At 41.4% G+C, this 72,089-nt stretch overlaps 1 protein-coding gene across 1 annotated transcript; it reads right to left on the bottom strand.

The window, feature by feature from the left end:
• Positions 1-18,642: 18,642 nt before the first annotated feature.
• On the bottom strand, positions 18,643-56,257 carry LOC137283843 (broad substrate specificity ATP-binding cassette transporter ABCG2-like). Its single transcript, XM_067815524.1, has 17 exons — positions 56,010-56,257; positions 54,920-54,979; positions 51,898-52,012; positions 48,111-48,263; positions 43,517-43,674; positions 42,304-42,455; positions 42,002-42,109; positions 35,446-35,506; positions 34,053-34,161; positions 33,852-33,917; positions 31,544-31,629; positions 24,400-24,489; positions 24,062-24,186; positions 23,395-23,549; positions 23,210-23,299; positions 21,858-21,919; positions 18,643-19,003 (listed from the first exon to the last, which is right to left on the bottom strand). Exons 1-17 carry the CDS (start codon positions 56,255-56,257, stop codon positions 18,853-18,855), a joined length of 1,989 nt encoding a protein of 662 aa, XP_067671625.1. The 3' UTR covers positions 18,643-18,852.
• Positions 56,258-72,089: the final 15,832 nt, after the last annotated feature.

The following is a 72,089-nucleotide window of genomic DNA, read 5'->3' as shown; positions in this document are numbered from 1 at the left end:
TAAATGCAAAACAAATATGTCGGGACGTGAAAACAAAATTTAATCTAAATATTAAACTGAAATATTGAAATACTTTACCAGCAGTCGGCCAGTACACTGACTTTCAAAGTGACCATCCGGGACTTGCTTTGTCTCGAACTACCTATTGAAGGACGGAATGGTGGGTTAACACTAAGTTATACTATCTATAGATAGCATCGTACAGGGCATGCACGAAGGGGGCCCTATCTACACTAACCCCTAATCTACCAGTCAAGTGCAGTCAGCATTGGGTCTACTGGGGGTGCTGAAAAGACTGGGGCCACAGAGTGTGCCAACCCTAAACTAGCTGGGCTGCTGTAGCAGCCATCCTGACTGTACAGTCAGACCCTAACACCGAACCTACTCCATGTACGCTCGGCAGGGGGCTACGCGGAGAGCAGACGTACTATGGAGCCACCATGAGACAAAAGCTCATCCCATCGGTCCCTTGGAAAGCCAGTGTACTAAGTCCAGGTGGATGGGTTTAGAGTGACACAACACCAAATCCAGAAAGTGCCAGGGTTCCTGCATCTGGAAGAGATGAGTCATGCATAAGCATCAGAAATCACATTTCTCACGGATGTAGATTGGTTTAACAACAGCGAGTAAGTGTGGTTTTCTGCCGCTTTGGGCACTTTTCCAACGACGGGCCTCAGAGGTGGGCGCGAGGCATAGTATTTAAGTGGGAACTCGAACACAGGCACTGAACAGAGCGTGCCAACACTTGAACAACTAGACTATACTACCACTCCGTTTACATGCAGAAACCAGTATCAACCTTTCCCATCTATACCTAAATGGCTGTGACTTTGCTTGTCGTTAGAGGCGACTAACGGGATCGGGTGGTCAGGCTCGTTGACTTCTTGGTTGAAACATCTCATCGGTTCCCAATTGCGCAGATCGATGCTCATGTTGTTGATAACTGGATTGTCTGGTCCAGACTCGATTATTTACAGACCAACAGCATATAGCTTAATATTGCTGGGTGCGGGGTAAAACTAAGCTCACTCACTCCTAAATGGTTGTATACTATGAGAGAATGAGTGTGCACTATATATGAAACAAATATTTTCTTCCAAATAGAGTTGGAAACACCTGCCTGTCTGGTCCTCTGTCGCCCTTCCGAAGAATCCTTGATCCACGTGTGTCCATGGAATATCTTCTTGGCAGTCGTCCTGCCTCTGGGGGACTTCAGGGTCCATTTCCGCCCCCAGGACGATGGCATCCACGTTCCTAATAGTAAAGATAACGAACAGGTTAATGTTTCATATCACTGATACTTACTACATGGATAATGAATATCAAAAGTATATGCTTTTTCGTAAGAAACCCACCTGAAACACAAATTGTAACTTGCGCATGACATCATTGTTTACAAGATTATATTGTATGTTGTCTTCAAAAGATAGTTTGGAGAACTTGCCTTCCCGGTGGTCTGACGGCGTTGTGGTTGTTGTCCTGTCGCCAGAAGAGTCCATGGTCCACTTCCGTCCATGGAATATGTTCTTGGCAGTCCTCCTGCCTCCGGGGGACTTCCGGGTCCAATTCTGCCCCCAGGACGATGGTTCCCTGCTCCTAATAGTGAAAATGAATATATTTTACATCACTGAAAATAATGAAAATTACCGCCATTTTGAATTGTCTTCTCGGCAGTTACATTTACATAAAAATTAACACCGAATGTGTCCATTTACGGCCAATGTTGATACTTTTTATGTTTTTTGACACTTGTATCTTCTAGAGTGGTGACTCGGGCACAAAACAGGTGATTTTGTATGGTCATGTCGTGATAATATAATGTTTTACACCTTACTCTTTGAGACGAGATTTTGTTTCCTGTTTACTTCTAGAGTGACAACATGTTACATGGAATACCTTGATATTATCCAGAATTCAAAAATGGCTGCCAAGATGGCCACCATTGTAGTTTTAGTGCCTATACAGAGCAGAGAACTAACAAACAATTCATTTGGTGTCACATGTTTAACACAGTTTAGAAAAAAAACAAACTTCAATGTTATGGTTAATAAAAGCTATACATTCCTAAACTATTTGATGAAATAGCAGTATCCAAAGTATTAGAAAACAATGCTTCACGATCGATAACTGCCTCTAAGCTCTCGTAGTAGCTATTCAAATGGTCTGTCAGATAACTGTTAATCACTTTTGATACATTCAGAAGCTTACAATTTGTTCAGTTTATCTGCTTTGATATAGATCTCTTTTTGATGGCATACTGACTTTATTGCATTTACTCTGTGTCAGTTCAACCAAACCATGGGGAGCAGCATCTCTCGACATCAAAACACAAGAATAGGGATACGCTGACCATCACAAATGCTCCAGCCATGGTCAGCTGGTTAAGGAATATGATTGGCAAACATGCACTTGGTTGTTTACTTGCGCAATGTAATATTCTAGACTGTTGGATGTTGGTGGGAGCTTTTCATTTAATGTCTTGTCTCATCTACAGACACCACTGGATTGTTTAGTACATACATTGAAGTAAAGGTCTGTGCGATGTGATCTAGTAATGTTGATAGGCTTTTGCATTGGAAGTTCTGGTTTGTAGATATTAGAATACCCCCGTGTATTGATCTATTGTTTGAATGTTGGACTTGTTTCGTGATGTGTTTCTGTGTTGGCGGTGTTTAGCAGTGTATGGCAGTGTATGGCTAGAAACAAGCACTCCTACAAGGCGATAAAGTCGTGCACATCCGATTTCCATGGACAAAAACAATTCTTCTCGAGTTCACAAGTTTCACAAACAAAACAGCAAAACAAACAAGTACAATTGGACCAGCTGTGCGGATTATGTTTTATTAATGTCATCATTCCCAACATGGAACAGTTCCAAATCCTCGAACATAAACACCAACACTGTTGTCGCAGAATGTGTGTCTAAATTGATCTTGATCAAATTTGAGATTTGAACAAGGTCAAATGTAACTGAAGCCCGACACGTAAAACCAGAGATAAAAAACATTTTTGAGAAAAAAACTCTGGAACCGTGTTCCCTCAACGTATGCAACGCTACCTATTCTACTGGAGGGTTTACAGTAGTAGACACGCAGAGTACATTGTCACAAAATGTCCGAACAGTAAAACATCCACATGCTGCTCCAGAAGAATCCTTGATCCACTTCTGTCCATCTGTCCATGGAATGTCTTCTTGGCAGCCGTCCTGCCTCTGGAGGACTTCAGAGTCCATTTCCGCCCCCAGGACGATGGCATCCACGCTCCTGATAATAAAGGTAAACATAATTTACATCATTTGTACTGTGTGCATAAATGCAAAATACATGATTCCACGAGAACATAGACGTAGACGTCATCGTACACAAGGAGGCACTTTATGTTTTCTTTAAAAGATCGTTTCGAAAAACACAGTGGCTTCTGCTAATAAAGGTAAACAGTATTCTGTATCATAATTTATACTTCCAGTACATATTAAGACTGCATGAGTGTCGTTTTCACACTGCTTTTACCAGCATACCAGCTATATCACGGGGCAAAACAACAAATATCGGCTCCACTTATCATTCAGATATGGAAAATCGAAATAGGGTTGTTTGGAGCGTCATGAGCGAACGCTTTAACCATTCGGTTATTCGACGATCCCCTAACATTTAAATACAAAGCAAATATATCGGAACGTGAAAAACAAAATTTCATCTAAGTTTTAAACTGAAATAGTGAATGCTTTACCAGCAGGTGGCCAGTACACTGACTTTCAAAGTGACCATCCGGGACTTGCTTTGTCTCGAACTACCTATTGAAGGACGGAATGGTGGGTTAACACTAAGTTATACTATCTATAGATAGCATCGTACAGGGCATGCACGAAGGGGGCCCTATCTACACTAACCCCTAATCTACCAGTCAAGTGCAGTCAGCATTGGGTCTACTGGGGGTGCTGAAAAGACTGGGGCCACAGAGTGTGCCAACCCTAAACTAGCTGGGCTGCTATAGCAACCATCCTGACTGTACAGTCAGGCCCTAACACCGAACCTACTCCATGTACGCTCGGCAGGGGGCTACGCGGAGAGCAGACGCACAATGGAGCCACCATGAGACAAAAGCTCATCCCATCGGACCCTCGGAAAGCCAGTGTACTAAAGTCCAGGTGGAAGGGTTTAGAGTGACACAACACCAAATCCAGAGTGTGCCAGGGTTCCTGCGTCTGAAAGAAATGAGTCATGCATAAGCATCAGTAATCACATTTCTCTCGGATGTAGATAGGATTAACAACAGCGAGTAAGTGTGGTTTTCTGCCGCTTTGGGCACTTTTCCAACGACGGGCCTCATAAGTAGGCGTGGGGCATAGTATTTAAGTGAGGACTCGAACAATGGTACTGAACATGACGTGCCAACACTTGAACAACTAGGCTACACTACCACTCCGTTTACATGCAGAAACCAGTATCAACCTTTCCCATCTATACCTAAATGGCTGTGACTATGCTTGTCGTAAGAGGCGACTAACGGGATCGGGTGGTCAGACTCGCTGACTTCTTGGTTGAAACATCTCATCGGTTCCCATTTGCGCAGATCGATGCTCGTGTTGTTGATCACTGGATTGTCTTGTCCAAACTCGATTATTTACAGACCGTCACCTTATAGCTGAATACTGTTGAGTGCGGCGTAAATCTAAACTCACTCACTCCTAAATGGCTGTATACTATGAGAGAATTAGTGTGCACTATCTATGAAACAAATATTTTCTTCCAAAATGAGTTGAAAACACCTGCCTGTCTGGTCCTCTGTCACCCTTCCGAAGAATCCATGGTCCACGTCTATCCATAGAATATCTTCTTGGCAGTCGTCCTGCCTCTGGGGGACTTCAGGGTCCATTTCCGCCCCCAGGACGATGGAATCCACGTTCCTAATAGTAACGATAACGAATAGGTTAATGTTTCATATCACTGATACTTACTACATAGATAATAAATATTAAAAGCATATGCTTTTTGGTCAGGAAAACGCTGTAACCTGAAACACAAGTTGTGCTCATGACGTCATTGTCAACAAGAATGTATTGTATGTTGTCTTCAAAAGATAGTTTGGAGAACTTGCCTTCCTGGTAGTCTGGCGGCTTTGTGGTCGTTGTCCTGCCGCCAGAAGAGACCTTGATCCACTTCTGTCCACGGAATATCTTCTTGACAGTCGTCCTGCCTCTGGGGGACTTCAGGGTCCGTTTCCGCCCCCAGGAAGATGGCATCCCTGCTCATAACAGTACAGAGAATATAGTTTACATCGCTGGCACTTACTGTGTGCATAAATGCAACTTATATGCCTACACGTAAAATCTCAAACATGAAACTCAAGTTGTAATTTTGCAGTAGACGTCATGATAAACAAGGATGCATGGCATGTTATGGTTTATTCAAAAGATTGTTTGAAAGGAACAGTTGCATGCGTAAACAACGGTTCTACTTAAAAAGGCAAATAACACTTTACATAATTTATGCTTCTCACACAGATTATGACTGCACGAGTGTCCTTTTACACCGCTTTCAGCAATATACTAGCTATATCACGGTGAGAAAAACAAATAGATGCTTCACACATCATTCAGATATGGGAAATCGAAATAGGGTTGTTTGGAGCGTCATGAGCGAACGCTTTAACCATTCGGTTATTCGACGATCCCCTAACATTCATATACAAAGCAAATACGTCGGGACGTGAAAAACAAAATTTCATCTAAGTTTTAAACTGAAATAGTGAATGCTTTACCAGCAGGTGGCCAGTACACTGACTTTCAAAGTGACCATCCGGGACTTGCTTTGTCTCGAACTACCTATTGAAGGACGGAATGGTGGGTTAACACTAAGTTATACTATCTATAGATAGCATCGTACAGGGCATGCACGAAGGGGGCCCTATCTACACTAACCCCTAATCTACCAGTCAAGTGCAGTCAGCATTGGGTCTACTGGGGGTGCTGAAAAGACTGGGGCCACAGAGTGTGCCAACCCTAAACTAGCTGGGCTGCTATAGCAACCATCCTGACTACATGAATACACCACAACATCCACCAATGCAGGGGCACCACCACAGGCATCCATAAGCCATCACCATAACATACACCAATGCATGGCACAAAGCCATAAGTAAGCATGAGTACAACGCCACCGACATATATCAGTACACCGCAACGTTGACCAATGGATGGGCCACCGCCAACGGCATATGCATGAGTACACTACAACATCCTCTAGTGCATGGTGCACCGCCAAAGGCATATATGAGCACACCACAACATCCACCAATGCATGGGACACCACCACCCTCATACATGAGACACCACCATCACATCCACCAATGCATCGTTCACAGCCACTGGCATACATCAGAACAAAACAACAACAACAACAATGGATCGTAAACCGCCACCGACATACATGAATACACCACAACATCCACCAATGCAAGGCGCAAGGCACCAGCATACATGAGGACACCACAACATCCACCAATGCATCATGCACCGCCACCGGCATACATGAGACGCCACAACATCCACCAATGCATGGGACACCACCACAGGCATCCATAAGCCACCACCATCACATCCACCAATGCATGGCGCACCGCCACCGGCATACATGAGTACACCACAACATCCACCATTGCATCGTGTATCACAACCGACATACACGAGTACACCACAACATTCAAAAATGCATTTGGCACCACCGCTGACATACGTGAGGACACCACAACATCCACAAATGTATGGCGCACCACAACCACCTTGATGTATGAGGACACAAGAACATCCACCAATGTATGGCGCACCAACATCGGCATACAAGAGTACACCACAACACTCACCAATGCATCTGCCACCACCCTCATACATATACATGAGACACCACCATCACACCCGTCAATGCATGGCAAAGCGCCACCGACATACATGATTACCCCACAACATTCACCAGTGCATGGGGCACCACCACCATACCTGAGTACACCACAAGATCAATCAATGGATCGGTCACCGCCTCCGGCATACATGAATACACCAGAACATCCACCAATGCATGGGGCACCACTGCAGGTATACATAAGCCACAACCATCACATCCACCATTGCATGGCGCACCGCCACCAGCATACATGAGTACACAACAACATATGGTGATGGTTGTGGATCATGCATGCCGGTGGTGGTTAACCATGCATTGGTGGATGTTGTGGTGTGCTCATGTACGTCGGTAGCGGTGTGCCATCCATTAGTGTATGTGATAGTGGTGTCTCATGTATGCTGGTGGTGGTGTGCCATGCATTGGTGGATGTTGTGGTGTACTCACGTATACCGGTGGTGGTGCACCATGCATTGGTGGATGTTGTGATGTACTCACGTATGCCGGTAGTGGTGTACCATGCATTGGCAGATGTTGTGGTGTATTCATGTATGCCGGTGGTGGTGCACCATGCATCTGTGGATGTTGTTATGAACTCAAGTATACCAGCGGCGGTGCTCCATGCATTGGTGGATGTGATGGTGGAGGCTTATGTATGAATGTGGTGGTGTCCAATGCATTGGTGGATGTTGCGGTGTGCTCATGTATGCCGGTGTCTGTGCCCCATCCATTGGTGAATGTTTGTATGCATGTATTCATGTATGCCGGTGGTGGTGGAACATGCATTGGTGGATGTTGTGGTATGCTCATGTATGGCGGTGGCGGTGCGCCATGCATTGGTGTATGTGATGGTGGAGGCTCATGTATGCCGGTGGTGCTGCCCCATGCATTGGTGGATGTTGTGATGCACTCATGTATACCGGTGGTGGTGCCCAATGCCAATGACGGTGTGAAATGCATTGGTGGATGTGATAGTGGTGCCCCATGCCAGTGGCGGTGCGCCATGCATTGGTGGATCTTGTGGTGTATTCATGTATGCCAGTGGCGGTGGACGATCCATTGGTGGATGTTGTTGTGTACTGATGTATGCCGGTTTTGGTGTGCAATGCATTGGTAGATGTTGTGGTGTACTCCTCTATGTCCGTGGCAGTGCGCCATGCATTGTTGGATGTGATGGTGGTGGCTTACATGCATTGGTGGATGTGATGGTGGTGGCTCCTGTATACCGGTGGTGGCGAACCATGCATTGGTGAATGTTGTGGTGTACTCATCTATGCCGGTGACGGTGCGCCATGCATTTGTGGATGTTGTAGTGCACTCATGTATGCCTGTGGCGGTGCGCCATGCATTGGTGGATGTAATGGTGGAGGCTCATGTATGCCGATGGTGCTGCCCCATGCATTGGTGGATGTTGTGATGCACTCATGTATACCGGTAGTGGTGCCCCATGCCAGTGGCGGTGCGCCATGCATTGGTGGATCTTGTGGTGTATTCATGTATGCCAGTGGCGGTGGACGATCTATTGGTGGATGTTGTTGTGTACTGATGTATGCCGGTTTTGGTGTGCAATGCATTGGCAGATGTTGTGGTGTACTCATGGATGTCGGTGGCAGTGCGCCATGCATTGGTGGATGTGATGGTGGTGGCTCATGTCTACCGGTGGTGCTTCCCCTATGCATTGGTGGATGTTGTGATGCACTCATGTATACTGGTAGTGGTGCCCCATGCCAGTGGCGGTGTTCCATGCATTGGTGGATGTGATGGTGGTGGCACATGTATACCGGTGGTGCTGCCCCATGCATTGGTGGATGTTGTGATGCACTCATGCATAGCGGTAGTGGTGCCCAATGCCAGTGGCGATGCGCCATGCATTGGTGGATGTGATGGTGCTTGCTTACATATGAATGTGGTGGTGCCCCATGCATTGGTGGATGTTGTGGTGTACTGATGTATGTCGGTGGCGGTGCACCATGCATTGGTGGATGTGATGGTGGTGTCTCATGTATATGTTTGAGGTTGGTGGTGGCTCATGCATTTGTGGATGTTGTGGTGTGCTCATGTATGACAGTGTCGGTTGCCATGCATTGGTGGATGTGATGGTGGTGTCTCTTGCATATGTATGAGGATGGTTTTGACCATTGCATTGGTGGATGTTGCGGTGTACTCATGTATAACGGTGGTGGTGTCCCATGCCGGTGGCGGTGTGCCATACATTGGTGGACGTTGTGGTATGCTCATGTATGTCGGTGACAGTACACGATGCATTAGTGGATGTTGTGGTGTACTCAGGTATGTTGGTGGCATTGTCCCATGCATTCGTGGATGTGATGGTGGTGTCTCATGTATATGTATGAGTGAAATGATGGCCCATGCATTGGTGAATGTTGTGGTGTACTCATGTATGAACGTGGTGGTGCGCCATGCATTTGTGGATATTGTGGTGTACTCGTCTATACTGTTGGCGTTGCGCCATGCATTGGTGGATGTAATGGTGGTGGGTTCTGGATGCCGGTGGTGGTGCCCCATGCATTGGTGGATGTTGTGATGCACTCATGTATACCGGTAGTGGTGCCCCATGCCAGTGGCGGTGCGCCATGCATTGGTGGATCTTGTGGTGTATTCATGTATGCCAGTGGCGGTGGACGATCTATTGGTGGATGTTGTTGTGTACTGATGTATGCCGGTTTTGGTGTGCAATGCATTGGCAGATGTTGTGGTGTACTCATGGATGTCGGTGGCAGTGCGCCATGCATTGGTGGATGTGATGGTGGTGGCTCATGTCTACCGGTGGTGCTTCCCCTATGCATTGGTGGATGTTGTGATGCACTCATGTATACTGGTAGTGGTGCCCCATGCCAGTGGCGGTGTTCCATGCATTGGTGGATGTGATGGTGGTGGCTCATGTATACCGGTGGTGCTGCCCCATGCATTGGTGGATGTTGTGATGCACTCATGCATAGCGGTAGTGGTGCCCAATGCCAGTGGCGATGCGCCATGCATTGGTGGATGTGATGGTGCTTGCTTACATATGAATGTGGTGGTGCCCCATGCATTGGTGGATTTTGTGGTGTACTGATGTATGCCGGTGGCGGTACACAATGCAATGGTGGATGTTGTGGTGTGCTCATGTATGTCGGTGGCGGTGCACCATGCATTGGTGGATGTGATGGTGGTGTCTCATGTATATGTTTGAGATTGGTGGTGGCTCATGCATTTGTGGATGTTGTGGTGTGCTCATGTATGACAGTGTCGGTTGCCATGCATTGGTGGATGTGATGGTGGTGTCTCTTGCATATGTATGAGGATGGTTTTGACCATTGCATTGGTGGATGTTGCGGTGTACTCATGTATAACGGTGGTGGTGTCCCATGCCGGTGGCGGTGTGCCATACATTGGTGGACGTTGTGGTATGCTCATGTATGTCGGTGACAGTACACGATGCATTAGTGGATGTTGTGGTGTACTCAGGTATGTCGGTGGCATTGTCCCATGCATTCGTGGATGTGATGGTGGTGTCTCATGTATATGTATGAGTGAGATGATGGCCCATGCATTGGTGAATGTTGTGGTGTACTCATGTATGAACGTGGTGGTGCGCCATGCATTTGTGGATATTGTGGTGTACTCATCTATACTGTTGGCGTTGCGCCATGCATTGGTGGATGTAATGGTGGTGGGTTCTGGATGCCGGTGGTGGTGCCCCAAGCATTGGTGGATGTTGTCTTGTACTCATGTATACAGGTGTCGGTGCCGCATCCATTGGTGAATGTTGTGGTGTACTTATGTATACCTGTGGTGTGCCCCATGCATAGGTGGATGTTTTTGTGTATTCATGTATGCCGGTGGCGGTGGACGATCTATTAGTGGATGTTGTGGTGTACTCATGTATGCCGGTGGCGGTGTGCCATGCATTGGTGAATTTGATGGTGTGCTCACGTAAGCCAGTGGCTGTACGTGATGCATTGGTGGATGTGATGGTGGTGTCTCTTGTATGATTGTGGTGGTGCCCCATGCATTGGTGGATCTTGTGGTGTATTCATGTATACCGGTGATGGTGGACGATCCATAATATTGGTGGATATTGTGGTGTACTCACGTATGCGATGGCGGTGCACCATGCATTGGTGGATGTTGTTATCTACTCATGTATGCCAGCGGCGGTGCGCCATGCATTGTTGGATATGATGCTGGTGGCTTATGTATGCCTGTAGTGGTGCCCCATACATTGGTGGATGTTGTGGTGTACTCATGTATGCCGGTGGTGGTACATGATGCTTTGGTGGATGTTGTTGTATACTCATGTATCCCGGTGGTTGTACACGACGCAATGGTGGATGTTGTAGTGTAGTCATGTATGTCGGTGATGGTGTCCCATGCATTGGTGGATGTGATGGTGGTGTGTCATGTATATGTATGAGGGTGGTGGTGACCATTGCATTGATGGGTGTTGTGATGTACTCATGGATCCCGGTGGTGGTGCCCCATGCATTGGTGGATGTAAAGATGCTGGCTCATGTATGCCGGTGGTGGTGCGCCATGCATTGGTGGTTATTGTGGTGTACTCCTTTATGTTGGTGGCGGTGCGAAATGCATTCGTGGATCTTGTTGTGTAATCATATATGAAGGTGTTTGTGGTGCGCCATACATTTGTTTATGTTGTGGTGCGCTCATGTATGCCAGTGGCGGTGCGTCATGCATTGGTGGATGTGATGGTGGTGTCTCATGTATATGTATGAGGGTGGTGGTGACCATTGCATTGTTGGATGTTGTGATGCACTCATGTATCCCGGTGGCGGTGGCCCATGCATGGGTGGATGTGATGGTGGTGGCTTATGTATGCCGGTGGTGGTGCCCCATGCATTGGTGGATGTTGTGGTATGCTCATGTATGCCGCTTGCTGTGCCCCATGCATTGGTGGATGTCGTAGTGTACAAATGAATGCCGGTACTGATAACATCTTTATACCGTACAGTATATTAAAAATATATCTCAGCTCAAACGTTGGTGAAAAGCTGTACGCATTATTCGTTGATTTTGCAAAACCTTGTGGAATAAACTATGGGGGTTTCGCACGGTCTTAGTAGTGGAATGAATAAAATGCTGAAGAGTATATACGAAAACGTTAATGTGTGTGTAAGGAATAAGCACGAATTATCTGGACCTTTCTATTGGTGAACTAAGTGTTAGAAAAGTCTGTATTTTGAAGCCCTCTCCTTTTTTCAATTCATTTTTCGTTAATGAATTGACAGTGCGCATATGTGACACATGTAAGAATGGGATCCAACGACACCCAGATACAATACAAGTGTTTCGGCTACTCTTTGCCGATGATGATGTATTATTTTAGTAATGTTAGCGTTTTACAGAAACAAATAGTTGAATTAGGAAACTTTTCTTGCAAATATAAATTGCGTGTATACAGAGACAAAACAAATTATTGTCTTTACGAAAGCAGGGAAACTTTTTAAATTAAAATAATGGTATTATAAAGGACATTTCTCCAAAGTACCAGTGTTTGTAAATACCTTGGCGTATATTTCTCTAATAGTCTTTCCTGGTCCAAACACAAAAACAAGCGTCAGTACAAGCCTTGAAAATTTAATCGGTGCTTGTAAAAATGCGAGATCTGTAGGGGTAACGTTCTTTAACACATTCTGTAAAGCGCTCGATATGAAGATAAGTCCAATACTCCCATACGAGGGCTGGTCAAAAATACGAAGGGTTGAGTTCAGAGTTGACAATTATGGTTGACATATTTTCGGGAATCACATTTCGAGTTCACACAAACAAAATCACCAAAACGGCTACCATTAAGATTCCCCAAAGTCAGGATTGTGTGTGGTCTCCATGGGCATCGGTGGGCGCGTTGCGTCGTCTGCATATGGAATGAATTAACCGGCTGATGAAGGCCATAGGCACTTGGGTCCATACTCTGCGAAATGCAGAACGAAATGCGAACAAAGTCCAGCCGCAGTTGTCTGACTTGGTTGGAGGGCATTCGGTCGTCTTTTAATCGCGTCCCAAAGGTGTGCTATTGTACGCCATTCCGGACCGAGTGCAAGCTATTGTAGGGGTTTGCTGGAATGTTGTCTTAGGAAGTCCAATATTACCCTAGTAGTGTGGGCACGAGCGTTGTCGGGCTGGAGTAAGTGAGTGAGTGAGTGAGTGAGTGAGTGAGTTTAGTTTTACGCCACACTCCGCAATAGTCCAACAATATGACCACCGATCTGCGCAATTGGGAACTGATGACATGTGTCAACCAAGTCAGCGAGTCCTGACCACCCGATCCCGTTAGTCGCCCCTTACGACAAGCATAGTGGCTTTTTATAGCAAGCATGGGTTTCTGAGGGCCTGTTCTTGCCCGGGACCTTCAGGGGGCTTTTGATTGTGAATTAAAGTGAATTAGAGCGCGTGCTTTGAAAAAAAAGGCTATCGGTGTGACATCATAAAAGAGATGATGAGGGAGGACACGCGTAAAAATATGCACCTTGGTGAATTTAATAGGACATTCTGTGTCAAGAATTTACAGAACTTGAATAAACCTATGCCAGAATGATATATTAGGAAAATATGATAATTCATATATTTTCTTTGCTATTAATTCTAAATCAATTTCAAAAGGTGATTGAAGGATAGGTCTACTCTCGTTTAGCTTTAATTGGAAGCTACATGTTATTATGTGTGCATAACTGAGTAAACCCAGCAAATATTTATAGTATGAATGGTACATTTTCTTCGATTAAAAACGGACTGAAATAATTAGATACATAACACATATTTTGAATGACAAACACAACAACCGTTTTCTTAAAACTTGAGGAATCATTTAATTTATGCTCCTTGTTGTGAGGGAGTCTAGTTTTACAATACACTCAGAGCTATTCCTGCTACATGACAGCGGTCTGTATATAACTGAATCTGGGCCAGACAATACGGGGATCAACACCATGACCATCTATCCACGCAAATGGGATACCATGACATGCTTCCGCCAAGTCAGTGAGTCTGACCCTCAGATCCCGTTAATATACTCTTACGTCCAGCTTAGGTTACTGACGATCAATTTTAACCGGGATCTTCACGAATGCTAGATACTTGCTGAGGTTTTGAAAGTACCCACAGTATTGTCCTTTATACTGCCTGTCAAAACCTCCAGTAATAACGGTATGTTTGCAGCTGAAATTACTAAACGACATCTACTTTAAGTATTTCATGTACTCTAATAGTAGGTGATTCGTGACTGTATCAACCGTCTTAAAAGATTTACTTCACATCAGATGGTTTTACATGTCGTTGGGGTAATTGTCATAAAATCATGTGCAATTCGACATTCTGGTAAGTGAAAAATTGCCCGTTGAAGCAAATCATCTCAAATGTTCACGTTGACGTGAACACAACCGTTCAAAATACTGGATTTCTTTACTCAGAATATCTTCTGTTACAGTTAAGTTTTGTTTGGAATAGCATTCTCGATAAGCATGATACTCGCGTTCTTGTTCAGTTGTTACTATCTCTACTTAAAAACAGTAGGAGCTAAGTGCAACGCTTCTAAAAATGGGTGTACTCAAGGTGAGTTCATTCAGTTTGCAACAGATCTGTGAAGTGAATACTGCTGACTGTCAATCAGGTGACTGACAAGGTTACCTAGGTGTTCATGCGCTGAAAGGAAATGGTTCTCATATGTTCTTTGGTAAGCAATTCGTTCAGACTTTGCTGTCTTGGACAATTCATTTACAATGTAAAATGAATGACTAGACTGTGTCATTCTCTGTTTTGAGTCATTGTCACCCTCATTCTTATGATCAACCTGGATCCCAGACTCGAAACTGTATTTGCTCAACTTATGTGAGTGTGAACGCTCAGACAAAGAAGTGCAATGTCGACAAGCCACATGTACAAGGTTAACCAGAGTCAAGACATCTACACTGGTTGAATTTGACAGATAATATTGGATTTAATGTGAGAATGAGTTCCGCCCTGTGCCATCTAACCAGGTCTGCTTCAATTAGTTCCATGAGGTTACAGCAATTAAATAGTTAAATATCTTTGGAAATAAATACACTCTTAGTTTGGTAAGCCAAAACCTAGCGTCATGGACAAATACCGGGAGAGCAAAGGTGCCGCTTAGTTTCTTAATTAAACTCCTACTGGCTTTGGAGTATACTACCATGGAGAAAGCTCAAGTTAATAAATGCACATCTCTATATCTTAAAACAGCGCGGGGCCCTAGTTTATATCCTGTTCCTCGGTCTGTGAAGAACGCAGAGAGACACCAATACTTCTTATGGATTCACCATATCTTGTAATCATGCAATAGCACTGTTTCTGTCGTGGACGCTTAATAGTTTGCGTTGTGGCATGTAGAAGAAAGTGTGAGGCTTTAATGCCGTTTGTAATTCTTTTAAAGGACACGTTGCCACAAGCTGCTTGGGAAGTCTGTCTGTCTTCCGCATGCACCAGTCTGTTGTGTTTGGACTTTTGAATCTAACACGTTGCTGGTGTTTCAGCACCCTTGTTTTTCGCTGTTTTTGAAAACGTTTCATTTCACTCAACCTCAACGATTATTGAATCAGCTGCGTCACTTCAAGCCCTAAGATGTTGCTGAAAGTGCCCATTAAGCATACAAAAAGTTGCATTTACCTTAGAGTATAAATGGCCATAACCTCAGAGTATAAATGACCATTACCTCAGAGTATAAATGATCAAAGCACGGTAAAGTGTATGTATGCCTATCAAATATTAGTGCATTCCCAAAGTTTTTTGTTTGTAGCATATAACTATTGTAAGACAGAACGGCGAAGGGAACAGAAACAAACATCGAGTGTACATGAACCCATGGGCCCCGAGGGACCAGTGAACAACGTATTTATCTAACTGAATATCTCAGTGTTAGTTCTGAGCTGTTTGAATCATGGGTATCTGATCGAACACTTCAGCCACCCTGAATCGACTGATTCGAATCTTGCTTTCTTTCCCGCAGGTATTGTCTTAGTAAAGTTGCTTTCATGAGACAGTAAGAAGAACTAAATTCCATGTTCCTAAAGTTATCTATTTATTTTCAGTCTTTCATCTATTGTATTAATCAATTCATAGGAATTTTCAAGTCAATGCATTAGTTCCGTGTGTCCTCCTTGCACATACATTTGAGTATTCTGAAAATTTCACCTTTTTACTTATGACTAAACATAGAGTAATTTGACTTTTCCAGACCATTTCTTAGAACCTCGTGTTCTTTGTTCAAATATACATTAAAACACCCATAAAAAGCACATGTGTGACTTAATATGAGATTTTAAAAGAATATTCACCGAAAATCTTCACTTTTCAAGTTTCTTGGCGACAAATAGGACTTGTCATATTTCAGTGGAGACATTACTCAGTAATGTCTGTTCCATTTCTTTTGGAGGTTTTGTGGTATTTTGATTGGACTAAAGGGAGATAACAGTGTTTGATCAAATGTCTTCGAGTGTCGAAATGAAATCTGGATCACTTTAGCCGCCACTTTGTACACGTGTGTTCCCAGTCCCTCTATCTGCATATAGCATACTTTCACTTCTTTAGTTTTCTTGAATTTGCCATGCACAAGATTAAGTGAGTTTAGTTTTACCCGCACTCAGCAGTATTCTAGCTATATGGCAGCGGCCGGGACCAGACAATCCAGTGATCGACAGCATGAACATGAACATCGATCTGTGCAATTGGGAACCGATGATATGTCAACCGAGCCTGACCACCCAATCCCGTTGGTCGCCTCTTACGACAAACTGAGTCGTCCTTTACAGCAAGCATGAGTTGCTGAAGGCCTATTCTACCCTGGACCTTCACGGGTCCCATGCACAAGAATTATTAAATGGTGTTTGTTCTTGCAACAAGCATGGACTATCGAAGACCAAGATATTCACGTGATACTATTGTGGAAGTTTTGTGAATATATCTTGCATCTACCATTATGATGCTGAGTGATGCTGAGTGAGTGAGTGAATGAGTGAGTGAGTGAGTGAGTGAGTGAGAGTGTTCTTTCACGTCACTTTTATCACAATTCCTGCAACATCACGGTGGCGGGTACCTGACTTCAAAGGAGCAAATCTAACAAGTTAGCCTTTGGTCACAGTTCGCTGTAACAGGATATATTATACGTATGCTTCAATAGGAACCATAACGGGCAGTCAACTGAAGTATTTTGTAAATGCTCGAGAATGAATTCTGTATGATAATACAGGAAAGGATGTCTAACAGGCTGTTATCGAATTATTGAGTATGTACCAATGCACCCAAAATGGCTCCGGTGGTATGGAAAGCTATCCACAGGCAAGAGTTCATCCGGCAGACCAAAGAAAGGCTACAAAGACACGCTGAAGGGTACTCTCAAGAAGAAGTGGTTTATTCTCATGACTCACATGTAGTGACATAGTGCACATACAGATAATCAACAATGTGATCAGTATTAAATAAGAAAAATGGGAAAAGGGAAATATAAGTTGTTCACTGGTCACGAAGGGAGTATGGGTTGATGTACCCTCGATGTTTATGTACCCTGAGCGCCAACAACTTATAATATATCCCTTTTCTGAAATTTTTAACAAAATGATCTTCATACAAATGACAATCAAGTTCAGATTGGGAAATATTAAACGTCGACTACTTAACACAGACATTTACATAACTTGATGAATCAACTGTTTAAAATTGTTAAATTGCTTCCCGATGAACGAAGTTAAAGGAACAGGGGAATCTAAATATACTTGTTGAATGCACGTGACTGTCACATGGAATATTTTCGGAGTTACATTCCTTGCTTTCATTCACTCTTTTGGGTGCAGGTACGTCCGCCCATGGTCCACGAGGACCTGTGAACAACCTATTTATCTCACCGAAGACCTCAATGTTAATTCTGAACTGTTTGAAGCATGGAGTGAATCAAACGAATCGAATCTTGCATCTTGCTGTTTTTCCCCCGCACGTAAATGTCTTATTACTGAAATGCCACATAATCGATAACCCTGCATCATGCGTGATTCAGTTTTATTTGAGATAAAGAAGTACCCCGAAGTATGGAATGTATTGCCATTGGAACCTGGGTACATATATGAACTGAGATCTCATGCTAAACAAACACAAATGTGAAACTGTAGTCTCACCTTTTATCCAGTGGGTTTGTTCAAAACTCCATCTCCACCAAGCAGAAAATGGGTACCCAGTGGGATAAGTCATGTAAATAAAGGAATGTGCTATTGCAGAAGCTTTTTTCACTATTTTACATCAGTATTCATTCAATGCCTAAGATATACCATATACATGAGCATAATGCTTCCGGTCATAAGTGTTACTGCAGGTGTTTCACTCCTGACAACCAGGTCATGACATAAGCTGGTAACTTTCACTCAAGGGAGCTAAACGTAAACAAAAATACATTCTGTAAAAGTGAATACAAATATCTCTAATTTTATTTCTGTATGCAGTTCAAAGAGGATTTGCTGAGAAAGGTGCATACAAGGGTTGACACTCCAATGTCAGGTATAACCAAATATCACATTACGCTTCCTAACAAACAATCTCAACTATTCATTCCACAAAGATGGAAGATAAACCAACCAGACTGACTATACAAAATTAACCAAATAATGTTGGAACAAACTGCTGAATAAACAAAGAAGCAAAAGACAAGAAAACTATATTCATGTGTTATATACTATACAGTTCCACTGATGAACCATTATTGTTGACAGCAGCATATCTGTCCCTGAGGAAAGTAAGATGAGGAGTTATGTCTGTCAGGTTATACGTGTCTTAAACAACATGCTTAGTCTTGTATGTTGCTGTATACTAAACCACTTAACCCCACATCAACACATGAAAATATATAAAAACTATACAGTCCTCTGATTAGGTCCACCCGTACATTTTAAGTGGAGCTTCTGTTTGTATTGCCACAAAGTTGCTCATTCTGGAAGCCGTATTATTTGAGCTTCTTGAGTCGACGCAGCTGTATATAGGACAGAATTAGAAAGACAAAGGCGATAGCTGCCAGTGCCACCTGGGGTACCCACAAGTCCCATGTTGTCTCGTAGGTGATACCTTGCTGACTGAGATACTCGTCCCCTGTTGTACTGTGTGAAGAGACACATCCATTGACATACATGTGATAAACATACACATTACCAGGTGAACAGGATATCCATGTTCAGCAGTTTAAAGAATTGAAAATTTCAACAATAAATTGTATATTTAGACTCATCCTATCTCATGGTATGCACTTCTATCTCCTACTTCGCTCATGTCATGGAAACCTGCTGTATGCTAGGTTGAATAAAATCTTATGCCTCTCTCTTACCCCATCTCTCCACCACTCCCATTCCAGGACATGTCAGACATCCCTGTAAAGCGTGTGAAGTGTGTCATATAATAATCTATGATGAGGGGAAAGTCAGGTGGGAATCCACTGCATGAGATAGGATAAGCATTATAAATATACAGTTTCCAAATTTTCCCCAAATTTCCAAGTTACTAAACTTCTCCCATCTCAAAGTATGCATTTCTCCCACAGTTTGACGGTGGGCTGCTGAGTACTTTGTGTCGAACGTACTACAACATCATCTGCCTGAAGAAAGCAGTACCTCCTGATATGCATACTCCAGTACATGTGATGAGTTGCTTCTCAATGATAAACCCCTTGACTTACATGGCACAAAAACTCTTGGGAGAGGGCAGTCCTGAATCAATGTTGCTTCAACTATTGTTCAAGGCAAAAGGCTGTTGTTTGGCAAGTAAGTCCTGCCACCCTGCAGTTTCTCACAGACCTTAATCTGATCAGCCCCTGCTTCAAAACCATTCTCCACACACACGATGGAATGTGGTGAAACTTGCTTAACATTCAGTACCATTGAATCACTCCGAGATGAGAAAGGGCAATGTTGGGCGTGAAAGCATGGAGTCTTGAAGATCTGAGGATGCAGCTTCCACTCTGTTGTTGATGGCTGAGCTGACTGGGACAGCGAGTCTGCAATGACATTCTGCACCCCTGGGATATGCCTGAATGCTTCTGCGGGACAAGGAAAACTGGAGAGTAAAATACAATGAGTGTTGGGAGACGGGCTGAGCAATTCCACCATAAGGTTTGAATTGTTGCTCTCAGAACGGCTGACTGGGTTACGGGATATCTTCTTTGAACCAAGTGGAGCGTCAAGGGAGGGGAACCTACTAGAAAAAAATGAAATCTTCTGAAAAGTGTCAACAGAACGAATAGGTCATCCAGAACCCTCCATTTGTATGTATAAATGTCAAGTATTTTGCTGACTGCAGAAGTTCCTAGACGTGTACATGTGTTGATGTGAGTGAGTCACTGCTTGGAAGATCCTGCCACATGTGTCTGGTTGGACCGGATAGTGCTACGGGATCAGGTAAGTGTACAGATGCTTTTGGCACCTGAGATGGCTCAGGTAGGAGGGGTGACCTCGAAAATGATGATGACGAAAGTAGGTGCGGATTGTTGAGGAAGTAGAGCACTAGGTGTTGTTGTTGCAGAGGTATTCCATCTGTAGTTGTTGGAACTTCAGAAGTTCCACTGACATCCGTAGCTGAGCATCTTGCTTGACCTTGAAGCAGTCTTCTCAGAAGGACAGATTAAGGGGTACCCAATCCCTGAATGCTCTCAGATATGAGAAAAAATGGGCCACCTGATCCCAAACCAGCTGGAATTGTTCTCGCATCATGGCCATGCCTCCCCTCCCGATGTAGGCTTGTGATGTGAAGTCGTATGAGTGACCACCATAGCAACTGCCTTTGAGGCTGTGAGGATCATGTTGAACAGAGTCAATATTTTGCAGACTTCAGAATCCAGATGGGAGAATTCCTGATCCTCCACCATGAAAAGAGTGTAGGTACGCCGTTTAGTCCCCAACAACATGATATCATCATCATTGGGATGTAATCAGCGTAGAAGGTTGAACTGGGAAGTGGCCAACCATCCCTAACTTTCTGTAAAGTGTTAAAAGCATCATCCAATGATGCAGCCAAGGTGGGAAAGTGATCGTCAAATAATCATCGGGTTGTATGTCAAAGGAGGATAGCAGTTCTACTGGTGACCTGCTCCTTGGTAGTTTCAAATTATCAGCTATCCACATAAGAAGTTGTGATGTCTCACAGCATCTACACTGCCACTTGGAGCTCAGACTGCCATTCTGGATGATTGAGAGGTTATCATGAGAGCCACTGGACATGACTGGAAAGTGAAGTATGAAGCACAACCACTCAAGTGGGAGAATCCGCAGAATCAACATCATAGATTTTCACTTGTGTCCCAAAAATCCTCCTCTGCTGAGGGTGAAGAACGCCAAGCTGATATAAATGAAACATCTAGTTCACATTGTTTCGATGATAAGGGACCCTCGGATGGTCTCTGATGATCCCTGTCTGCCACTCGCCTGCTACCAACTCTGCGATAGGTAGTAAATGCATCATCATCTAAGTTAGCACAGCATGGGTTGCTGAAGGCTTATTCTATTCAGGGGTCTCTAGGAATGGGAACGTTGGAGAGCGATTGGGTGGGTGAGTCCAGAAGATTTCATTCAAATTAGCCTACAGCAAGTTTTCATGCAATGGCTTAAGTAGGAGAGTGAAGTACATAGTGTGAGATAGGATAGGATAAAAAATCTGGTTTTGATGGTAGACTGCCTTTTTCTACTATGATATGACTGTTCCCAGGGTAGGTGTTATATCACACTGGTCACACACTAGTCAGTTGGTGGGATTTGAAATTTACATACATTGCTGGAATATCGCTATCACAAGAAATATATTTTCATTACAAATAACTTCACAAAGTGAGGTGGATGTGACAAATGCCAAGTGCTTGTGACAAATCAAGCCTCAGTTACTTACATTTTAAGCTGGGAGACAGTTTGGGTACACTTACTTGTTCTACACAATCTAATGTTTTATAGATTCATAACGTAATATACTCACCAAGTACCATTTGGCCCCATGTCACAGAAAACCTCACCAGAGAGCTCATTGATGCTGAGAGCCTGGAACAGCACACACAAAGTGATCATTGGACAAGGACTCAAGTGCACACAATGTGATCATTTAAAAAGGACTAAGGACACACAAAATTTCATCATTCAACAGGGACTCAAGTACACACAAAAAGATCATTCCACTGGACTCAAAATATGATCATTCAACAGGGACTCAAGTACACAAAATGTGACCATTTGACAGGGACTCAAGTTCATTAAAGGTGTTCTTTCGACAGGGACTCCAAATACACAAAATATGATCATTCAACAGGGACTTAAGGACTCAAAATGTGATAATCTGACAAGGACTCAAGTACACAAAATGTGATCATTCAACAGGGACTCAAGGACTCAAAATGTGACCATTTGACAGGGACTCAAGTTCATTAAAGGTGTTCTTTCGACAGGGACTCCAAATACACAAAATGTGATCATTCCACAGGACTCAAGGACTCAAAATGTGATCATCTGACAAGGACTCAAGTACACAAAATGTCATCATTCAATAGGCACTTGATCACATACAAAGTGATCATTCAACAGGACTCACGTACACAAAATGCCATCATTCGACATGGGCTCAAGTACACACAAGGTGATGATCAACTAAACATTCATCATTGTGCACTCATATGAGACAAACAACTAAACATAATTCATCATTGAAACAAGCACTCACATAAGACATTCAACTAAAGATAATTTAGCGGTGAGACAAACACTCACATTAGACAATAAATCAAACATCATTTAGCAGGGAGACAAACACTCACATCAGAATAAAAAATGAAACATCATTCATCCGGGAGAGAAGCACTCACATGATACAAGAAACTAAACACCATTCTACTGTCTCACCAAGGATGCGATGAACATCATGGTTAGGTTGAAACACACAGACAGGACTGAGTGTATGCAACAGTTTCACTTAAGGAGTGATGAACATCAATGTCAAGATGACCTGTATTCATGAGGTCCATGTATGCATTCAGATCAACACTATGGCTGGACTAGCTTGATTATGTGTGGTCCCTCTATACACGGGTATCCGCTGTGATCATGGGATCATCAGCGAGAATTGGAGGGAAACTGGCATGGACATCAAGTCATGTTCATTGTTTAAGGAAGGCCCTTAGGCAAGTGCCACACAAACACAACAACCATTGTGACAACAGTTGCCAGAGGTCTCTCGGCTCTACTGTGAAGAGTTGCCCTCTAGGTGACAAAACCTGGACAACATTAAACCTAGTGTTACTATCACTGCCTCTGAATACCACATATATTTATCATACTTACATCAAGACTGTATCTGAAGATACTGAACCACTTCAGCCACACCAACCAATCAGCAATGGAGCTCAGGTTCACCAACAGTCCACTGAACAACTGAAACATATCACAGGCAGTTTATTTTTCCAAATCCTCATTGAAAAACTGTAATGAAGAGTATCACCTTCCTGGCTTTTACTATGGATGCTCACCATCATAAATACATAGCACAGAGCGATGAGGAGGTTGGCAATGGCGAAGATGCGGACACTGGCACTGATGGCAAATGCTAATCCTGAGGCTGCCAGTGATGTTAAAAATAGGTCCAGCAAAAAGTAGAAGAAGTAGCTAGCGGCATTTCTTAGACCTGCAATGTAGAAAGCAGACTTGTCATAACATCTGACAGTGACAAAGTAGGGAGAGGACCTGTTGTAACCTCTGTATCATAGATGTTCTGACAGTGACAAAGTAGGGAGAGGGCCTGTCGTAACACCTGTATCATAGATGTTCTGACAGTGACAAAGTAGGGAGAGGGCCTGTCGTAACACCTGTGTGGTGGGTGTCTAGGTAGTGACAAGGTACGGAGACTCTTATGAGCAAGGTGTGTACAGCTATAAGTGGCATCAACTTCATCGTCATGCACTGCACATGCCCAAGCCTTTCTGCTCTCCCTTTCAGAAGTCAAATAGGTTTGCTCACTGCCACGTACCTGCATTACCTTCTTCTTGAAAACTTGTTCTTTGTGGCACTCCAACTTATCCTTGTTTGCCAGTAAGTAATATCACAGACCCAATGCAGCTCATTGTCAATAAGGGTTATTTCAAACATTAGAATGAACACAGCACAAACACACCAAGGATCTGGTTGAGATGCACCCACCTATCATCCAGTAGACAATGGCGGTGAAAAAAGTTACTGGAACCAGCCTCATGGGAATGACATCACAGAAGACTTTAGCCAGGAAGTAGGCCGACACACGATAGAAGCCACTCACGTTCTCGTGCCTGTAATGGCAGAGTCATACTGTCAAACTTTGGGTCACTCGTTGAAAGGGAATTTAACTGTAATTGGGGTTCTATTCTTTGTGTTTGAAACCAAAATAAATATGAAAATATATACAGAACAGTCATCAGAACTATACTCCACAAATGACTTCACAGCCAGTAGAATTATAATGACTTTAAGCATCAAGGAAGCAAAATATCTTTTAAGCTTACATGAAAATAGCTCTCTCTTTGATGAAGAGCTCTACTGCGGACAAGTTGCCAAACACCTGGTTCATGATGATGAAGAAAAACGCCCCCACTCTGGAAGCAAACCAAACTCAACCGGTACAGACTAGCTTATTATTTACAAATGGAATAAGTATCCAAGACTGAAATGGATATTTACACATTCTGACATCTTTTTAGCAAAGTTGTAAATAAAATGACAGTTCTTACTCCGTGTACTTTGATAAATGTGAACAATAATTACACAATAATGAAACAGTCAACATATCTATATGGCAGGTCCAGTGTGAACACGATGAAGGATACTTTAATTAATGAAGTACAAAGTCATAATCATGTGGGTATAACACTTCACAGAGAATGTTAATGGAAAATACAAATCAATAAACAAATTCTCTAGAAAGTAAGTCCAAGAATATACTGCTTACGGAGAGCTACAAGTACAGACTGACCAGAAATGTTCCATTTTTGACTACAACTGTTATTACTCCAGAATTTGCATTTGGATGCCCCTGTATTCCATTACTCTAGAATTTGCATTTGGATGCCCTGAAAACTATTTGTGGGCAATTCGACAGCATATATGCCTTTATCTTACTGACACATAAATGCCACTGTCTGATTGGCTGAACACTCATCTATTACTTTCAAAGCATCCCGTGTACAAGCGAGGTGTATTGCAATATACCCTGCTGCCAATTGCAACTCATTCAGTACTTCATGTTTTTTTTTACCTCGAGTAACATCAAATGATGCATGATGCATGATGCACGATGCACGATGCACAGAAATTATATATGTTTTGCGAATGGAAATTGATGGAAGGGAGATAACTCTAAATCTGTTTTCCTTGTGTCGTCTGCAAAATCAAGCAATGACTCTTTCCAATAAGTAAGTATTGAAAAAAAATAAAATGTTCAAATGTAGTTTAAGTGAATAATAAGAAGGGGAATTACATTGCGGCAACTTTACTAAGACAATACCTATGGGAAATAACAGCAAGATGCAAGATTTGAATGGTTTGATTCACACAGGTTGGCTGAAGTATACGATCCGATAGCCATGCTTCAAACAGTTCAAAATTAACAATAAGGTGTCCAGTAAGATAAATACATTGTTCACTGGTCCCTCGGAGACCATGGGTTGAGATATCCTCAATGTTTGAGGGTGCATCAACCCATGCCCCCCGAGAGACCAGTCAACAATTCATAACACCATCTCTCAGTCCATACAGAGAGACAATACACACAAAGGAGGAATCTAATGGCATATGAAACGACATAGGCAAGTCTCCTGACTCACCATCTCTCAGTCCATACAGAGAGACAGTACACACAAAGGAGGGATCTAATGGCAGATGAAGCGACATAGGCTAGTCTCCTGACTCACCATCTCTCAGTCCATACAGAGAGACAATACACACAAAGGCGGGATCTAATGGCAGATGAAACAACATAGGCAAGTCTCCTGACTCACCATCTGTCAGTCCATACAGAGAGACAGTACATACAAAGGAGGGATCTGATGGCAGATGAAACGACATAGGCAAGTCTCCTGACTCACCATCTCTCAGTCCATACAGAGAGACAATACACACAAAGGAGGGATCTAATGGCAGATGAAACGACATAGGCAACTCTCCTGACTCACCATCTCTCAGTCCATACAGAGAGACAGTACATACAAAGGAGGGATCTAATGGCAGATGAAACGACATAGGCAAGTCTCCTGACTCACCATCTCTCAGTCCATACAGAGAGACAATACACACAAAGGAGGGATCTAACAGCAGATGAAACAACATTGGCAAGTCTCCTGACTCACCATCTCTCAGTCCATACAGAGAGACAATACATACAAAGGAGGGATCTAATGGCAGATGAAACGACATAGGCAAGTCTCCTGACTCACCATCTCTCAGTCCATACAGAGAGACAGTACATACAAAGGAGGGATCTAATGGTAGATGAAACGACATAGGCAAGTCTCCTGACTCACCATCTCTCAGTCCATACAGAGAGACAATACACACAAAGGAGGGATCTAATGGCAGATGAAACGACATAGGCAAGTCTCCTGACTCACCATCTCTCAGTCCATACAGAGAGACAATACACACAAAGGAGGGATCTAATGGCAGATGAAACGACATAGGCAAGTCTCCTGACTCACCACCTCTCAGTCCATACAGAGAGACAGTACATACAAAGGAGGGATCTAATGGCAGATGAAACGACATAGGCAAGTCTCCTAACTCACCATCTCTCAGTCCATACAGAGAGACAATACACACAAAGGAGGGATCTAATGGCAGATGAAACGACATAGGCAAGTCTCCTGACTCACCATCTCTCAGTCCATACAGAGAGACAGTACATACAAAGGAGGGATCTAATGGCAGATGAAACGACATAGCCAAGTCTCCTAACTCACCATCTCTCAGTCCATACAAAGAGACAATACACACAAAGGAGGGATCTAATGGCAGATGAAACGACATAGGCAAGTCTCCTGACTCACCATCTCTCAGTCCATACAGAGAGACAGTACATACAAAGGAGGGATCTAATGGCAGATGAAACGACATAGGCAACTCTCCTGACTCACCATCTCTCAGTCCATACAGAGAGACAATACAGACAAAGGAGGGATCTAACGGCAGATAAAACAACATTGGCAAGTCTCCTGACTCACCATCTCTCAGTCCATGCAGAGAGACAATACACACAAAGGAGGGATCTAATGGTAGATGAAACGACATTTGCAAGTCTCCTGACTCACCATCTCTCAGTCCATACAGAGAGACAGTACATACAAAGGAGGGATCTAATGGTAGATGAAACGACATAGGCAAGTCTCCTGACTCACCATCTCTCAGTCCATACAGAGAGACAATACACACAAAGGAGGGATCTAATGGCAGATGAAACGACATAGGCAAGTCTCCTGACTCACCATCTCTCAGTCCATACAGAGAGACAGTACATACAAAGGAGGGATCTAATGGCAGATGAAACGACATAGGCAAGTCTCCTGACTCACCATCTCTCAGTCCATACAGAGAGACAGTACACACAAAGTAGGGATCTAACAGCAGATGAAACAACATTGGCAAGTCTCCTGACTCACCATCTCTCAGTCCATACAGAGAGACAATACACACAAAGGAGGAATCTAATGGCAGATGAAACGACATAGGCAAGTCTCCTGACTCACCATCTCTCAGTCCATACAGAGAGACAGTACATACAAAGGAGGGATCAAATGGCAGATGAAACAACATAGGCAAGTCTCCTGACTCACCATCTCTCAGTCCATACAGAGAGACAGTACATACAAAGGAGGGATCTAATGGCAGATGAAACGACATAGGCAAGTCTCCTGACTCACCATCTCTCAGTCAATACAGAGAGACAATACACACAAAGGAGGGATCTAACGGCAGATGAAACAACATTGGCAAGTCTCCTGACTCACCATCTCTCAGTCCATACAGAGAGACAGTACATACAAAGGAGGGATCTAATGGTAGATGAAACGACATAGGCAAGTCTCCTAACTCACCATCTCTCAGTCCATACAGAGAGACAATACACACAAAGGAGGGATCTAATGGCAGATGAAACAACATAGGCAAGTCTCCTGACTCACCATCTCTCAGTCCATACAGAGAGACAATACACATAAGGGAGGGATCTAATGGCAGATGAAACAACATAGGCAAGTCTCCTGACTCACCATCTCTCAGTCCATACAGAGAGACAGTACATACAAAGGAGGGATCTAATGGCAGATGAAACGACATAGGCAAGTCTCCTGACTCACCATCTCTCAGTCCATACAGAGAGACAATACACATAAGGGAGGGATCTAATGGCAGATGAAACAACATAGGCAAGTCTCCTGACTCACCATCTCTCAGTCCATACAGAGAGACAATACACACAAAGGAGGGATCCAATGGCAGATGAAACGACATAGGCAAGTCTCCTGACTCACCATCTCTCAGTCAATACAGAGAGACAATACACAGAAAGGAGTGATCTAACGGCAGATGAAACAACATTGGCAAGTCTCCTGACTCACCACCTCTCAGTCCATACAGAGAGACAATACACACAAAGGAGGGATCTAATGGTAGATGAAACGACATAGGCAAGTCTCCTAACTCACCATCTCTCAGTCCATACAGAGAGACAGTACATACAAAGGAGGGATCTAATGGCAGATGAAACGACATAGGCAAGTCTCCTGACTCACCATCTCTCAGTCCATACAGAGAGACAATACACACAAAGGAGGGATCTAATGGCAGATGAAACGACATAGGCAAGTCTCCTGACTCACCATCTCTCAGTCCATACAGAGAGACAATACAGACAAAGGAGGGATCTAATGGCAGATGAAACGACATAGGCAAGTCTCCTGTCTCACCATCTCTCAGTCCATACAGAGAGACAGTACATACAAAGGAGGGATCTAATGGCAGATGAAACGACATAGGCAAGTCTCCTGACTCACCATCTCTCAGTCCATACAGAGAGACAGTACATACAAAGGAGGGATCTAATGGCAGATGAAACGACATAGGCAAGTCTCCTAACTCACCATCTCTCAGTCCATACAGAGAGACAATACACACAAAGGAGGGATCTAATGGCAGATGAAACGACATAGGCAAGTCTCCTGACTCACCACCTCTCAGTCCATACAGAGAGACAGTACATACAAAGGAGGGATCTAATGGCAGATGAAACGACATAGGCAAGTCTCCTAACTCACCATCTCTCAGTCCATACAGAGAGACAATACACACAAAGGAGGGATCTAATGGCAGATGAAACGACATAGGCAAGTCTCGTGACTCACCATCTCTCAGTCCATACAGAGAGACAGTACATACAAAGGAGGGATCTAATGGCAGATGAAACGACATAGGCAACTCTCCTGACTCACCATCTCTCAGTCCATACAGAGAGACAATACAGACAAAGAAGGGATCTAACGGCAGATAAAACAACATTGGCAAGTCTCCTGACTCACCATCTCTCAGTCCATACAGAGAGACAATACACACAAAGGAGGGATCTAATGGCAGATGAAACGACATAGGCAAGTCTCCTGACTCACCATCTCTCAGTCCATACAGAGAGACAGTACATACAAAGGAGGGATCTAATGGCAGATGAAACGACATAGGCAAGTCTCCTGACTCACCATCTCTCAGTCCATACAGAGAGACAATACACACAAAGGAGGGATCTAATGGCAGATGAAACGACATAGGCAAGTCTCCTGACTCACCATCTCTCAGTCCATACAGAGAGACAGTACATACAAAGGAGGGATCTAATGGCAGATGAAATGACATAGGCAAGTCTCCTCACTCACCATCTCTCAGTCAATGCAGAGAGACAATACACACAAACGAGGGATCTAACGGCAGACGAAACAACATTGGCAAGTCTCCTGACTCACCATCTCTCAGTCCATACAGAGAGACAATACATACAAAGGAGGGATGTAGTGGTAGATGAAACGACATAGGCAAGTCTCCTGACTCACCATCTCTCAGTCCATACAGAGAGACAGTACATATAAAGGAGGGATCTAATGGCAGATGAAACGACATAGGCAAGTCTCCTGACTAACCATCTCTCAGTCCATACAAAGAGACAATACACACAAAGGCGGGATCTAATGGCAGATGAAACAACATAGGCAAGTCTCCTGACTCACCATCTCTCAGTCCATACAGAGAGACAAAACACATAAGGGAGGGATCTAATGGCAGATGAAACAACATAGGCAAGTCTCCTGACTCACCATCTCTCAGTCCATACAGAGACACAATACATACAAAGGAAGGATCTAATGGCAGATGAAACAACAGAGGCAACTCTCCTGACTCACCATCTCTCAGTCCATACAGAGAGACAATACACATAAGGGAGGGATCTAATGGCAGATGAAACAACATAGGCAACTCTCCTGACTCACCATCTCTCAGTCCATACAGAGAGACAATACACATAAGGGACGGATCTAATGGCAGATGAAACAACATAGGCAAGTCTCCTGACTCACCATCTCTCAGTCCATACAGAGAGACAATACACACAAAGGAGGGATCTAATGGCAGATGAAACGACATAGGCAAGTCTCCTGACTCACCATCTCTCAGTCCATACAGAGAGACAGTACATACAAAGGAGGGATCTAATGGCAGATGAAACAACATAGGCAAGTCTCGTGACTCACCATCTCTCAGTCAATACAGAGAAACAGTACATACAAAGGAGGGATCTAATGGCAGATGAAACGACATAGGCAAGTCTCCTGATTCACCATCTCTCAGTCCATACAGAGAGACAATACACATAAGGGAGGGATCTAATGGCAGATGAAACAACATAGGCAAGTCTCCTGACTCACCATCTCTCAGTCCATACAGAGAGACAATACATACAAAGGAAGGATGTATTGGCAGATGAAACAACAGAGGCAACTCTCCTGACTCACCATCTCTCAGTCCATACAGAGAGACAATACACATAAGGGAGGGATCTAATGGCAGATGAAACAACATAGGCAACTCTCCTGACTCACCATCTCTCAGTCCATACAGAGAGACAATACACATAAGGGAGGGATCTAATGGCAGATGAAACAACAGAGGCAAGTCTCCTGATTCACCATCTCTCAGTCCATACAGAGAGACAATACACACAAGGGAGGGATCTAATGGCAGATGAAACAACATAGGCAAGTCTCCTGACTCACCATCTCTCAGTCCATTCAGAGGGACAATACATACAAAGGAGGGATCTAACGGCAGATGAATCAACATTGGCAAGTCTCCTGACTCACCATCTCTCAGTCCATACAGAGAGAATACATACAAAGGAGGGATCTAATGGCAGATGAAACAACGGAGGCAAGTCTCCTGACTCACCATCTCTCAGTCCATACAGAGAGACAATACACACAAGGGAGGGATCTAATGGCAGATGAAACAACATTGGCAAGTCTCCTGACTAACCATCTCTCAGTCCATGCAGAGAGACAATACATACAAAGGAGGGATCTAATGGCAGATGAAACAACAGAGGCAAGTCTCCTGACTCACCTGTTCTGAATCCCTGCTGATGCAGTGTTATCCACATCAAAGTAAATAGCACCAACAATTACTCCAAAGATTATCATTACGAACACCTGAAAACACAACAAAAATCATCTTGGGATGACAAAGAAACTGAACATATGTCAGGTTTTGGATTACATTTCCTTAGGTCAGTACACATTCTAGTTATTTTATTGCACTGTGTCCCAGCCCTGATTTTTTTAAAGCCACTCCACACCTAATTGCACCAAATAAAGCCAGCCACCTAACCCACACAGCCAACATAACAAGCAGGGAAGTAGGACAACTGGTAGTCTAGACTGCGAACTTTGTGTACCCCTCTGATAAGTTGCCACAGCTCCCACAGCTGAAAGCAATGTTTATACAATGCCACTTAGAAAGTGGTCAAATGTAACATAGGTTATATATCAGCACACAAAGTCATGGTGGCTAAGTGGCTAAGCAGCTGACTTTGTGTGCTGGCAACTAGGTTGCAGACTCTGAGGGTGTGGGTTCAAATCCCGGATGGGACTTACCCAACTAAAGTACTAGAATCTGTATATGTTACATCTGACCATTTTCTAAATAGCACTGTAAAATCAAAACTTATAACACTTATAAAACTGACATGTATGGAAGTTCATAACTGTTCCCCTATTCGAACATTCCGACAGGCACACTTTATCACATTACTGACTTAAGAGTTACATAAACGAGTAACATAGTAAATGTTCTGCCCCTGTATTGCATGTTTAGATGATTGCAACTCTCTTACATATTAACATGGTCTCATAGAGGTCTCACATTGCTTGGTGGAATTGGCACGGATCATAGAGATGAGCCCCTCAGGAGAAACCCGAGAACAGATTAAGGGGGACTTTGGACTTGAAGCCAAGATCACAAAATCATTCTTTTTGTGCTTTACCTTCCAATAGAGCTGCCAGGTGACATTATCTTATTTACAGTATGGTTCAAAATTATTGAGAATAGCTAAAGCATTTCATATTATTAAACGAGAACAAATCAGATAAAATTGAATGTATTGTGAAAGTGAACTGACCTTTTCATGTTGTGTAGGTAACGATTTAATATTTTATCAAGTCTCCTTGAGCTTCACGGCACAGTCTAAGACGGGTAGGCATACTTCCTATCAGAGAGGTTAGTGTCTCGTGAGTTATGCTGTCCCAGTATCGGACCACTTCTCTCTTCATGTCTTCAATTTTTGTCAACCCCTTTTGATTCACACATTCCTTCATCATCCCCCAAATGTTCTCAATGGGATTTAAGTCAGGACTATATGCAGGAAACGGTAATGCAGTCACATTTTTCTCCTGAAACCACTGCTTGGCATGTTTTGTGGTGTGTTTAGGATCATTATCTTGCTGCAAAATCCAGTCATTTCCATAAAACACATGTGCACTTGGAAGGAGAAAATTATCTAATATGTTAGTGTAGCGTTGACTTGTCAGATTTCCCTCAAACACACACAGCGGGGTCGTTCCTAATAAGGATATCCCTCCCCATACATGAAACTTTGGGCTGTATTTAGGTCGTCGATACAACGGTGCTGACGCAGACTTTGTCCATATTTTCACATTATTGGGATATACCCATATTGAGCTTTCATCAGTAAAAATCACATTTTCCCAGTCAAAGTTTTCATGTGCCAAACACCACTCAACACGCCTGTCTTTATGTTCTTGTTTCATGAGAGGAGAAGGAATTCCAGTCTTTTTCTCCCATCCAAGATCAATCAAATTTCTTCTAACTGTAGATTTTGATACAACTGTTGATCCCCTTTCTATCATTTCATACCTGATGTTGGAGATGCTTGCCCTTTGCTTTTTAGACGCTAAAATTCCCAGCCGGACGCGATCTGAGAAGTCCAATTTTCTGGGTCCCCCTGCTCCTTTCTGGTGCCCAAAATTCTTTCCCTCTTTAAAATTCTTCCTAATCCTATACACAGTAGAAAGAGGAGTTCCTGTTCTCTCTGCTAATGTATTTACATCATCAATTCCTTGATTACACAACTCAAAAATCAACCTTCTTTTATCTTCAGCAGACATTGTTGACAGTGCTGAGGAAAATGACGTCTGCTACAAATTCAGGGGAGGTAACTCTAATTGTACTATACTCAGTAGGAGTAGATGAGTTACCTCCCTTATACCATTACTTAGTTTTAAGTATCAGTGAATCAGTTGAGGTATTAGGATAGCTCAAAGTAAGAAGAAAAATTCTCAATAATTATGAACCAGACTATATAACCCTTCTTGATGCCTTGAAAATATACCAAAATATATAATAAGGCTTTCACCTGCAATATGGATGTCTGGGGATTTCGGATGATATTTCTTATTGTTCTTCCCGAGACAACCATCAGCTGAAACATTAAGATCATTTAATAATTCTGTTTCTCATTTCAATCAATCATTTGTCATCAGAATATAAAAACACCAAGAAAAAAGTGTAAAATATACTCATTTATACAAAGCAAAATAAGGTTTGTAATCTGTACCTGATTGAAGAAAGACGTTGCATATGGCACTCGTGGCATCCGAACAATTGTGCCGTTCTCATCATCCTTCACATACTTGTCATAGATCTCCGTGACCTCATTCATCAGTCTGGAATAATGATGCATTAGTTAGGCCTGGTGAAAGTTATTTGCACCTAGAAGCTGGATTGTTGAACATGATTCTTTGTTCAGTGAGCGAGATAATGGGACAGGGTGACAGAACTATCTGCCTTGAAACTTGAAATTCAGCTACCATTGTCATTTATGTTGCCAACATTTCATTGCCATTACGACATAAAGCCAACCTAAGTTATAATTCCACTATCTACTTGTACAGCCTATTACAGCAAGTATTCAAGTGGGCCCCAGCTCCATTTCTGAATCTCCATTCTCACCATATGACACACAACAATCATATTGCAGACCCTGACTGGCATTATTGTGGACAAAGATGTCTTGTAACAAATGTTATGTTGGGGATAGTATTAGTGTGCTGGTGATCAGATGCTTGACCCTGAGGGTTAGGGTTCAAATCCCAGACGGGTCTCAACCCAACAAAAGTAGTAGAATTTGTTCTCCACTGAGAGAGTGTCCCAAATATAACGTTACATCCTCCGAACACATGGACGATAATGTTAGGTCACATTGTGTGGATGCCATCAGTGATTTCTTACTCCAAGTTGCTAGCGGCTCTACACTTTCCTTTCCTTTAGTGCAGATCTCAATCCCATAAAGGATGTTTGGTACATTATGTGTTGCACAATATGCCACAGAAATCCTGACCCAATACATTGGAACAAGCCCTACATGAAAAAGGGAATGGAATACCTAAACACCTCATAGATGTGAGAGGGGAGGAGGGTGAGGGAGGTTATTGTAGTTGGCAGAGGTTACACCAGATATTGAAATTGTACTTGGTTGTTAATACTTATGTGGTTTCCTATGAGGCTTTAATGAAAGAATCTTGAGAAAGACTGCCTGTGCTAAAGTCATGCGACCACAGTTATCAGCACTATAAAATCAGTGGTTTGTCATGTTTGTTTCTAGGAATACACTTTCCTTAGTCATTATTTCAGCATTTAGATTTACCATCCAATTATTCCTCACTATCTAAACATTCCCTGAGGCCACATTTATAGAAAAATTTATTAAACCGAGATTTGGATAAGTTCCTGAGCCATGTTCTATGGTAACAAACTGATAGTATAAAATGATGTGCGTTTTGCGATACTTTTCCAGGTGTGTATTTCACACATTGGATAATGCATAAGATAACAGACTAAACCTTGGAATAAAACCTCTGTCATAAACAAATAAATCTTCATTACTGTTTGTATCAGTATGTATTGTAACATTGTTCAGATGTTATTCAATAGTACTGCAATATGCTTACTTGTCATGCCACTGTGACTGTCTAAAATTCTCTACAAGAGTTTCCTGAAGATTCTTGCTTTCTGAAAAAAAGTAAGTTTACATTGAATATGAGAATACTAAGAGTTCTTGCCGCATGAAGGAGTTAAACCATGCATCATTTGCTATAGTCAGCACTGAATGGTGCAACAAGTGAAAATAACTTGACTACAGGTCAAATAGAGAACTAAACAAGTGACACAGAAAAGGGCAGACAACGCTGTTGTGACAGCTTTGAAAAAACGGTGCATGTGTGGAGATGTGGGTGCATGTGTGGGTGCATATACATAATTGTGCAATGGTCGACACTTAGGTTTGTTGGACTGACTGACAACTAATATCAGTTACAATACATTTTAAGGTTAAATGTTTAATTTACCACAGTCACATTTATCCGCAATACAATAATAATAACAACAAAATTTCAGCAAACATTAATAAAAGTTCTGAATGATATTATTTACCAATAAAACAAAGGAATTCCAGGACTCTATACAAGAATACAACCAATGGGCATTTTACCAATGGTTTCCAAGCTTGATTGGGTACTTAGTATCAGTATTTTCATTACCTAGTTCATTCTGGTATTTATGTATTCTTTATTACTGTCATATTGTTGATAGTGTAAATCCTTTCATTTGGCTGACAGCATCTGATACACATTTTTAAGTTGTTTCTTAATTACACACATTTATTTTATTCAAATCGTAACAGTAATAATTAATGCATATATTATCCTCAGACAATTGCAAAATTTGCTTTTTTTTAAAAGAAAAACCCAAACTCTTTCCTATTTAACACAAAGACCCAGATCCAGGATTATAGCAGTTATGTTTGAATTGGAATGTCATTTTCAGTTATGTTTGAAATGGAATGTCATATTCAATGCAGTGGCAAGTTATTGGAACCCCATTTTGAAGCACACTACCAAAAAGTGGGAGGCTTGTGCCGACTGGAATCCCTTGGATTCAAACTCAAACACTGAAGTAAGCTGATGTTAACAGATAAAGTTACCTGGCAACACAAGAAAAAGACTCAGCACCATCATTAATCATCAATAATGTAAGCTATGCAGTAGGCTGGCCCTGTGGTTGTAGAGAGTTACACCCCTTGGCTATGTCGATCCAACAGTTTGGGGTTCATACCCCATTTTCTGGGATAGTGTCATGCTTTAACCAGTAAGTTTCACTTGAGTTTTAATGTCTTCAATCTGCTTTTTTTTTAAACTTAAGACTGTAGTAATTGTTTTTTCTTTTTTTTCTAATAATTTATTCATTTCAGTGAGGCAGTTACATAGTTAAATCTTCAAACCAGAATATGGATGTACAAGAGATTTGTAACAATAATTGCACCATGTGTTACCCAAATCATATGAGCTATATTCATTTCAGAAAGGCTGTTACACAAATGCAATTCGCATTATGTGTGAATATAGATGTATGAGGATGCTATAGCGCTACTGGCATAATATATTTTAAAACGTGTAGACAGTCTTCATTTCGGCGAGGCGGTTACGTAATTACCTCAGTAATTGTATGGGAATATAGGTGTGCATAGGTATTGACATGGTATTAGCATAATATATTTCTATTTCATAATGGCTTTGTATACATATTCAAATAAAATACATTCAATACGTGAAAAGCAGTTCTCAAAATGTCCACAGTGAAAAGGTACATTCAGGCTACATGTTTATGTAATAATATAGTGTAATATAGGTGTGGCCAACATAACATTAACATGGCAGGTACACTGGGTAAAAAGTTACATCAGACATTAGCACTGTTTACATATCCAAGATACATGCGGAGGGCAATATATACTGCACACTAGAAACAAATTGCTATGTACATCAAATAGCAGTGTTAACTCTGTGGGCCATTTTTGCTGGAAATTCGTCATAGTGTTATTTTTCCTGGCTATGTATCTTTTTAACTCGCATAAAAAATTGTCAAGAGTAAGCTTTCTCTCAGTTATACTAGCTAGGTATATGAACCGTTTTCCAGCAAGAATGATATTATTAACAAAAGGGTAGCCAGTGTTAATCCCTAATAATATTACAAAATCTGTGAATAAAATGTTAATATTAACAGTATTCTTAATATAGAGACTTTAGTCATTCGAAAAGGTCCGAACAATATCACAAGATGCAAACACGTGTACAATGTTTTCAGATTCTCTTTCACAGAATGTACAGCAGTTATTATCTATTACAGTATGTTCGTTTTTATCAGTTCTTTCAGGTATAGATAACTTTAGGAATAAATCTATACTGAAGAGGTAACAGTTTAATGTCTTTTGTACACTTTCTATAGTTTAGAAAAATAGTGTACCAGGATGTATAAATATTTGTTAAAATTTCCCATTTCTTGCAAACTTCAGGCAATTTATCTGTTCTAATCAACTTATCATAAAGGATTCTGCAACCTTTGAAGGGTGTAAGCAACATTAAAATCACTTCATTGATACCAAGATTTTGGTTTCCGACTTTATGATTGCTATTGTAGTTCTCCAAGTCCAGGGAATATTTTTCAATAGTCTATTACAATCTAAAAAGGTACCCTTAACTGGGAATCTAGCTTTAAATTCACTAAATGATAGAAACCTGTCAGAGTTACAAATATCTTTGATCTCGGTAACACCCATTTTAAACCAGTTATAAATCAAAAAAGAGGAGACTGCAAACTGATGGTTCAGCCATAGTGGTTCATAAAGTATTTTCTGAAAATCATCTGGATTAATTTTGAAAGAAGATCTGTATTTCTTCCATGCCTGAAAAACATCTTTCCAATATGGGTTATCCACTTTCATGAACTGATCAATATTAGGAATGTTGCAGGGGTTGTTACAGTTAGCTCTAGATAAAGATCTTGTTAGGGTGGCTACTTTGAGTGAGTCAATAAAAGAGGTAATATCTGTCATCCTAATTCCTCGTTCCTTATAGTCTTTTTTCAGTGTTACTCTCCTTATTGTATCTGGCTTTCCGTTCCATGCAAAAGAGAAGAACCTTTGTTCCAAGTCTTTAATAAATGTTTCTGGTGGATTAAGTAGAGCCGAAAATATATGTACCAGAGACGAGAGAGCTAGAGTTTTTATAACAGTAATTTTCCCCATAAGAGTCAACTTCGTTCTTTGCCAGTTTCCTAAAATCTTCAAAATTGAAGTAAGTCTTTTTCTAGTATAGATCCTTCAGGTTGGCATTCAGAAATATACCCAAAACCTCAAAATTTTCAGAAACCCAGTCTCAATATAATTTCTTTCGTTTGAGGCACGAATTAGAATGAAATTTCTTTCTCCTAGCATCGGAAGATACAACAAAGGGAAGTAATGCTATAGGTATGGGGGCGCTCTGGTAGGTATAAAAGGGAGGGAAATTTGAATTAGATTATTCTCAGCTGCAGTGCACTAGCGGTCAGTTTTGATGTGTCCTGTATGTTATGTGATGTTTATGTGAGTGGATATATACACTGTCTGTATATATGCATGCGGTCTATACTGAATGTTTAATTCTCGTGTCATGTTACAGACCGATGACTGGCACTGTTGAGTGGGACGGACATGTCCAGGCTGGCGAGCCGTTAGAATACGTGAGTCATCGGGGAGCATTTGCCATGAGCTGTCCAACATGTAACCTTGAGATGTTGTGTGCAGATTTGAAGCTGATTCTGTGATGTGATGAGACGACACGTTATCTAAGTCTAAATGAATGTACTCTGGTATAATTGTAGCAATTACATAATTATTCGGTTACGAATAAACTGTGGTCTCAGTTTGTGCACCGTACAGCATGCAGATGATATCCTTACTGTTGACCACAGACCCTAGCCATATTGCTTTAGTCTTTTCCACATTAATTTTCAAACCTGAAATTTTATAAAATAGAGACAGCGCGTCTTTAGCAGCCTTGAGACTAGTATCAATGCCATCCAAGAATAGTTGAGTATCGTCTGCGTATTGACCTAATTTATATTCCTTACAATTCAACACAATACCCTTGATATCTCTGTTCTCATGAATCATAATGCCTAAAATTTCAGCAACAAAGAGCAAGAGGTATGGTGAAATTGGATCACCTTGACAACAGCCTCTTGAGTTAGAAAAGAAGTCTGATAGGTGGCCGTTTTGAATGACACATGACGTCGCGTTACTTGTAAAAGAGTGATCCATTTTAGTCTATTTGTGCCAAATCTAAACTTTTTTACGACAGCATTGAAACAGTATTAATTAATAGCAAAAGACCTTTCATATTTTGTTTTCCTGTCTCAAAAATGGTGTCATACAGAAGTCTTATATTTTCGCTAATGCATCTACCTGGAATAAAACCAGTCTGGTTTTCTTGTATTAAATAGTCTAGCGTACATTTCAGTCTATTAGTGATACAAGCACTAATCAATTTATACACAGAGTTTAGAAGGGATATAGGGCGCCAATTTTTATGCAGTTTTCTATCCTTACCTTGCTTAGGTATGCAGGTTATTATTCCCCTGTTCAAGGTTTAAGATAAATGGTTATTTTTAAATGTTTGATGTATATAATGGAGAATCGATTTACCCAAATCATTCCAGAAAAATTTAAAAAATTCTATTGGATATCCGTCAATACCAGGACTTTTATCATTTTTCATGGACTTCAGAACATTCAGTATTTCACTCCTATTAATGGGTTTTTCTAATTTTTCTGTCAAGGTTGCTGGAAGACTTGGAACATTAAGTGTAGATAGAACTATATTGTGGTCTATCTTACTATCTTTTTCAGCATATACTGTAAACAGCCAAATTTTCACGACCCTTTAATTTTTGCGAACTTCGCGTCAGACTTCATAACGCGAGAATAAAAACCTGAGATAATATAGATATATCATTCACTTTCTTCAGATAAGTCAACAACATAAAAACAATACAAGTGTACACTGCTCATTCACGTGTCCCCGCTGGGCTAATCTGAATTAACATGTGTCACTTACTGATCCTCTTACTAACAGTTTTCACAAGAGATTAGCTTTTTGCCAACCCCTCAGAACAAAGTCTTTCTCTTTGGAGAGCTTGTCCAGATATTTCACTATCCACCGTGCATGTACATGCTTCATAACACTGATTTGCAAGTGTATTGTTTCATCTACGTAAGCAGTCACATCACGTGAGAAGAGATCATTTTGTTTTCATTGCGCTAACACTCGGTTAAAGAGAACTAGGTTTGATATCAAATACATTTGTTTTTAAATCACTACGCAAATCTGTTTATCTTATAACAACTCAATGATCACGCACCTGGGTGTTGTGCTACAACATTCAGAGATGCCCTCTGTTACAAGATCACATGTCTGTCACGTGACCGGTCTTTTTCATGGCTGAATGAAAGATTTATCGATCAATATTCTGCTAGAAAACCATAGTCATGTAAAGTACCCTTTAGACCTATATCTCAGGTATTTATACTGTATTGCATTTGTCAATATATTGGTCAACTAGCGCCTCGCGAAAATAAGAAGGCGCGAAAAGGTTTAGTGACCGTTACTTGCGAAAATTTAAGGCATGGAAATAAGACAGTTTTCAGTAGTTCTTGATAAAAATGTTTTTGCCTTGCCAAAATATCCTTTTGATCACTGATTAACTCACCTTCATCTGATAGAAGACAGTTAATTGATTTACTGATAAAATTTCTATTTTCAAGATTACAAATTTTGTAGGTTTTCCCCTTCTTCCTGCCACAATATTCTATTTCTGATCTGAATACCGTTGATCTCTTGTTCCTTTATTTTCTCCAGTTCCAACTTATATTTAGATAGCTCAGACAGAAGAGCTTTGTTAATGTTTTGGAAGTTATTACGAATAGTATCCTCAATATCAACTATTTTACCTTACAGATATTTTGTTCTGTCTTTTTTCTGTCTCTTCAAGAAGGTACTGTAGGAGATTGATTTACCTTTAATGTTCATCAGCAATGTTTCAAGAAAAAGACAATCATCGATTATCGTCAATATTCCTTATATCCTCGGTGCAATTACTTAGAGCATATTGCTGTTTAGCTAATTCTATCATGGTCTTAACTATATTTATATACTCCTCATCTTGAAAAAGCGAGGTGTTAAATTTCCAGTAACCGTTTCCTCTTCTATTGTTGTTATTCGTGAAAGTAAATGTTATAGCTGAATGATCAGATTTGTATCCCAGAAGAATTTGAGCATCTACAGTGATGTTACCTATGTCCTGGGAGACTAGAAAGAAGTCTAGTCTGGCTTGCAGTCTAGGATTTCTTTTCCACCAAGTGTATTTCCTCGTATTATCATGTAGATCACGCCAGACGTCTATCAAATTGAACTGCTCAATTTTCTTTGAAATTATATTTCTAGCATTTGGGTTGTTAGTGTGTTTGTAATTCTCAAGATCAACAGTTGGGTCAAGTACAACATTCAACAAGACTGTAGTAATTCAATAAAACTCAAATGTGCACCATTCTGAAGTCAACACCTACTCACTCTCACAGTGCTTTAAGTCTTACAGTGGTCACCCATATCTGTAGCTAGCAAAGATTCCACAAACCATTTTCTTTCTTGTCAGGGGCCTCAAAGTTATCAATGGTATTGTAGTCGCCGTTGAGGACGTCCAGGAAGAAGTCCGGAGGGTTGTTGTGTTCCTCACAGATATAACCTGGATGAAAGAAATCTCATTTATAACTGCTCTCTGACTCCATGACAGTTCTAAACTGAAAAATATTTTCTCATGGAAATAATACAGAAATTGACATGCGTGAACTGGCTAGTATGCTCTGCTTCTAAGAGCTCAGCACACATGTAAGTAGAATGTTCGATATGAGTCATGAGTGACAGGAAGCTGGGACATACCTACTGACTGGAAGTACTCGAGAGCCTCAGGTGCAGCGCCATGGTAGACTACCTCACCCCCCGACAGCAGCATCAGGTTGTCAAACACTTTGTATATAGAGAAGCGAGGCTGGTGGATTGAGAACACAATGGTACGACCCTTCAGGGCCAGTCTGAAGTGAAAAAAAACCCTCTGGTTTAAGGAAGAAATGACCGATCTATCTGGATTGTTATGAATGTACAATTTCTGTTGTTCCAGCATACAAATGGTATTTTTAATACCAATACTATCTGGTCAAAGAGACAGCCATTTTGCTGTTGGTCTATTTGGGGAAATGCATCATCTTAACTAATGCTAATGCCACAAAAACCTGCATGAATATGTCAAGAAGTTATGATTAGGTATATAGAAGAATGGAAAGAGAGTAATGAAAGGTTTTAAAAGGTGAAAGGAGCACAACCACCAATTTCTGTCTAGTCATACTTGTTGCCATGGAAATGCAAAAATATCTAAATCAGAATTCCAAATACCACTAGACCAAGCTTTAATATTCCAAGTTTGGTGAAATAACGAACAGTTCAAGAGTTCTACTCCGTAAAAGAGCCCTACCACTAATTTCAGTTGAAGTCAAACTTGTTGCCATTGAAATGCAAAAAATATTTTATTAAGAATTCCAAAACTATCAAAAGGCACCAATACACCAATAGTCCAAGCTATGTGCAATGTTTGGTGAAGAAACACTGAATGGCTTTAGAGTTCTGCTCCGGAAAAGAGCAATAACACCAATTTTAGTTGAAGTCAAACTTGTTGCCATGGAAACACAAAAAATGTTTTTTATCTGAATTAAAAACTTACCAAAAGGCACAAGTACACCATCACATCAATCTATGTGTCAAGTTTGGTGAAGATATAGTGAACAGTTTCAGAGTTGGGTCTCCAGAAAAGAGCACTAACACCAATTTCAGTCAAATTCATACTTGTTGCCATGGAAACACAAAAAATACTTTATTCAGAATTCCAAAACTATCAAAATGCACCAGAACACCACCACACCAATCTAAGTCACAAGTTTGGTGAAGAAATATTGAACAGTTTAAGAGTTCTGCTCTGAAAACAGACTGACAAACTGAGCACATTTCAATACCCTCCTCCCTGCAAAACGCATTGCAGGCGATAAAATTAGGAGGTTGTGTATGCATTCATCTAGTCTGTGTCATCTCAGTTCCTTCTCACCTTCTAAGCAAGTACATTACTGCATTAGCCGTGCTGGCATCCAGGCCTGTGGTTGGTTCGTCCAGGAACAGCACGGGAGGGGAGATAATCAGCTCCATACCGATGTTTGTTCGCTTTCTCTCACCCCCAGACACACCCCGAATAAACTCATTACCAACCTAAATGAATGAATGAAAATTTTAACAATACACTGTAATATTTATAATACGGCTCCTATCTCATGGTATGCACTTACTTACTTCTACTTGGACCATGGCATGGAAACATGCTGTTGAATAAGATCTGCCTCACTCCCATCTGAATATTCCCCACTGCTCCCATTCATGAACACATCTATATCCAGCCAGACCTTACATTAAGGCTTAATCTGGACAGCCCCTGCTTCGAAACCATTTCCCACAGACACACGCTGAAAGGGTGTGAAAGGGAAGACAACTCAGTATTTAACTTCTTTAATGTTCAGTACGAATCAGTCATCCTAAGATGAGAAAGGGATTTGGACGTGGAATACTTTGAAAACCCCATAGGTAATCTGAAATAAACACCTTACTGACATAATTGCTGAGAGAGTACAGGTCAGAAAGTGGAATGTTGAAATTTCCAAATTTTTAAACTTATCCTATCTCAAGGTATGCATTTCTCCCACAGTTTGACGGTGGGCTGCAGAGTACTTTGTGTCAAATGTATAACTGTGAAGTAGCCTTGCACAGTGAGGCCTGGAGAAAGCAGTACCTCCTGATATGCATACTCCAGTACTTGTGATGAGTTGCTTCTCAATGATAAACGCCTTGACATACACAGCACAAAAACTCTTGTGAGTGGGCAGTCCTGAATCAATGATGCTGTCAGCTGCAACTATTGTTCAAGGCTAAAGGATGCAGTCTGGCAAATAAGCCCTGCCTCCCTGTAATTTCTCTATGACCTTAATGGTAGACCCTTGCTTTGAAACCATTTCCCACAGACACACTGCAAGGCCATTAAAGGGACAACCTGGTTTCAACTTGTTTAACATTCAGTACTAATCAGTCATGCCAAGATGAGAGGGGAGCTTATAAGCGAAATGCTTTGAAAATGAACACTTTACTTACTGCTCAGAGAGCAGAGGTCAGTAAGTGGAGTGGCGAGCCCTCTCTGCATGAAGTACAAGACTGGCCTCACAGTCTAAAGAGTCATTGGTATGACAGTACAAACATGCATCTGCTATGCCAGGTAAGGTGATCTGTGCCCAAGAAAAGTAGAACGAAACAAAATGACATCAATATATTTTATAGATGTACAAGACCAACATATAGCAGGCTGACACAAGTTGGTCTGCCACACAGACCAAACTGGTGTAGACCCTCCACATTAATAACAGATATATCTCGGAGATAGTAAGAGGTGAAGTCCATATTGACTTCCAGGAGCAACATTCCATGATGATGTCAAGGGAACAGTTACTCTGCAGCACCTATGTTGAAGCCAAGGCTCTTACTATGTGAGTTAGCAGTAGTAAGCATTGGAAGGTCAGTGTAGACATAGTAGCCTAGGATGGTAGACCTTACCCAAATTTGTTGTATGCGAGACTTCTTCAAATGAAGATGTAGACAATGGAATCAAAAGCATACGACAGTCTTGAGATGAAGCAAGATTCACTCATAGAGCCCAGACACGGATGGAGAGAATGAGTGTGCGCGGCTGTCCTGGCAACTGATTCTTTGCAATAAGGTTCCACCCTAAGCCAAGGAAAATATTGGCATGCCTTTTCGTTGCAAAACACACCCAGTTGACAGTTCCTAGATGCATGCAGCAGTGTTTGCAATACTTTAATTTACCAGCTGTCCAATGGGCCTGCTGCTATCTGCAGGCTTTAAAATCTACAGGCTCTGAATGGAATCTGCAGGCCCATTTGGAAACCAATAAAAACAAAATAGACTACATTGTACACATTTTCACACTGTTTCTACAACATCAAGTGAAGCCTATGGCACACAGAACAGTTTTTATTTGTAAGACAGGCGTTGACATTCCTACATCAAAAAATAGTACTAGGATGTGAAACTTATCATAACATAATGAATCATGGATGATTCCTGAACATTATTAAAGAAAAGAAAGGGAAAACATTCCAGCTGAAAAGTAATTGACAGATAATGTACTGGATGTCATTAGAGCCTGCACATATTTGAAACTGCCAGTCCAGTAGAATAACAACCGTCACTGGGCCGGCGATTATTTTGAACGCCGGCAGTTGCAAGTACTGTAAGGAAAAAGGTTTTGAGGGTGATTATCTCGAAATCTTTTGATGCCAAAGGTTCATATTCCTCTGAGAACAACCACAAGATCGCAGGGTGGACGCTGGAATTTTTTAGTATGGTCAAGAACCTTACAGTAGAGACTGGAGTACAGGGACAGAGACTTGAATACCCAAGGCTGTGACTATTATCGTATGTCCTGGCACTTGGACTAGAAGACTGAGGACAAAATAAACATCACGCATTTTCACTGAGATAAGAGTCCTACAAAACATCTAAGAAGTCCTTCTCGGGTGAGGAGCAAAAGAGAACTCAAAGCGCTATTCTAAGATGCTTCGGTTAAAGATCAAAGGCGCCAACAATACTTTATCAGATGATAATGCACACTTTTTGCATTACGTCACAATGTGTTGATGTCGCTGCACCATTCCAGTTGTCATCGCCTTGTACAGCCTCCCACAGTAAACAGCTTCGACGCATCCCATTTCTTGGTTTGCGGTTGCATCAAACAGCTAACATCACCGGTGGAAACATTATGTTTATGTTTTCCGAAGGATAAAATGCCTCATAGTTCAACTAAAAAATTTACAGAGCCACGTTCATGTTAAGTGTTCAGGACAGTCATATGACATCCAACTACTGTCATTCTCTTTCTTGTCACCCACAGGTGTGGATGTGTGTCTAAGCTCTGTCTGCCACTCATCCTTGTCTCTAATCATGGAAAAGAATAGTTGTTCTACTTGGAAGAGGAAATACTGTGTTTGCGTTAACAGCATTTATCACAAGGTTGGTTTGTCTGTTACATGTCATAACCACTACAAGCTCATTTCTTGTCATGACTAAATTTACATCAAAGACTCAAGGAAATTTACATTCCTAACATACTAGTCTTCAGTAAATGCATTTTGTGTAAATTGAGAAAAAATCCTGAAAAAACTATGTGTTTCTATATTTTTTGTGCACTAACAAACATAACCAGTAGACATTGATAAATAAAGGTAAGCAATTATTTTCGATAATCAATCGGTTAAATCATCACCTGTAAGATCTTAACCACTTCCCAATTCTTGTCAAGTCAAAGAGAGAAGTGCATACCATGACACAGGTTAAGTTAATCAATTCACATGATCTCATCAATAGCCAGCTATATGCTCACAACCTCATGACCAGCCCTAGGTGTCAGCTACAAACAATGGTGTTAATTTCACCCTGGTGTCAGCTACAAACAATGGTGTTAATCTCACCCTGGTGTCAGCTACGAACAACGGTGTTAATATAACCCTGGTGTCAGCTACGAACAACGGTGTTAATATAACCCTGGTGTCAGCTACAAACAACGGTGTTAATATAACCCTGGTGTCAGCTACAAACAATGGTGTTAATCTTACCCCGGTGTCAGCTACAAACAATGGTGTTCATCTAACCCTGGTGTCAGCTATCAACATTGCTGTTAATCTAACCCTGGTGTCAGTTACAAACAATGATGTTTATCTTACCCTGGTGTCAGCTACAAACAATGCTGTTAATCTCACCCTGGTGTCAGCTACAAACAATGCTGTTAATCTCACCCTGGTGTCAGGTAAAAACAATGCTGTTAATCTCACCTGGGTGTCAGCTACAAACAATGCTGTTAATCTCACCTGGGTGTCAGCTACAAACAATGCTGTTAATCTCACCTGGGTGTCAGCTACAAACAATGCTGTTAATCTCACCCTGGTGTCAGCGACAAACAATGCTGTTAATCTCACCCTGATGTCAGCTACAAACAATGCTGTTAATCTCACCCTGGTGTCAGGTACAAACAATGCTGTTAATCTCACCTGGGTGTCAGGTACAAACAATGCTGTTACTCTCCCCCTGGTGTCAGCTACAAACAATGCTGTTAATCTCACCTGGGTGTCAGCTACAAACAATCCTGTTAATCTCACCCTGGTGTCAGCTACAAACAATGCTGTTAATCTCACCCTGGTGTCAGCTACAAACAATGCTGTTAATCTCACCCTGGTGTCAGCTACAAACAATGCTGTTAATCTCACCCTGGTGTTGGGTACAAAAAATGGTGTTAATCTCACCCTGGTGTCAGCTACAAACAATGGTGTTAATCTCACCTGGGTGTCAGCTACAAACAATCCTGTTAATCTCCCCCTGGTGTCAGCTACAAACAACGCTGTTAATCTCACCCTGGTGTCAGCTACAAACAATGCTGTTAATCTCACCCTGGTGTCAGCTACAAACAATGCTGTTAATCTCACCCTGGTGTCGGGTACAAACAATGCTGTTAATCTCACCCTGGTGTCGGGTACAAACAATGATGTTAATCTCACCCTGGTGTCGGGTACAAACAATGCTGTTAATCTCACCTTGGTGTCAGCACACCGAGTCAGCCCCAGTTCGTCTATCACAGCATTCACACGGGCATCTCTCTCCATCTTTGTAGTATCCGAGGGTAACCGCAAAGCTGCTGAGAACTGGAAATTCTCTCTCACTGTCAGAGTTCCCATGACGACATCATCCTAAGTTTGAATTGTAAAGCTAAGTAAAACATCACTATCTACATACACAGCAATACTTGTTTACGGTTGACTTTTAGAAGAGATTTGCTGAAAGGTCTTATTGATGACGTTGTTCACACCTAAGACAAGGGCCAGAATCTGCATCACCATAGCTCCAATGGAGACACAAGAGTGAAAAGGTTCGGTGACTTGTTGCCATTTAGCTAAATTGGATACAAATTAATGTGACCCACACTCACTAAAATAAACTATCAGTGCTAAAATACTGCATATTGTATACTGTATAAATTGTCATTATTTTGTTAGTCAAACCTGAACATTTTCATGGGAACCTGCATTCGTCAATAAATGTCCTCATGGGTTAGACAGAGGGGTATTCCCTGACCCTTGTACTGACTTGCTTCATGAGCTGTCTTAGTGGGTTAGACAGAGGGGTATTCCCTGACCATTGTACTGACTTGCTTCATGAGCAGTAATTGTGGGTTAGATAGAGGGGTATTCCCTGACCCTTGTACTGACTTGCTTCATGAGCCGTCACATTGGGTTAGACAGAGAGATATTCCCTGACCATTGTACTGACTTGCTTCATGAGCCGTCACATTGGGTTACACAGAGAGGTATTCCCTGACCCTTGTACTGACTTGCTTCATGAGCCGTCACAGTGGGTTAGACAGAGGGGTATTCCCTGACACTTGTACTGACTTGCTTCATGAGCAGTAATTGTGGGTTAGACAGAGAGATATTCCCTGACCCTTGTACTGACTTGCATCATGAGCCGTCACAGTGGGTTAGACAGAGGGGAATTCCCTGACCATTGTACTGACTTGCTTCATGAGCAGTAATTGTGGGTTAGACAGAGAGATATTCCCTGTCCCTTGTACTGACATGCTTCATGAGCTGTCACATTGGGTTAGACAGAGGGGTATTCCCTGACCCTTGTACTGACTTGCTTCATGAACCGTCACAGTGGGTTAGATAGAGGGGTATTCCCTGACCCTTGTACTGACTTGCTTCATGAGCAGGAATTGTGGGTTAGATAGGGAGGTATTCCCTGACCCTTGTACTGACTTGCTTCATGAGCCGTCACAGTGGGTTAGACAGAGGGGTACTCCCTGACCATTGTACTGACTTGCTTCATGAGCAGTAATTGTGGGTTAGACAGAGAGATATTCCCTGACCCTTGTACTGACTTGCTTCATGAGCCGTCACATTGGGTTAGACAGAGGGGTATTCCCTGACCATTGTACTGACTTGTTTCATGAGCAGTAATTGTGGATTAGATAGGGAGGTATTCCCTGACCCTTGTAGTGACTTGCTTCATGAGCCGTCACAGTGGGTTAGATAGGGAGGCATTCCCTGACCCTTGTACTGACATGCTTCATGAGCCGTCACAGTGGGTTAGATAGGGAGGCATTCCCTGACCCTTGTACTGACTTGCTTCATGAGCCGTCACAGTGGGTTAGATAGAGGGGTATTCCCTGACCCTTGTACTGACTTGCTTCATGAGCAGTAATTGTGGGTTAGACAGAGGGGTATTCCCTGACCCTTGTAGTGACTTGCTGCATGAGCCGTCACAGTGGGTTAGATAGGGAGGTATTCCCTGACCCTTGTACTGACTTGCTTCATGAGCAGTAATTGTGGGTTAGACAGAGAGATATTCCCTGACCCTTGTACTGACTTGCTTCATGAGCCGTCACATTGGGTTAGACAGAGGGGTATTCCCTGACTATTGTACTGACTTGCTTCATGAGCAGTAATTGTGGGTTAGATAGAGAGGTATTCCCTGACCCTTGTAGTGACTTGCTTCATGAGCCGTCACAGTGGGTTAGATAGGGAGGCATTCCCTGACCCTTGTACTGACATGCTTCATGAGCCGTCACAGTGGGTTAGATAGGGAGGCATTCCCTGACCCTTGTACTGACTTGCTTCATGAGCCGTCACAGTGGGTTAGATAGAGGGGTATTCCCTGACCCTTGTACTGACTTGCTTCATGAGCAGTAATTGTGGGTTAGACAGAGGGGTATTCCCTGACCCTTGTAGTGACTTGCTGCATGAGCCGTCACAGTGGGTTAGATAGGGAGGTATTTCCTGACCCTTGTACTGACTTGCTTCATGAGCAGTAATTGTGGGTTAGACAGAGGGGTATTCCCTGACCCTTGTAGTGACTTGCTTCATGAGCCGTCACAGTGGGTTAGATAGAGGGGTATTCCCTGACCCTTGTACTGACTTGCTTCTGAGCAGTAATTGTGGGTTAGATAGGGAGGTATTCCCTGACCCTTGTAGTGACTTGCTTCATGAGATGTCACATTGGGTTAGACAGAGGGGTATTCCCTGACCCTTGTACTGACTTGCTTCATGAGCAGTAATTGTGGGTTAGACAGAGGGGTATTCCCTGACCCTTGTACTGACTTGCTTCATGAGCCGTCACAGTGGGTTAGATAGAGGGGTATTCCCTGACCGTTGTACTGACTTGCTTCTGAGCAGTAATTGTGGGTTAGATAGGGAGGTATTCCCTGACCCTTGTACTGACTTGCTTCATGAGATGTCACATTGGGTTAGACAGAGGGGTATTCCCTGACCCTTGTACTGACTTGCTTCATGAGCAGTAATTGTGGGTTAGATAGGGAGGTATTCCCTGACCCTTGTACTGACTTGCTTCATGAGATGTCACAGTGGGTTAGGAAAGGAGATTTTTCATGTGTTACTAGCTGTCATAATTATGTAGTCTAAATAGGGTGGTGTTCAATGAACTGTATACTTCCATGTGTGGGTGTGGGTTAAAGGTCAAAAGGGTAGGGGGAAATGCACCCGACAGAACATTTTATGGGGATGCAGAGGTTAAAAAAGTCCCATCGCTCTGAGCCTCAGGGATGACTCAGTTTTCATTTCGGACAATAACATCATGGTATCTTACTTGTCTTGTGCCACTTGATAATTTCCACTTATGGTTTCAAACTGCAAATAAACTTGGATTTCATGTCATATCTGCCCAAAATGTAGCCATTAAATTTTGCAATGATAATGAAGTACAGTATCTTTGTTTGCTATTTATCACTTTTTCTTAAATTGTCCAGTAAACATTAACATCAAATACCATATTGATTTATTCTTTCAAAATTATATCATAATGATTATGTCATAAAAATCTGGGCAAGAAGAAAATTTATTAGGACAAGGTTGCTTTCTTAAAGTCACTCACTCTGTGGCAAGCTGCTTTTAAAAGATTATGAACCCCTGGGATGTGTGTGTGTGCGTGCGTGCATGCACCCCTCTGGATCCATCACTGGTATTCAATGTACCATACACTTTCATGCGTCACAAACCTTATCAGTAAACATGATAGGAAGGTATTCTATGAACCTTGTACCCGCATGTTACACAAGCCATTGTATTTGCCAAGATAAAGAGGTATCTTAGTGATAAAATGTTGGATAACAGTCCTAACCTAGCTATTCCCCTATAATACCTAGCTGTAAGAAATACATGTTTACCTCCAGCATTTAGAGGAAGAGAAGAACACTTTTTATTGACACAGTGGTAAGAGCTATTGATAGTTCAAACATCAATATCAAGCTACAACAAATTGCTACATGCCAGTGTTTCCTATCACGTACCTACCCCGCAGAGTACCTACCTGCACAACATATCCCACCATGCATTTGAAGTTGTCAGGGGGTGGGGCACCATCCAATAGCAAGTTACCTCTAAGGCCAACTGGGTCTTTTCTGCCGGCCAACACATCTAGCAGTCTGAAACAAACACGTCTAAATATGGCACACATGTCATCAACCACGTTCCCTCATATCAAAGCGTTTATCCGACATTTCTGTCAATACGTGCACACGCACTCCAAAATTACTGTCATCCATCATGGACTATGCAAATTTGTAATTTAGTTACTTCAGCACAGTCATGTATACATAAGTTTTATCACGACATTATTTGTAACATACTTATGGAGAGAAAGTGAAAGTTAGTTTTTTGAAAGGACCTGTTTCCAGTCTCTGCAGCACACAGAAGTATTGAATGTGTGCCCTGATGTTACATATTGTGGACACTAATCAAGCAATTATCACTTCATCAACATAAATATTCTGAGATGACCAGGGCTTGTAAAATGATGGATAATTGGAAATGTCATGAACATTGTGATATGGATAATATTTTACATTAATGTTTGTGACAGATAAAAACTTTAAAGGACCACTAAACTCAATTTTTTGGTACTCTTTTTATCACTGCATATGAAAGACTTTTGGTTAGTCATAAACAAAACACCATTTTCTTTTAAAAAAAACTTGTAGTTAATTAATACCAAGCGCTTAAAAGTTGCAAAAAAGCCGTGTGCTTCTCTCTCGCCCGCAAACGAAACCGCAGACAGGTTACGTAACTCTCGTCGCCAGAGCCCTACAGTGACGTCATAGCAGGAACGGTTTCCAGTTAAATGTATAGAAAATGTGTAGGAAGCTCGTCATTTTGCTGATTTCTTGACGTCACCAAAGACATGCCGAATTGTTGTGTTGCCGTCAATTGTTCCTTGGGGTCGGGTGATGGTGTAACTATGCACAGATTTCCACCAGACTCTGAAGTTTGTGCTTAAATTGGTTGTTAGTGTGTGAGAAGTGAGCTTTGTGGAAGCCTGTGGTATATACTAAATCAGATGGTTTGCCCCCTACCACGCTTCCAGGATAGAAAATGGAGTTCAAGATTCCTCGAGTTTATAAAATCAAGACTGCTTACTACACATTGTTGACCAAAAGGATTTTGCATGGATATAACGCTTTCTCCCACAAAACGAGGTTGTGGTCGAAGTGACAAAATTATCGTAAGTAATATTATATATTGACCCCTTATATTGACTGATTCCTAGAGTGAAATTGTTATGTTATAAGCAATGTCATGTAAACTCCTAAAGTCCATCAATAAAATACATATTTTACTACGAGTAGAAAGTAATTGTCCTTTTGTAAGTCGGTGAAAACAAACTTAAATAGCATTCATCCCAAGACAGGGCGCCGCCATTTTTGAAAATCGTGAAGTCAAACTCATTTGAATTAATGAGATTATGTATGGTTTGTTCTCATCAACTTAGAAAATCAAAACTACATAAATATGTATTTGAATCATTACCAAAAGGAGTTTGCATGACACAACCTGTAACATAACCTAAGCGAGGTTGGGGTTGAAGTAAAAATACTGTGCGATAAATTTCTTCACTTGCTAAATTTACTTGGTTTCTAACGTTCACTCACCAGTATTTAGACACTTAAACGTCTTCATACTTGGTCTCATAATCCTAATTACTTTATAATCATACTTGTATGCATTTTGAAACTTAATAAAAAGAAGCGATCTGCGAATGTATAAGAGGAATGTAATATGTAGACATTTCATAGTTTTCCTATATGAATCATAATTCGCACCCACGCCCTAGTGTATGTCGTCTGATGAAAACAATGATTCTGTTGAAAGCTACGACAACGTATTAAAAACAAAAATGCAAATATTATAATTAAAGTTATAGGAGCAATGTCAGGCTATTACCTTCTTCGAGGAATGTATCCATCAATATCCACAAAAAACAAGTGATATATAATTCATCTGCAGATTTCCCAAGTGATGTGTCTTTTAACAGTCTAATATACGAAAACGTGATGTATCGTTTCAGGTTTTTCACATTGCGGTATAGTTTCATTGATTACCCAAGAAAGCACACCTGGCAACTAATTGCATAATGTGCGTCATTCTTTTTAAAAAGTTATTTACTTAGCCAATAATGAGCAATCAATGTATTGGCGGTTAATCATTTGAAAGAAGGGTGTTGTTTTACATAGACACAGACACGACAGAGTGTATTCAGTATAGATTAGTAAATGTACATACATAAACACTACCTTTTGACAAATCCCCCATTTAAATCCCCATGAAACTAATTAATCAATCAGCATGTTATTGGTTAATCCTTTGATCGATCCAGACAAAAGAAATGCCAAATGGGGGCCTTTGTCGGGTAATCTAAGTGGCATTACCACTAATTATACCTGTTATAAATTCATTAACTGAGCATCAAGTGAATGATGACAAATAACGTGTAGGTTTATACCACCTAACACAGATTACGACTTCGCAACACCAAGTGATTTTGACAGAATCGTCTATGAAAAGAAGGGTTGTAACTCAAAAACTAGGCAAAGCAGGAGACAAAACTAAATGATAGTAGATTGTGAGAACATATAGCTTTCATTTTTCTCCACAGCTTTCGTGATTTCAGGTTTGCACAAACCTGTAAGCGAAATAGTTCAACCCCTGAAATGTAGATGAATACTGCACAGACCCTCATTTCTATACCCACTATTACGTCACGGAGACGCGCCGCTCTGATTGGTTGAAATTTTGTTTGCGGCCGAGAATTGTGCACTGTTGACAAAAGGTCTATTTAAGGTAATTAAAGATCGAAATGAGCATTTTTAATGACAGGGTTTCATTTATAATGATGTCAGCAAGTGATTTTGCGTTTGTACCCTATTAGAGTATATGTGGCCTTTAATATTCTCATACAATATGCAGTTTTAGGACTTTCATGGTCTGTTTCTAAATTATTCACAGGGTGTTCTTATTTGTTTGAACATTGCTCAAGACCTGACAGAAGTACCCACGATGACTTTCCACTTACAGTTGGTCCAAGGATAGCATTCATGCCTGGCTTGAAGATGCCACTGAAACAATAGTGAATGAGTATGGTCTTTAGCTGCTTTTAGCAATATTCCAGCAAAATCAAGGCGAGGGACACCAGAAATTGTACACATGTGGGAATCGAATCAGGGTCTTCAGCATGAAAAGTGAAGACTTTAACTATTGGGCCACTCTACCGCCCCTCCACAGAATGATATCAATCCTATCACAGTTGCAGGAGAATGTTTCAATGAAACAGATTTAACTTGCACAAGAGGCATATTGACATTTTAACCAAAGTTAACAACACAAAACAAAGATGCACTCTGATCCCATAAAAATATCAAAATTTAAACAGAGATGCGTAACCTAGTGTAAATGGATACGAATCACAGATCTCTGATTTTACATGCAAAGTGAAATTTGTGTCAAATCACAAAAAGCCACATACAAAAATGTTGTGGTTCCAATTACACGGGATTTTTTTCAAAATCGTTTTTTTCAAAAGTAAAGTACAAACCAATAGACACTTTTATCAATGTGTAGCTGTACAGTGTGGTGACAACAATATTACACACATTGATGGCACCCGAGTGCCACGCCTCCTGTCATGAGGTTATCATCAGACTGTGACAGAGCATGAAATGCAGGTGTCCTACCCCAACACATGGTCATGGTAACCCCGGTTCCTTGGAAATTTTACTATTCTCAGCTTAACAGTTAATTTAATCAAGTTTGTGGCCATCATATCCACTTGCTCTATCAGTATGACCGATTTCCCTCGGTGCCAGGGGAATAAAACAATTGTATCTGAAAGCCTATTTATTCATACCATTTTAAAAATAATAAGAGTAAGTCCAGTAACTGGAAGCACATTTTCAGGCCTAGAACACATGGGATAGCCATGAAGTGTTGCAAATTGAAAATAAAAGAATAAAGAGTGTTCAAAGACCGTTGTAGAGTGAAACACTGAGGAAAGTTTAGACACAAAGTGGAAAGTGCCGATCTATAGAAACGAACAAGTCTGTGTTTATCGGGAACTAGGGCGAGAACTGATATCCTAACCAAACTTACTTTAATCCTTTTAAAATAGTCTTCATTTCTGTCCTGCCGCAGCATGCTTTCGTCTTTACTGGTACAGAGTAGAAACAGTTGTGGATGGAGATCACAGAGGACTGAATGTTCTGAGAGCCGCTCAGACGAAAACCTGCCTCGGGGTCGAGGGTTGTTCTGCCATTGTCTGTGGTTCCATACCGTACAGACACACTCCCGTCCACAGGTGACTTGGTAATGAACGCCGAACCTCTTTCTGTATCATCCATTGCAGTTGTCGAGTGGTCTTACTGATTTGACCACAGGCCCTACCCTGAACTGACAGGTCATGGGTAGGCCGATTTTAGCCTGTAGGGGTGTCAGAACTTTACATGGTATGTAGTCATAATCATGTTATCAGTATGGACTGCTGTGACGCGGTCACTTACAGGTCTTACATACCTACACCACCAACGTACACCGGCTGATGGAGAAAGACTTCCCCTTGAAATTTTATTCTAGTAAAACCGTACCACCTGATTATATAATCTTCATCTGGTAAGGATACGTTGTAACATGTTTTAACGTAAAAGGCTGTTCTTCACACAGAAGCGTAGGTCTAGACGCTGTTCGTTCCGCAAGTGACTTAGTAGTTCAGGGGGAGAATCTTAAAAGGGGCCAAGAAATAGGATTTCGTAGCCTCCCCAGTATTGATTTGGTTTGACACTGTTTTCAGTTAGTATGATGTCTTGGGCTCATGAAAAGGACTGTAATACTCTAAGATTGTGGTATCAGGTTTATTTTCACAGGCCATTTTAGGTGGTGCGGGTCTGTGAGCATTTTCATGACATTTGGTTTGCTGCCCGACAACATCTCAAAGTTAATCGTGGATAGTTTTACTACTATCGATCTGATCACTTTCATTTTGACTTTTGTGTATTGCTAAATGATGTAGAATTTGTTTGACACATTTTGCTTTTGAAAATAATCATAATGGCCGCCATTCTGGCCGCCATCTTTAATTGTCGAGTGTTGCCGTCTCGGCAGTTCAATTTACATAATGATTAACACCGAAGGTGCCCATTTACATCCAGTGTTGATACTTTTGATGTTTTTGGACACTTGTCACTTCTAGAGTGGTGGTTTGGGCGCAAAATAAGTAATTTTGTATTGTCATGTCGTGGTAATATAATTTTTTACAGCTTATTCTTTGAGACAGGGGACTTTAGCGATTCTCCGACTTTTCATGAAACATGTGTGGTGGTAATTTATTTGTTGAAAGTTTACATTATTCTTGTAACTCGAATCAGCTGTTTTTGTTTCCTGTTTACTTCTAGAGTGACAGCATGTCATATGGAATTATTTCATATTACCCAGAATTCAAAATGGCTGCCAAGATGGCCGCCATTGCAGTCTTACTACTTATACATACCAGAGGACTAAGCTTGTAAGCAAGTAAACAAACAAACCAATGTAACAATGTAACAAGCAATTCCTTTGATGTCAAATGTTTTATACAGTATCGAAAAAGACCTAAATTCCAATAGTATGGTTTATGAAAGCGTCATTTGCCTAATCATCCAAAGTGTTAGAAAGCTATTCTTCACGGCCCATAACTGCGTCTAAGCTCTGTCTGTACAGGGCCGGGGAAGCAGGGGTACAGCTGCCCCTTATAATTTATTTACAGGTTACTTTTTATGCATAAACGTATTGATTCAACATTCTTTTAATGTTGATAGTGCTCCCTTAAAGGTCACATGCAACCAAAAAAATCAAACATAATTAAAACACATTTATCACTTATTCATGACATATAATATACATTGCTGCTTTTAAAAAAGCAAAAAAACAACAACAAAAAACACAATTATAAGCGTACAATCGCGATTCAAAAGTGCAATATTTTGTACTTGGGCTTACTTCCCCCGAAACGGAGCCCTCGGGAGACCGAACCCAGTCAGAGCGGGTGGATATGCACTCAAGTGTAACGACGGCTTTCGATTGGCTGGTTTAACTTTAAACGGGAGTGTATGGTGCTTTATTGCATGCTAGCAGATGAGTGAATGCTGGCTCTTCATATAGTTAAATGGAATGGCAAAACTGCAAATGTGCAGAAAGGGAACTGCTTCAAAATTTGGAGACTTGGCTGATATGCATTGAGATAAATTCGGAATCGAACTGACTGCATTAAAGTTGATGCTGTTTGGGACAGGTATGCCAGCCAAGAGTCGGTCAAAGTAGGGGTCCTCTCAACAAGTCTAGTCTTGTCGCACATACGAACGAACGATTGAGTTCTGTTGGTCCGGCCATGCTACATGCTGGTAGGCCCGAGGCACACCAAGGTACATCTGTAGTTCCTAGGACGTACTGACCTGTCTTAACAATAACTGTAAAATGAGACTGAACGGGATATTAGGTGTAATGATTATATAAATTACAATGCTCGTTTGATCATAAATATTTGTCAATATGTCTACCTCATCTGTGCCCAATCCCCAGACAGTTGGTATTACCTGGCCTGGGAGGAAATGGACCTTCACCCCATGTGAACAACGTTTTCAAGCAGTTCAACCCCGTCTTTAGTCAGTTTATATCCGTTCTGAATTAGACCTACCACGATCTTAACATGCGCATGTCCTGATTTGATTTCTGTAAGTACCCAGCCCATTCTTATTTCCGTTATCAGTTTCAAGATGGAAACATCGACATAAACATGCCCCGGGGTGGAATAGGCCTTCAGCAACCCATTCTTGCCATAAAAGGCGACTATGCTTGTCGTTAGAGGCGACTAACGGAATCGGGTGGTCAGGCTTGCTTACTTGGTTGCCACATGTCATCGGTTCCCAATCGCGCAGATCGATGCTCATGTTGTTGGTCACTGGATTGTCTGGTCCAGACTCGATTATTTACAGACCGCGGTCATATAGCTGGAATATTGCTGAGTGCGTCGTAAAACTAAACTCACTCACTCACTCATATCGTAATGCACACAGTGTTGACATAGTAAGACCTGTGTGAGACCTACATAAACGCACAACGAGTAGAACTTGATGAGAATTCATTGCGCTCTTTCAGAACCGAGTAGAAATGTAGTACAACCTTCTTAAGAACAATTCATTTGGTTTTGAGAATATTTGCACGGAATATCAAAGTAACTAAGAATATAATGCGGTCGAGTTTCGTTTGGTTGCGGACTGAGTTGACCTGGAGGAAACTGTGTACAAATGTATTGCATCTGATGTCCAACTACATTATGTCTGCACACATTTGAAGTACGGCGATTCCGTTCGTCATATGACAATCTGTGTTATCACTCTATCCCACTTCAGAACATGTAGAACATTAGACAATGGGAATTGTCTTATTACAGTCATCTGAAACTCACCAACGACATTCACACAAATAGGTGACAATCAGGATTCTGTCGGTCATTATATCTTGTAGACAGTTTGAATATAAAACCATCCCAAATCAAATCTTCATTACAACTGGCAGCGTCTTATTAACACACTTTGGAAACAGGTCAAAATACCCCAGTGTAATATCAATCAGAGAATGTCAGAGAATGTTCCAGATTGTATACGCATAAAACGCGGCCATCAAATCCCAACGCCCAGAGTAGCTGAGAGAGTGAGTGAGTGAAGCGTTTTGACAATTAGTGAAGGTTGGATCAACCAAAATGTTAGTTTTAAAGCCATTCTTAAGGATTCTCACGTTTAGTGAAGTCCTATATTATTTTGTCCTCATTTTGTGCAGTTGATCCAGTCTACCGAATATGCCCTTCCCTGAAACAAGACACAAGAAAGGTCATTAAGATATTGGAATTTCACAAGAATATCTTTAAATTTTAAGGGATTAAATCGGAATTTGATACAATTATATAAAACATGTATTACTTTAAATGTTCTATTGCCTGCAACCAGATCTTAAAGGACCACTACATTCAATTTTTGGTACTCTTTTTATCACTGCATGTGAAAGACTTTTGGTTAGTCATAAACGAAACACCATTTTAAAAAAAAAACAACTTGTGGTTAATCAATACCAAGCGCGTAAAAGTTGCTAAAAAGCCGTCTGCTTCTCTCTCGCCCGCAAACGAAACCGCAGACAGGTTACGTAACTCTGTCGCCAGAGCCCTACAGTGACGTCATAGAAGCAACGATTTCTCGTTAAATGTATAGAAAATGTGTAGGAAGCTCGTCATTTTCCTGATTTCTCGACGTCACCAAAGACATGCCGAATTGTTGTGTTGCCGTCAATTGTTCCTTGGGGTCGGGTGATGGTGTCACTATGCACAGATTTCCACCAGACTCCGTAGTTTGTGCTTAAATTGGTTGTTAGTGTGAGCGAAATGAGCTTTGTGGAAGCCTGTGGTGTATACTAAATCGGATGGTTCGCCCCCTACCACGCTTCCAGGAAAGAAAATGGAGTTCAAGTTTCATCGAGTTTATAAAATCAAGACTGCTTACTACACATTGTTGACCAAAAGGATTTTGCATGAAACGAGGTTGTGGTCGAAGTGACAATATCATCGTAAGTAATATTATCTTGACCCCTTATATTGACCGATTCCAAGAGTGAAATTGTTATGTTATAAGCAATGTCATGTAAAATCCTAATGTCCATCAAACAAATATATATTTTACTACCCGTAAAAAGTAATTTTGTTTTTGTAAAATTTTGTAACTTAAATAGCATTCATCCTCAGACAGGGCGCCGCCATTTTGAAAATCGTGAAGTCACGGACTAAAGTCCGTTAGAATTATTGAGATTATGATTTGTTCTCATCAAGTTAGAAAATCAAAACTACTTTTTACTGGTAGTTAAATATGCAATTGAATCATGGCCAAAAGGATTTTGCATGACACAACTTTTAACATAAGGACTTCTTCCAAGGAAGCAAGGTGGGGGGTCGAAGTGACATTTATATTGCAAGAGTGAAATTGTTATGTTATAGGCAATGTCATGCAAAATCCTAATGTCCATCAATAAAATACATATTTTACTACCAGTAGAAAGTAATTGTCCTTTTGAAAGTCGGTGAAAACAAACTTAAATAGCATTCATCCCAAGACAGGGCGCCGCCATTTTTGAAAATCGTGAAATCAAATTCATTTGAATTAATGAGATTATGTATGGTTTGTTCTCATCAACTTAGAAAATCAAAACTACATAAATATGTATTCGAATCATTACCAAAAGGTGTTTGCATGACACAACCTGTAACATAACCTAAGCGAGGTCGGGGACGAAGTGAAAATACTGCGCGATAAATTTCTTCACTTGCTAAATTTACTTGGTTTCTAACATTCACTCACCAGTATGTAGACACTTGTCAATAAACGTCTTTATACTTGGTCTCATAATCCTAATTACTTTATAATCATACTTGTATGCATTTTGAAACGTAATAAAAAGAAGCGATCTGCAAATGTATAAGAGGAATGTAATATGTAGACATTTCATAGTTTTCCTATGTGAATCATAGCGCATGTCGTCTGCATCATTACACTTAACGACGAAAACAATGATTCTGTTGAAAGCTACCACAACTTATTAAATGTCACATAATTACTCTAATAGGGTACAAATGCAAAATCACTTGCTGACATCGTTATAAATGAAACCCCGTCATTAAAAATGCTCATTTCGATCTTTAATTACCTTAGATCGACCTTTTTGTCAACAGTGCACAATTCTCAGCCGCAAACGAAATTTCAACCAATCAGAGCGGCGCGTCTCCGTGACGTAATAGTGGGTATAGAAATGAGGGTCTGTGCAGTATTCATCTACATTTCAGGGGTTGAACTATTTCGTTTACAGTTATGTACAAACCTGAAATCGCGAAAGCTGTTGAGAAAAATGAAAGCTATATGTTCTCACAATCTACTATCATTTAGTTTTGTCTCCTGCTTTAGCTAGTTTTCGAGCTACAACCCTTGTTTTCATAGACGATTCTGTCAAAATCACTTGGTGTCGCTAGGTTGTAATCCGTGTTAGGTGGTATAAACCTACACGTTATTTGCTATCATTCACTTGATGCTCAGTTAATGAATTTATAACAGGTATAATTAGTGGTAACGCCACTTAGATTACCCGACAAAGGCCCCCCCACTTGGCATTTCTTTTGTCTGGGTCGATCAAAGGATTAACCGATAACACGCTGATTGATTAATTAGTTTCATGGGGATTTAAACATTTGTTGAAAGGTAGTGTTTATGTATGTACATTTATTAATCTATACTGAATACACTCTGTCGTGTCTGTGTCTATGTAAAACAACACCCTTCTTTCAAAGGATTAACCGCCAATACATTGATTGCTCATTATTGGCTAAGTAAATAACTTTTTAAAAAGAATGACGCACATTATGCAATTAGTTGCCAGGTGTGCTATCTTGGGTAACCAATGAAACTATACAGCAATGTGAAAAACCTGAAGCGACACATCACGTATATTAGACTGTTAAAAGACACATCACTTGGGAAATCTGCAGATGAATTATATATCACTTGTTTTTGTGGATATTGATGGATGCATTCCTCGTAGAAGGTAATAGCCTGACATTGCTCCTATAACTTTAATTTTAATATTTGCATTTTTGTTTTTAATAATTTGTCAGAGCTTTCAACAGAATCATTGTTTTCGTCGTTAAGTGTAATGTTATATTGACCTCCACCTCACTTCCAAGAGTGAAATTGTTATGTTATAAGCAATGTCATGTAAACTCCCAATGTCCATCAATAAAATACATATTTTACTTTCAAGGATGCATGTCGCATCAGAACACATCTTTAGAACTAGTTTGCACAAAGAAAGGATGAACAAACAAACCCACCACTAAACATGATGGACTAAAACACTTCAGTGTCCACCATAGCACCATATCTTGATGATGACATGCATACAGTGATAGATGTTGTTTTGGTGTTCCAGTGGTGTAGTGATGGATGTAGTTGTGTCGCAGTTAGTGGTGGCTGTGTTGCATCCCATGTTGTGTCGGTGGCTGTGGTGTCTGTATGTAGTGATGCATGTGGTGGTGTCCCATGCATTGGTGGATGTTTTGGTGTCCCATGTAATGCCGGTGGTGGTGCGCCATGTATTGGTGAATGTGATGGTGGTCTCATGTACATGTATGGTGGTATACGATGTTGAGATGATTTCTCACTTTAAACAAAAAGTAAACCAGACATAGTGAAAGTAATATTTCGAATCCACGTTTTTGATCTTGCCAACTGAAAATTGAAGTCTTAGAATTTTATTTAACATAGGATAAAAGCTGTTTAACAAACGACCATGGATTCAAATCGTCATTACTGGTTTGTTTTGCAAGGGTAAGCGCAGCAATTAGAACGGTGAAACAAGAGCACGCGCGGTACGTGATGAGCGTTAACTTAGACCAACCCAACTTCTTCTCGGCGTTTTATTTAATGTACATATACACCCTTGTAATACAAACAAAGAAAGTGATTTAATATTATGATCGTTTGTTAAACAACGTTCATCGTAAGTTGAATACAATTCTGAGAATTAAATGTTCAATTGGCAGGGTAATATTACAAGAATTTGCAATCTTAATTTAACCTTATTCTAGTTTTTGTTTAAAGATACATTCAACACTACGTTTTCACGGCAAACAGACTGCAATCGCAGAATAACACGAGTGAGTCACGAATGCGATGAGCAGTGATAAGCACATCACAATTTGCAACATTCCCACCCACGGATGACAGTTTGTTTTAATTCATTTGTATTGAATGACCCATACATCTATGTCATTTTGGGTTTAACTTGCAATTTTGAATTTACACTGCGCCATACCTGTATTGCATTAGCCGTTGATTATGTTTTAATTATATTGTCTTACATAACTAAATCTGTAATTAATGAACGAAATTTTTGTTTCGTTTTGTTTCAATAAAGAATATTACCAGGTTTTACTTGGCTCACGCTAAATCAGAAAACATGTCTCTGTGCAAACACGTGTGATTGAGGTGTTTTCAATAGCTTTAACCCTTTGTTTCGGGTTCGGCGACTGGGATTAGGTTGCGTAAGGTGGCTAGTTTGCCCTTTGTTGTTTCCAGCTGCACACTTTAAGCGAGCGACTAAAGCCCGCTTGGAGTCTGAGCACCGACTCCCAGTGATGTGAAATATTCGTCGTGGGGACAGAAAGTGTTGAAATCCTGTAGAGGTAGGACGTCTTCAAGGATTCTTCGGAAGGGCGACAGAGGACCGGACAGGTAGGTGTTTCCATATCTATTTGGAAGAAAATTTGCGTCTTTATGAATGTTTGTTTAATATTCAGTGCACACTCATTCTCTCATACTATACAGCCATTTAAGTATAGATGGGAAAGGTTGATACTGGTTTCTGCATGTAAATGGAGTGGTAGTGTAGCCTAGTTGTTCAAATGTTGGCACGCTCTGTTCAGTGCCTGTGTTCGAGTTCCCACTTAAATACTATGCCTCGCGTCCACTTCTGAGGCCCGTCGTTTAAATATTGCCAAAGCGGCAGAAAACCACACTTACTCGATGTTGTTAAACCAATCTACACACGCGAGAAATGTGATTAGTGATGCTTATGCATGACTCATTTCTTTCAGACGCAGGAACCCTGGCACACTCTGGATTTGGTGTTGTGTCCCTCTGAACCCATCCACCTGGACTTAGTACACTGGCTTTCCAAGGGACCGATGGGATGAGCTTTTGTCTCATGGTGGCTCCATAGTACGTCTGCTCTCCGCGTAGCCCCCCGCCGAGCGTACATGGAGTAGGTTCGGTGCTAGGGCCTGACTGTACAGTCAGGATGGTTGCTATAGCAGCCCAGCTAGTTTAGGGTTGGCACACTCTGTGGCCCCAGTCTTTTCAGCACCCCCAGTAGACCCAATGCTGACTGCACTTGACTGGTAGATTAGGGGTTAGTGTAGATAGGGCCCCCTTCGTGCATGCCCTGTACGATGTTATCTATAGATAGCATAACTTAGTGTTAACCCACCATTCCGTCCTTCAGTAGGTAGTTCGAGGCAAAGCAAGTCCCGGATGGTCACTTTGAAAGTCAGTGTACTGGCCGACTGCTGGTAAAGTATTTCAATATTTCAGTTTAATATTTAGATTAAATTTTGTTTGTCACGACTCGACATATTTGTTTTGCATTTAAATCTATGGGGATCGTCGAATAACCGAATGATTAAAGCTCACGACGCTCCAAACACCCCTAATTCAATTTTCCATATGGGAATGATGTGTGAAGAATATATTTGTTGCTTCTCAACGTGATATAGCTGGTATATTGCTAAAAGCGGTGTAAAAAGTACCCTCACGCAGTCATAATCTGTGTGGGAAGCATAAATCATGTAAATTGTTTTTTGCCTTTTTTTAGTAGAACCGTCGCTTAGGCAAGCAACTGTTTCTTTCAAACAATCTTTTGAAGAAAATATAAAATGCAATGCATCGTTGTTTACCATGACGTCTGCTGCAAAGTTACAACTTGAGTTTCATGTTTGAGATTATTTCACGTGTAGTCATATAACTTGCATTTATATACACAGTAAGTACCAGTAATGTAAAATATATTCATTTTTACTATTAGGAGCAGGGAACCATCGTCCTGGGGGCAGAATTGGACCCTGAAGTCCCCCAGAGGCAGGACGACTGCCAAGAAGATATTCCATGGACAGAGGTGGACCATGGACTCTTCTGGCGGCAGGACAACGACCACAACGCCGCCAGACTACCGGGAAGGCAAGTTCTCCAAACTATCTTTTGAAGACAACGTACAATATATTCTTGTTGACAATGATGTCATGCGCAAGTTACAGTTTGTGTTTCAGGTGGGTTTCTCACGAAAAAGCATATACTTTTGATATTCATTATCCATGCAGTAAGTATCAGTGATATGAAACATTAACCTGTTCGTTATCTTTACTATTAGGAACGTGGATACCATCGTCCTGGGGGCAGAATTGGACCCTGAAGTCCCCCAGAGGCAGGACGACTGCCAAGAAGATATTCCATGGACACACGTGGATCAAGGATTCTTCGGAAGGGCGACAGAGGACCAGACAGGCAGGTGTTTCCAACTCTATTTGGAAGAAAATATTTGTTTGATTATATAGTGCACACTCATTCTCTCATTGTATACAACCATTTAGGAGTGAGTGAGCTTAGTTTTACCCCGCACCCAGCAATATTAAGCTATATGGTGTTGGTCTGTAAATAATCGAGTCTGGACCAGACAATCCAGTTATCAACAACACGAGCATCGATCTGCGCAATTGGGAACCGATGACATGTTTCAACCAAGAGATCGACGAGCCTGACCACACGATCCCGTTAGTCGCCTCTAACGACCAGCAAAGTCACAGCCATTTAGGTATAGATTGGAAAGGTTGATACTGGTTTCTGCATGTAAATGGAGTGGTAGTATAGTCTAGTTGTTCAAGTGTGGGCACGCTCTGTTCAGTGCCTGTGTTCGAGTTCCCACTTAAATACTATGCCTCGCGTCCACTTCTGAGGCCCGTCGTTTAAATATTGCCAAAGCGGCATACAACCACACTTACTCGATGTTGTTAATCCAATCTACATCCGTGAGAAATGTGATTTCTGATGCTTATGCATGACTCATTTCTTTCAGACGCAGGAACCCTGGCACACTCTGGATTTGGTGTTGTGTCCCTCTGAACCCACCCACCTGGACTTAGTACACTGGCTTTCCAAGGGACCGATGGGATGAGCTTTTGTCTCATGGTGGCTCCATAGTACGTCTGCTCTCCGCGTAGCCCCCCGCCGAGCGTACATGGAGTAGGTTCGGTGCTAGGGCCTGACTGTACAGTCAGGATGGTTGCTATAGCAGCCCAGCTAGTTTAGGGTTGGCACACTCTGTGGCCCCAGTCTTTTCAGCACCCCCAGTAGACCCAATGCTGACTGCACTTGACTGGTAGATTAGGGGTTAGTGTAGATAGGGCCCCCTTCGTGCATGCCCTGTACGATGCTATCTATAGATAGTATAATTTAGTGTTAACCCACCATTCCGTCCTTCAATAGGTAGTTCGAGGCAAAGCAAGTCCCGGATGGTCACTTTGAAAGTCAGTGTACTGGCCGACTGCTGGTAAAGTATTTCAATATTTCAGTTTAATATTTAGATTAAATTTTGTTTTCATGTCCCGACATATTTGTTTTGCATTTAAATCTATGGGGATCGTCGAATAACCGAATGGTTAAAGCGTTAGCTCACGACGCTCCAAACACCCCTAATTCAATTTCCCATATGGGAATGATGAGTGAAGAATATATTTGTTGCTTCTCAACGTGATATAGCTGGTATATTGCTAAAAGCGGTGTAAAAAGTACCCTCACGCAGTCATAATCTGTGTGGGAAGTATAAATTATGTAAATTGTTTTTTGCCTGTTTTAGTAGAACCGTCGCTTAGGCAAGCAACTGTTTCTTTCAAACAATCTTTTGAAGAAAATATAAAATGCAATGCATCGTTGTTTACCATGACGTCTGCTGCAAAGTTACAACTTGAGTTTCATGTTTGAGATTATTTCACGTGTAGTCATATAACTTGCATTTATATACACAGTAAGTACCAGTGATGTAAAATATATTCATTTTTACTATTAGGAGCAGGGAACCATCGTCCTGGGGGCAGAATTGGACCCTGAAGTCCCCCAGAGGCAGGACGACTGCCAAGAAGATATTCCATGGACAGAGGTGGACCATGGACTCGTCTGGCGGCAGGACAACGACCACAACGCCGCCAGACTACCGGGAAGGCAAGTTCTCCAAACTATGTTTTGAAGACAACATACAATATATTCTTGTTGACAATGATGTCATGCGCAAGTTACAATTTGTGTTTCAGGTGGGTTTCTCACGAAAAAGCATATACTTTTGATATTCATTATCCATGTAGTAAGTATCAGTGATATGAAACATTAACCTGTTCGTTATCTTTACTATTAGGAACGTGGATACCATCGTCCTGGGGGCAGAATTGGACCCTGAAGTCCCCCAGAGGCAGGACGACTGCCAAGAAGATATTCCATGGACACACGTGGATCAAGGATTCTTCGGAAGGGCGACAGAGGACCAGACAGGCAGGTGTTTCCAACTCTATTTGGAAGAAAATATTTGTTTGATTATATAGTGCACACTCATTCTCTCATTGTATACAACCATTTAGGAGTGAGTGAGCTTAGTTTTACCCCGCACCCAGCAATATTAAGCTATATGGTGTTGGTCTGTAAATAATCGAGTCTGGACCAGACAATCCAGTTATCAACAACACGAGCATCGATCTGCGCAATTGGGAACCGATGACATGTTTCAACCAAGAGGTCAACGAGCCTGACCACACGATCCCGTTAGTCGCCTCTAACGACCAGCAAAGTCACAGCCATTTAGGTATAGATTGGAAAGGTTGATACTGGTTTCTGCATGTAAATGGAGTGGTAGTGTAGCCTAGTTGTTCAAATGTTGGCACGCTCTGTTCAGTGCCTGTGTTCGAGTTCCCATTTAAATACTATGCCTCGCGCCCACTTCTGAGGCCCGTCGTTTAAATATTGCCAAAGCGGCAGAAAACCACACTTACTCGATGTTGTTAAACCAATCTACATCCGTGTGAAATGTGATTTCTGATGCTTATGCATGACTCATTTCTTTCAGACGCAGGAACCCTGGCACACTCTGGATTTGGTGTTGTGTCACTCTAAACCCTTCCACCTGGACTTTAGTACACTGGCTTTCCAAGGGTCCGATGGGATGAGCTTTTGTCTCATGGTGGCTCCATAGTACGTCTGCTCTCCGCGTAGCCCCCCGCCGAGCGTACATGGAGTAGGTTCGGTGCTAGGGCCTGACTGTACAGTCAGGATGGTTGCTATAGCAGCCCAGCTAGTTTAGGGTTGGCACACTCTGTGGCCCCAGTCTTTTCAGCACCCCCAGTAGACCCAATGCTGACTGCACTTGACTGGTAGATTAGGGGTTAGTGTAGATAGGGCCCCCTTCGTGCATGCCCTGTACGATGCTATCTATAGATAGTATAACTTAGTGTTAACCCACCATTCCGTCCTTCAATAGGTAGTTCGAGGCAAAGCAAGTCCCGGATGGTCACTTTGAAAGTCAGTGTACTGGCCGACTGCTGGTAAAGTATTTCAATATTTCAGTTTAATATTTAGATTAAATTTTGTTTTCACGTCCCGACATATTTGCTTTGTATTTAAATGTATGGTGATCGTCGAATAACCGAATGGTTAAAGCGTTAGCTCACGACGCTCCAAACACCCCTAATTCACTTTTCCATATGGGAATGATGTGTGAAGAATATATTTGTTGCTTCTCAACGTGATATAGCTGGTATATTGCTAAAAGCGGTGTAAAAACAACACTCATGCAGTCATAATCTGTGTGGGAAGTATAACAGATGTAGAATACTATTTACCTTTATTAGTAGAACCGTCGCACACGGAGGCAACTGTGTATTTTCAAACGGTCTTTTGAAGAAAACATAAAATGCCTCCTTGTTTCCCATGACGTCTACTGCAAAGTCACAACTTGAGTTTCATGTTTGAGCTGTTTTCTCGTGTAGTCATATATTTTGCATTAATACACATAGTACCATTGATGTAAAATATGTTTACCTTTGTTATCAGGAGCATGGATGCCCATCGTCCTGGGGGCGGAAATGGACCCTGAAGTCCCCCAGAGGCAGGACGACTGCCAAGAAGACATTCCATGGACAGAAGATTCTTCTGGAACGGGATGTGGATGTGACAATGTACTCTGCGTGTCTACTACTGTAAACCCTCCAGTAGAATAGGTAGCGTTGCATACGTTGAGGGAACACGGTTCCAGAGTTGGTTTTTTTTCTCCAAAAAGTTTTTTTATCTCTGGTTTTACGTGTCGGGCTTCAGTTACCTTTTGACCTTATTCAAATCTCAAATTTGAACAAGGTCAATTTAGACACACAATCTGCGGCAACAACGCTGGTGTTCGAGGATCTGGTTCTGTTCCATGTTAGGATTGATGACATTAAACACCGCCCAGCTGGTCCAGTTGTACTTGTTTGTTTTGTTTTGTTTTTGAAAGTTGTGAACTCGAAGAACGGTTGTTGTCCATGGAAATCGGATCTGCCCGTCTTTATCGCCGCGTAGTGCTTGTTTTTGCCATACACTGCCAACACATCAAGAAACAAGTCCAAAAAATGCATCAGTACACGGGCGTATTATAATATCTACAAACCAGAACTTACAATACAAAAGCCTATCAACATTACCAGATCGCACAGACTTTTAGTACCAAACAATCCAATGATGTCTGTAGATGAGACAAGACATTAAATGAAAAGCTCCCACCACCATCTAGTCTAGAATATCACATTGAGCAAGTAAACTACCGAGTGCATGTTTGGAAACAGTATCTGCAGCCTATCATATTCCTTCACCAGTTGACCATGGTTGGAGCATTTATGATAGCCATCTTATCCTGATGTCGAGAGATGCTGCTCCCCGTGGATTAGTTGAACTGCCAGCAGAGAGATCTATATCAATGCAGATGAACTGATTTATTGAGCACAGAGGCATGTCTTTTTGTATGACATGTGATTGTTGCCCGAACAGCTTTAGCTTTTAGAGGACTCCAGTTCTGACATGATGTAACATATGATATGAAAGAAAGTGAAGAGGAGAGTTAATTGTAAGCTTCTGAATGTATCAAAAGTGATTAAGAGTTATCTGACAGACCACTTTGAATAGCTACAACAGGACAGAATTTATCATTTCTCATTTAAGGGAGCACTATCAACATTAAAAGAATGTTAAATCAATACGTTTATGCATAAAAAGTAACCTGTAAAAAAATTATAGGGGGCAGCTGTACCCCTGCTACCTGGGCCCTGTACAGACAGAGCTTAGACGCAGTTATGGGCCGTGAAGATTAGCTTTCTAACACTTTGGATGATTAGGCAAATGACGCTTTCATAAACCATACTATTGGAATTTAGGTCTTTTTCGATACTGTATAAAACATTTGACATCAAAGGAATTGCTTGTTACATTGGTTTGTTTGTTTACTTGTTTACAAACTTAGTCCTCTGGTATGTATAAGTAGTAAGACTGCAATGGCGGCCATCTTGGCAGCCATTTTGAATTCTGGGTAATATGAAATAATTCCATATAACATGCTGTCACTCTAGAAGTAAACAGGAAACAAAAACAGCTGATTCGAGTTACAAGAATAATGTAAACTTTCAATAAATAAATTACCACCACACATGTTTCATGAAAAGTCGGAGAATTGCTAAAATCCCCTGTCTCAAAGAATAAGCTGTAAAACTTTATATTACCACGACATGACAATACAAAATTACTTGCTTTGTGCCCAAGCCACTACTCTAGAAGAGACAAGTGTCCCAAAACATCAAAAGTATCAACATTGGATGTAAATGGACACATTCGGTGTTAATCTTTACGTAAATTGAACTGCCGAGATGGCAACACACGACAATGAAAGATGGCGGCCAAAATGGTGGCCATTTTGATTATTTTCAAAAGCAAAAATATGTCAAATTCTACATCCTTTTAGCAATACATAAAAGTCAAAATGAAAGTGATCAGACTGATAGTAGTAAAACTATCCACGATTAACTTTGAGATGTTGTCGGGCAGCAAACCAAATGTCATGAAAATGCTCACAGACCCGCACCACCTAAAATGGCCTGCGAAATGGCCTTTACATGAGCCCAAGACATCATACTAACAATGATGATGGGATTTTTCAGCTGCCTCCTCCTGGACTATGGGAATCTACCAATGTTCTCTACCAACATTCCTGGCCTGCGTTACATAAATAGTGTTGGGTGTCTCATAATTGCATTTAGTAATAGTTTTTAATGTATTTACAGCAGGTGTGGTTGTCGGGATCTATTTCAGTCAGAAGGGAAGTATTCCAGGGGCACTCGAGTTTTAAGCTGTAAAACATAACAATACAAGTGCAGCTAATTTCCAACCGGGAGCTGCTCAGCTGTGCTTCACAGTTTAAAATAAAGGAAACAGAGTTATATGGCTTGAAGAGGTTTTCATGAGGAACAGAGTCCGCAGGTTTGAGAGATGTTTGGAAGGCTGTTTC

This window comes from Haliotis asinina, chromosome 5, assembly GCF_037392515.1.
Source record: "Haliotis asinina isolate JCU_RB_2024 chromosome 5, JCU_Hal_asi_v2, whole genome shotgun sequence".
Taxonomy (NCBI): Eukaryota; Metazoa; Mollusca; class Gastropoda; order Lepetellida; family Haliotidae; genus Haliotis; species Haliotis asinina.
The sequence above is the reverse complement of the archived record's forward strand: the minus strand, read 5'-3'. Positions and strand labels throughout refer to the sequence as shown.

Bases quoted from the DNA above. Each gene is read 5' to 3' on its own strand.
- LOC137283843 (XM_067815524.1), bottom strand. From the start codon at position 56,257: ATGGATGATACAGAAAGAGGTTCGGCGTTCATTACCAAGTCACCTGTG. The intron at 43,675-48,110 runs GTGAGATTAACA...TCATTCATTTAG, and splicing joins CTCGGTGTGCTGACACCAAG to GTTGGTAATGAGTTTATTCG. The intron at 24,490-31,543 runs GTGAGTCAGGAG...GTTTGCTTCCAG, and splicing joins TCAGCAGGGATTCAGAACAG to AGTGGGGGCGTTTTTCTTCA.